Source organism: Ursus arctos, unplaced genomic scaffold, assembly GCF_023065955.2.
Source record: "Ursus arctos isolate Adak ecotype North America unplaced genomic scaffold, UrsArc2.0 scaffold_9, whole genome shotgun sequence".
NCBI lineage: Eukaryota > Metazoa > Chordata > Mammalia > Carnivora > Ursidae > Ursus > Ursus arctos.
This window is the reverse complement of record NW_026623111.1, coordinates 957,675-1,024,561: the sequence shown is the minus strand read 5'-3', so window position 1 is coordinate 1,024,561 and position 66,887 is coordinate 957,675. Positions and strand designations below refer to the sequence as shown.

At 60.2% G+C, this 66,887-nt stretch overlaps 3 protein-coding genes across 8 annotated transcripts; 2 read left to right on the top strand and 1 right to left on the bottom strand.

Moving 5' to 3' along the window:
- Window positions 1-32,632: 32,632 nt before the first annotated feature.
- On the bottom strand, window positions 32,633-44,396 carry TACC3 (transforming acidic coiled-coil containing protein 3). Of its 2 annotated transcripts, none has more exons than XM_026485834.4 (16): window positions 44,293-44,396; window positions 42,291-42,453; window positions 42,003-42,145; window positions 40,205-41,152; window positions 39,390-39,465; window positions 39,061-39,196; window positions 37,310-37,362; window positions 36,881-36,984; window positions 36,453-36,540; window positions 36,193-36,297; window positions 35,400-35,476; window positions 35,278-35,321; window positions 34,558-34,718; window positions 33,393-33,499; window positions 33,156-33,276; window positions 32,633-32,860 (listed from the first exon to the last, which is right to left on the bottom strand). In XM_026485834.4, exons 2-16 carry the CDS (start codon window positions 42,450-42,452, stop codon window positions 32,795-32,797), a joined length of 2,391 nt encoding a protein of 796 aa, XP_026341619.2. In that variant the 5' UTR covers window position 42,453; window positions 44,293-44,396; the 3' UTR covers window positions 32,633-32,794. The 2 variants fall into 2 exon arrangements, with proteins under 2 accessions (XP_026341619.2, XP_057165534.1); XM_057309551.1 differs by lacking the exon at window positions 44,293-44,396 and adding an exon at window positions 43,891-44,029.
- A 122-nt stretch (window positions 44,397-44,518) lies between these two features.
- Window positions 44,519-50,082, top strand: TMEM129 (transmembrane protein 129, E3 ubiquitin ligase). Its single transcript, XM_026486053.4, has 4 exons — window positions 44,519-45,172; window positions 47,108-47,582; window positions 48,267-48,426; window positions 48,541-50,082. Exons 1-4 carry the CDS (start codon window positions 44,968-44,970, stop codon window positions 48,787-48,789), a joined length of 1,089 nt encoding a protein of 362 aa, XP_026341838.2. The 5' UTR covers window positions 44,519-44,967; the 3' UTR covers window positions 48,790-50,082.
- A 931-nt stretch (window positions 50,083-51,013) lies between these two features.
- On the top strand, window positions 51,014-63,559 carry SLBP (stem-loop binding protein). 5 transcript variants are annotated; one of them, XM_044379400.3, is made up of 8 exons: window positions 51,014-51,170; window positions 51,285-51,401; window positions 54,577-54,681; window positions 56,986-57,045; window positions 57,281-57,475; window positions 58,128-58,277; window positions 59,357-59,438; window positions 60,260-60,942. In XM_044379400.3, exons 1-8 carry the CDS (start codon window positions 51,106-51,108, stop codon window positions 60,344-60,346), a joined length of 861 nt encoding a protein of 286 aa, XP_044235335.1. In that variant the 5' UTR covers window positions 51,014-51,105; the 3' UTR covers window positions 60,347-60,942. The 5 variants fall into 5 exon arrangements, with proteins under 5 accessions (XP_044235335.1, XP_057165532.1, XP_026341831.1 ...); XM_026486046.4 differs by lacking the exon at window positions 60,260-60,942 and adding an exon at window positions 62,610-63,559 and having other exon boundaries at window positions 51,020-51,170; XM_026486047.4 differs by lacking the exon at window positions 60,260-60,942 and adding an exon at window positions 62,610-63,559 and having other exon boundaries at window positions 51,023-51,170; window positions 57,338-57,475.
- Window positions 63,560-66,887: the final 3,328 nt, after the last annotated feature.

The following is a 66,887-nucleotide window of genomic DNA, read 5'->3' as shown; positions in this document are numbered from 1 at the left end:
TGAGCCTTAGCTCTGCACCGTGAAGCCTGCATGCATTCAGTCCATGACCGTCTTCCTAGTGCCTCCGGCATGCCCGGCTGTTCTAAGGGCACTGGGGGCTCACGTGCGCCCCACGCGCCAAGTCCTGCCTTCTGGGCCACAGCCCTGGAAGCTCCCAGTAAGCCCAGACCCGGCCCTCAGCACCAAGACACCTCACTTGTCTGGGGTTCCCTGGCCCCTGTCTGGGGGAGGTGGGCTGCCATGCCTATGGGATGCATGCCAGACCTGGCAGCCTGTCCACCCTGGTCAGGGATCCCCCCAGCTCTCTCCCACCCTCTCAGCCAGCCCCCAGTTCACCCAGGAGACAGGTGGGTGAGCTCATCTTCCCAAGCAGGACGGAAGGAGGTGTTCTCATGGGGATACCCTGCTGCCCATGGGCACTGAGCCAGGCCCCCTCCCGTCCCTGAGTTCTCTCCCAGGTGGGGGCCCCGGCAGCCAGGGCTTTGTGCCTCCTGGCTACCCACTGCCCCCTGGGACTACGCTCCCTGGACTCAGGTTCCCTGGCATCCTGCCTGCCGTCCTGCCATCCTGGCCTGAGACAGGGCCACGGACATGGCCTGAGGGGAGGAGGGGCTGTGCCCAGCCACAGAGGGCAGCGAAGCCCAGGGCCCTGTCCAGGTGATCCGTCTGGGTGAGAATAGACCCAACGCGCACTGCGGAGTCCAGCCGCTGGCTGGCCTGTGGCTGACTCCGTGGACAGAGGAGAAATCCAAGGAGGGGGTCAAGTTCTTGGGCTTTGGGCTGCCTCATGGGATGGGCCTCTGCGTTTGGGGCCCATGTGGGGCCCACGTGGGGCAGAACATACCTGCCACTATACCACCTTCATCCGTCCAGCGGGGCTGCCATGAAGGCACTGTGCCCTGTCTGGGGTGCAGGGGACAGGTCCTGGCCGTGCTCCTTGGCATTAAACCCTGATTGCTGGCATTTATGCGGAGTCCCCGACGGCCAGGCATGGGACGGATGGGATCCCACCTCCGTGGGGCTGAAGGTGTGGATGGTGAACAAGGCACAGGAGAAGGTAAGTTAGATGAGAGCAGGTGACAGGGTGGGGGCCGCTGGGCAGGGTGAGGGAGGTGGAGAGCAGGGGTGGGCAAGGGGAGGCCGAGGTCAGCTGGCGCAGCCGTTAGAGGAGGAGCGCGGCCTTCAGTTCCTGCGGGTGCTGGGGAGCGCCAAGGGCTCTAGGCAGGAGCGTGACAGGATCCGATTACAATTTGGCTGTGGCGGGGAGGGGTGAGAGGACACAGGCCGTGTGGTCAGTTGGTCAGTCGAGAGGACCCAGGCCGGTGCCTGCTCTGGGCCCAGGAAGGCATGAACAGGGTCCCCCTAGCAGCTGGTATTGGGAACACTGGGGGACGGGTGGGACAGAGGAGGGGGGATCCTGAGCAGAGGGGCGATGACGGCTCAATCCCGCCCGTCACCGCTCAATGGGCCCTTGTCCCTGGCCATTGAGTGCTGCATTCCGGCCCCCTGGCGACAGCCTGGCCATGGCCATCTCCGGGGAGGCAGGAATGTGGCGGGCGGGGCTCAGGCTGGGGGTGGGGGCTCCCGTTCTCACGCCCGAGGCCACTCAGGCCGACTCAATTGGAATTTAAATGCCGGCCATTGTTGTCCCCAGAATAGCCAGGAGTCAGCACTGCCCTGGGGGCTGGACCAGGCCTGGACAGCACAGCGACCAATCAAGCAGGCCAGCCCCTCTCCTGTAGGCATTTCCCCCAGCAACTTCCTCCAGGCAGCCCTCCCGGACCCCTCCATCCCTCTCTACTGGCTGCACAGCTCTGGTTCTGTCTGTCCTGGAGGGCCTGCTGGGGCTGGGACCTAACTGGAATCTACTTTCCTGGTGGACCCTGAGCTGTCTCCCTGACGGGCTGGGCCAGACCCCTCTGTGAAACATAGCCTTTACCCTTCCTGGAGATCCCCACGGGAGGGGCATCAGAGGGCCAGGGCGCGACAGCAGGGGGCCTCAGGACCGTGCTCTTGGGATTTGGTGTGGGGCTCTGTGCTCCCTTGAGTCTGGTGGTGCCAACAGAGGAACCTAGGGCAGGGGCTTCCCTGACCCCTGTGTGCTCCTCAGGCCTGGGGCGGGCGTGGGGGGAGCGCAGAGCTCTCGGGGACGCCTGACCTGGGCAGAGGGAATTCCCAGAGCTCAGGATCAGGGGACCCTGGAAGGTAGCATGTGGGGGTCCCAAATCCTGCCTGTGTTTCAAGGAGCTCAGATCCGCCAAGGGGCTAAGAGTTGACTGTGCGTCCAAGCTGGGACCCCAGGAAGGTACACAGTGAGGGTGGGACCTGGCTTGCAGGGGAGCGAGAGCACGGGGGACCACACGCAGGCCTGCCGCCTCCCGTCACCCAGGCTCGGGGCCTCTGAGCCTGTCCCCGGCTCCCAGGGCCCATGATGCGTTGTGGGACAAACCAAACGCCAGGGCAAGGCAGCCCCGGGCCTTTGTGGGAGCCCCAGTGTGACACTTCTGACTCCTGGGCCTCGTTGCCGAACCCTGCCCAGGGCAGCTCAGGGCCCCCGGGCTGGGCAGGCGTGTCCCCTGGTCCCCTGGCCGTCCTCTCTGGCCCTGGCCTGTGTGCCCTCCGAGGGCAAGGACAGCTGACGGGAGGATGCCAGGCTGCCCCCCCACCCCCAGCCCGGCCCCTTCCCACCACCTCTTCCTCTCGGAGACTTCATTCATTTATTTATTTGCTGAACCTCTGACGTTCCTGAAAGGGGCCTTTGTCCGCACAGACAATCAGTGTGGCACAAATGGAAATGGAGTTGTGTTTGAGGAAAGTCTAGTGTGTGTGTCTGTGGGGGTGGGGGCTGCGGTCTAGGCCAGAGGTGGGGGGGACAGCCGACCGGGGGGACCCTGAGCCACAGACAGCCATGGTCAAGGGACACAGATGCAGACCCCCAGCCCTAGAAGCCCTATGGGGAGTGAAGCAGAGTCAGATCCTAGCTCCTGGGGCCAGCCTGGCAGAGCTGGGGGTGGGGGAGGGGGCACCGAGCAAACGGCCTGAGGCCTGGCCCCTGACCACGAGACCACAGGACCCTGATGTGCAGGGAACAGTGCCTCAGGCCCAGGGAACAGCCCCACAGGACCCCTGAGGCTGGGCCCTGCTGGCAAGTCTGTTGGCCAGGACCTGATTAAGGTTTTCCACAGGCTCTGAGGAAGGACGGTGAGCGCAGGAGGGAGCGAGGCCCTGGGGAGGGCCAGAGTGGTTAGTTCCGGTCAGTCTTGCAGACAACGGCGTGGATTCGTGGGCGGCTCACCGCACGTGTGACACAGATGAGGGCATGTTTAGAGGGCAAAGGATTCAGGGTTAGGCTGGCTGATGCCTCATGGGGTAAGGTCCCTCGAGGTCAGGACACGCTACCCCATCCCTGCCCTGTGCTGCATACACGCAGGGCGATCACTGGAGGAGGGCCTTGGAGTCCATCATGCCGAGCTGGCTCACGGAGGCAGTCTTTTCCCAGATGGCTTCCTGGTGGAGGTGTTTGTGGCCGGAGGGAGAAATGGGCAGTGAAGCGCAGCTCAAAGCCTGAGCCAGGTGCATGTTCCCTCCTGGGCATGGCCTGGGCCCTTGGCAAGCCACCCTGACCCAGCACCCCCCACCTCATCTCAGGCACTGCTCCAGCTGACACCTGCCTCAGACCAAATATGGCCCATTCACGGGCAGAAGAGGCCGAGAGTCTGTAGGCATTGGTGTTGGCTGGCTCGCGTGGTGGCGTGTGAGGGTAGCTGGTGCTGGGCTGGGCTGTCTACCCAGCAGCCGCTTGTTGATCTTGTCCACTTGAGGTTGGCTGTGCTCAGCTGGGCGAGGGTGGCTGGACTCCCAGTGGGAGCCTCAGCCACGGGCACCGTGGTCTCCGAAGCTGGGGCAGGAGGGCCGGGCAAGAAGCTGCGGAAAAACCCTTCTGTCCAGGGCGGGGCAGGCAGCGTGCAGGGTTCCCGGGTCCCCAGCTGGACTCGCCCCTAGGGAGGGGGCCATCTCGCAAAGGGCGCCGATGGCCCCAGGCGTGGGCACAGCTCAGGACTCAGGCCCCCGTGGGCTGGTGGCCAGGAGCCAGCAGTTAAGTCTCAAATGCTGGCTCCCTCTGGGGATGTCCTCTGAGGCCAAGGTTGGGATGGGGTTCTGGGGGATGTTGGAGCTGGACTGTGGTCACGTTTGGGTCCCACATGGCCTCTTTTCTGGCCTTATTCTGGGGCCCAGGTGTTGCCAGGGCCTGGAAGTGACGGACGATAGCCAATGGGACTCACAGCCCAGACTCAGTGGCCATGGGGGCTGCCCTGAGCCCAAGGGGGCGGGTCTGGGAAAGCTGGCCTTCGGTCAGCACAGGGATGGTGTAGAGAAAGCTCCTACTGTGTGTGTGGCCTGGCTGGGGGATAGAAGGGTAGCAGGGGAGTGAATGGCCCAGGTCTTGCAGACAAATCCCCAGGCTACGGATGAAGTGGAAGCAAGGGAGAGGCTCCGCAAGCAGCAAGGACCCCCAGCGAGAGGCGCCGCCCGGACTGAGGCCGCGGGGCAGCAGTTTCTGCAGACGATAGTGGTCGCCATCGGCTGTGGGTGCAGAGCAGCAGCCCTGGCAGCAGGGGAGGACGGACGCGGGGCACAAGGGAGATGCTGCTGAGCTGTATGGGTTACCAGCAAGGTGGTTGGAGCTGGGGGCCCGCGGGAGGGCTGTGGGCGCAGCGTGGATGAAGAGCCATTCTAGAGGACGCGCAGCGAGCTCCAGGCTGCCAGGCCCCGCGGCGGGGCGAAGGCTCCGGGAAGACGAGTCCCTCCCATATCCACCTTGCCCCCTTCCTAGGGCCCAGCACCCCACTGCCCACACTCAGCTATGGGGGATCAGAGCAGAGGGCACTCCGGGCAGGGACACAACCCACCATGCAACCCCCAGGAGGAGATGCCCTCCCTGGGAGCCCCCCTCATAAGCAATGAGAACGAGGAGGGGCAGGGCCTGGAGTCAGGGGCTCCAGAGGGGCTTCCCAGAACAGTCACCCCTAGGCCGAGGGCTGAGAAATGGGGGCGTGTGTGCTCCGTGAAGAAGCACTACTGGGTGGCCAATGGGGTGCCCAGGCCCCAGAGGCCCCCGGGTAGAGCCGTGGGTGGGGAGAGGTCTGGCAGGCAGCGTGCAAGCTGGCCTGGTGTGGTCACCCCCTGTGGCCGAGGGAGGGTGGTGTGAGAGCAGTAAGCCCACACCGCTGTGACCACTGTTCCCGGCCCCTGTCCTGACCCAGATCTCGTGGCCACCTGAGCAGGAAGGGAGTTGGGATGTGAGATTACGCCTCCCCCAACTCGGGTACTGAGAGATCAAGCCAGGCGGGTCCCTCCTGTCCCGTTGTCCTGTGTCCTGCCCACCCACCCCACCCCCGCCCTTCTCGCCCTGGAACCCATCTTATCTGGGGCAGATCGATCTGGGAGGGGCTGGGACAAGGGTCCCGCTAATCTCTCGTCTCAGGGGAAGGCCTGCCAGGTTTGCAGCGGGTGGGGGGCGGGGGACAGGGTTGGATTTCCCGTTGGCCCCTTCCCAGGCGCCGACACCTGCCCTGGGTGCAACGGGCTCATTCTGCTGCTGTCACAGATAGCACCTTCGGCGCTCACCGGCTGTCCCGGGGACAAGGGCTGGCACCAGGCTCCGGCCGTGCAGGGAGGCAGGCACAAAGGGTCAGGCCCCAAGGGAGGGGTGGATGGAAGCGAGAAGCCTGCCCCCCTTCCCATCAGCTTGTCCCAGGGGCTCAAACTGCCCCCGGCTCGTGCGTGGCTGACAAGCACCTCCCTACCCCCGGAGCACCGAAATCTAGCGCCCCAAGTCGACGGCAGGGAGGGGAGCCTCCTTGGAGGGGCGAGGGGCAAGGATGGAGCAGACTTGGGGGTCTGAGGGCATCCCCTCCCTCCAAGAACATGAACTGCCCCGCACCTGACTGGCCTCAAACCCTGGGGGCAAATGAAGTAGCCGGAGCGGAGGTGTTGGGGGGCCAAGGGCAGGCTGGCCTAGCTACGGCATGGCCACAGGACCCATACAGGCTCGGGCCCTGCCCACAGCCCAGGCCCAGCCCAGCTCCCCAGTCTGGCTCCCAGGACCCCCCGCCCAGCCCTGTGGGCAGGGGGCATGTGCACCCTCCTCCAGCCGCTGTGTCCCAACCTGGGAGATGGGCTGGCCTGTTGGGGGTCCCTGGTCTTCGCTGGATCTCTAGGAACATGTGTCGGGGTGCCACATCTCTGTAGGACTCAGAGCTGGCTTTGGCCAAACCCTCAGCCGGGCTCCAGCTTTTCCAGTAAACTGGGTCACCGCACAGCCTCCAGATCCCTCTACGCTTCCAGCCTCTTCCCCGGCTGCAACCACAGCTATTTACTGAGCCCTAAGCCTGCAGTGGGCCAGGCCTGAGGCCTGTGCTTGTCCAGGGGCCCCATGTCCACACGCCTGTGCACAGCTGAGTTGCACGTCTGTGTGTCTGGATGCAGCATGCGTGGAGGGTCAGGCTGATCAGGCCCTGGGCCCCTGGAGCCCCCTCAGCAGGGTGACTGCTGGCCAGGAAGCCGAGGTCTGAGCTCCCAGCCAAGCCCCCTACACGCTGTTGCTCCTCTCTGGGCGTCTGCCTGCCAAGGCCCCTGTTTCCCCTCCAAAGTCTGGGGCCCCACAGACAGTCCGTCACTAGAGTGGGCTATGCGAGCGGCTGTGCCGCAGGGCAGACCCAGAGGCCCTAGCACTGAGAGCACCATCTGGTGGACTGCAGTCCCAGCCCCTCTGGGGCCCTGCGCACCCAGCCCGACCTCCAAAGAGGGCAAGGTGGTACAGGATGGGTAAACAGAGGCGGCCACTCCTGGTAGCCCCACCCCCCAAGTGCCCCAGCCAGTGCCCTGTCTCCCTCCACCAACTGAGCCCTGTGTGCCCGCTTGGGCTCTAGCTCCCAAGTGACCCGAAGCCCTGGGTTGGGGGAGGTCTGCAAAACCCACAGAGCGCCCCCAGGGGCCTCCCAGGGCTGCTCCGTCCAGTCTGACCTGGACGCCCCAGGTCGGCCTCAGAAATTTCTGGCAGATTCCCTTGATCCTGACACCCACCCTCTGGAGCTCCCTAGGGCCTTCCCCCCTTCAGCCCTCCACTTCTCCCCCCCAGGGACCCGGGCTGCTGCTCTGAGTGAGAAGGGCGAAGAGGGAGCCCCCTGTGTGTCAAGCTAGCCGCCTGGACACACAGCTCCCTGCTGCCTCTGCCCCAGCCTTGACCCCTGCGGTGCCCACCACTGGCCCTCCAGACCCCATCGCCTGCCTGGCTCCTGCCCCGTGTGAGGGTGTCTTGACTTGTTAGTGCGGGCTGTCTGGGGGCTTTGCGTGGAGAGGGGGCCTTCCCGCAGTCAGGGGTCTGTCCTTCATGGGGGGTGTCTCAGAGCTCCACTGGGCAGGTAGACACAGATACGGGAAGGCCCTTGTGTCTCTGCTCTGGAATGGTCCCCAGTCTCCCCCACCCAAGCCAACTCTCCCCTCCCCCATCCTGCCGCTCCTGCGCCCCCTGGCGCGGAGCCCAGCAGCCCACGGAGCTCATTAGTGCAGCGGTAGCCCTGCGGAGCTCGCTTTAATTGGGGCCGGCAGGACGTGAGAACCTGGGGACCCTGTGCCCGGGCCGCGGGGGGAGGGGGCACCTCCCCGAGCCGCCCGCAGCGGGCCCAGATTATCTCGGCTCAATGGGCCCAGCGAGTGGTAATTAAAGCTGCCCGCCTGGGCTGCGTCGACAGAGGGAAGCTCTGGTGCCCGCCCTGGCTGGACCAGCAGTACGCGCCCTGCGCCCATGAGTCCTGGGAGGCCACCTGTGCTCACCTGGCTGGCCCCCCATCTTCCCTGCCACAGCACGCAGGGCACTGGCTGAACGTTGCGGCCTGCCTCAGCCTCCCTCCTGAGGGGAGGCATGGGTGTGCCCACTATTCCAGGACACTCCGGGGACCCCTTCAGGCCTGCCACCGCCTCAGGCCCCCCCAGGAGCTGCCTCGGTAGCTGGACACTGGACCCTACCAGAGGGTCAGCCGCCACAGGGCTCTGGGAGGCTTGGGCTGAGTCCATGCGTACATGGGTGGGTCCCATGGGCACAACCACAGGGTCCAGTGGCTGCAGGACACTCGTGGCCCTTTGTAGCTCCTCACTTCACCTGAGGTCTCAGGCCTTCACCTTGGAGCCTTGCAGCCTGGAGGGCTGGGACAGAGGGGCCAGAGTATCCCAAGGAAGGGTGCAGGTGACAATGTAGGGGCACAGCCTCCCTTTGGCCTAACACCCTTCTTGGGGTTGCTTTCAGAAGAGTAGTTCCAGAAGCTGCAGGGGTCCTCAAGGCAGGGGCGCCTGGTATGGGCTGGCCAAGGGGGTTAGGTGGCCAGGCTGAGTGAGAGGCTGGGGGCCCAGGCAGGGCAAACACAGTGGAGGATGGTGCAGGAGGCCTTGAGGCCTGGCTTCTGGCATCTGCGGCCAGTGCGACATGGAGAGAATGGGGGTCCTCTGTTGCTGATAGGCCCGTGGTGGGGCCCTCAGCTGGTCACCCCCACGCCAACCCTGTCATTAGTCGATCGGGTTTCCCGATGCAAACCCCAGGCTCCGTGTGGTTTCTCCAGAGTCATAGGATCTGGCCTGGCCAGTCCTTGTCCCGGCCAGGCGGGTGGGGGCCCCTGGGCAGGGGAGGGTCTGGACCTGCCCCTCTCCTGCCTTTCCAGAGGCTAAGGGGTGAGAGGTAGTCACGACCTCCTGAAGCCAGCAAAGGCAGGACTCCTGGACTCATCATCCCAGTGGGGCCCAGGACCCAGGGAGCCTCTGTTCTGGGCCCCCTGCAGCCAGGGGCTCTCCCTTAAGGCCCAGAGGCCCCATGCTTGTCTGAAGTTGGTCCGGAGCCATCTGGGGCCCAGAGTGGCGGGGGGGGTGGGCAGGAGACTTGTGGGGGATCTGGGCCATCTGGGCCATCTGGGGCAGCCCTGGGGGCCCTTACAGGAGCATCCCTCCTCGAGGCAGGGGGCAGGGGCAGCTCACAGGGGCCCACCTCGCAGGCACGTGCGCACACTAGGGCCTGCGGTGTCCTACAGGCCTGCCCGGCCCCATGCTCCCCCACGACACCCACCCATGTGGGAACCAGACCTGTGGCGGAGGGGGGCTGTCAATGTTTTACCACCAAACTTGAGAGGCCATCGTGACTCCAGGGTGGTAGCAAGAGAGGGGCCCACAGGCCTCCTGGGTCTGGTTTGGCCACATTTTTTCTCTCGGGAGACAGGCCTGTTGCTTCCTCTGGAGAAGATATTTACTCTTCCCAGGGTGGGGGCGCTGCCGCGGTGCCCGTGCGTGCCTGTGCGTGCATGTGCCCGTGTACACATGTGGGCCTGGTGGCAGGTGGGCGTGAGCCAGACCCCCAGTCCAGGCCACACGCTGGGAGTGTCCAGGCCCTGGTCATGCTGGGCAGATGGTGCGGGACCCAGGGCCAGCGGCAGCCCACGACAAGCCCGTGCCTGGGTGAGAGTGAGAAGGGGACCCTGGGTGTAGAGTTTGATCCCGACTGCTGGCTGCTTCCCCACCCAGTACCTCAGTTTCCCCATTCAGTCCAGGTCAGGCGTCTGGGACAGGGTGTGGCAGGCAGACTGCGCTCAGCAACTGTGTCGTCCCTGAGTCCAGCTGGGGACAGTGTCTTCTCCCATCTGTAGTCTCCTCTCTGGACCCAGGACTCAAGAACTATTTTGAGAGGAAAGGGTGAGCCTCTAGCTGGGTGCTGGGGAGGGATGCTAACCCACCGAGGTGATCTTTGAGCCAGGGGTTCCAGGAGAAGAAGGTTTTGGAGACCCAGAGGCCTGGAGCTCAGTTTAGGAAAATCCAGGCAGGCTGCTGGGAGGAAGAGATGTCTGGATCAGTGAGAAGGCTGGAAGCTAGGGCTGGAGGTGGGCGTGGGAACAGCGCTGCGGTAGTTCTAGGGGGCGCTGTGTGGAGCCTGAGGGACCCTGCGCCAGGCCAGCCGAGTCCAGCGGGCGGCACCCCTCTGCCAATGCGGAGGCCACTCTGGAGCAGAAAGTGGCTGGGGCCTCCCCAGGTGAGCCCCTGGAAGCCGGGGGGTGCTGGGGGCATGGGCTTCCGCGCAATGATGCCTGTCCCGGCTCTGGGGCCGGAGGCCGTCCGCAGGCTGGGCGTCTGGACCCCACTTTCAGCGGCCCGCCCGCCTCCGGTGCCGACCGCTCCTTGGCTGCACACGAGGCTCAAGCCCTGACCCGATGCCCGACGCCCGGAGCGGGGAGTCTGGCCCCCGAGCTGCCGGCCGGGCCGTCCCCTCCCCCAGCCCCCGCCCGCGGTCCGGCCAGGGCGGGGCGGGGCCGACGGAAGGGGCGCCCCGGGCGCCGCTCAAAGGGCCGCTAATGTGCGCTAATCCCGGCCTTTCAGGCGGCCGGCCGGGCTGTTGGCCCAACAACCCACGTCTGAAAGGGGAGCGCGGGGCGCTGGGGGCCGCTGCCCCCGGCCGCCACGCCCCCGACCCCGGCGGCCCCCCTCCCCGGGACCCCGAGCCCGCAGGACCCGGCGCAGGTGCGCGGTCGCCGGCCGTCCCAGCTGGGGAGACTGAGGCCCGGGGCGGAGCCGCGGGGTGGGGCCGGGGTCCAGCCACCCCGTCGGGAGGCCGGGCGCCGGCAGGGCAGGGGAGGGCCGGCCCGGCCGCCCCCTCCGGCTGCGCGGCGGTTCCCAGGCCCGGGAGGGGTGCGGGGGGCCCTCACGTCGCAGACGGGCCGGGCCCCTCCGGAGCGTGACCCCGGCTTTCAGCGCCGCCTCTGGCCCGGCCCCAGCGCCTCGTTAGGGATTTAATTAAGGAGCCGCCGGGGATTTGCATAATCTCCGAGCCGGGCTGGGAAGCCCCGGGACCGGGAGGGCTGCGCGGGGGAGGAGCCGGTTGAGCAACTATTTGGGCTGGGGTCTCCGGGTCCAGGGGACAGAGGGTCCCTGAGGAGGCGAGGGGGCAGGCTGGAGGCAGGAAGGACCCTTTTGTGTCAAAACCGGCCCTGGAATTCCCCATGCGACTCGGAGGGTCCCTCCCCCACCCCAGCTGACTGAGCTGTGGACTCAGCTGGGCCTGGGGCCCTAGGAACCGGGAGGGGCTCCCCAGGAGGGCCCCCCCCCTCGACACCAGCCCCCTCGGGCAAACAGTGAAGGCAAACATTCCAGCTCCAGTCCAGCCCCGGGGAGCAACAGGCCCCGCCCCCACCGTCAGGTTCTTGAGGGTATGTCCTCCATCCCCGATGGCAGCTGCGGTCAGGCCAGAGGGTTCCCAGCCAGAGCGCAGTGATGGCGGAGGCTGCCCCTCCCCCCCCCGGGCAGTCCTGGCCAGAAGACAGCAGGAACCAACGTCGGCACCCTGGTTCTAGCGGGAGCTTCGGTGCTGACCGCTAGGCCGTGGTGGTAGCCCCAAGAGTAGAGGTTACAGAGGGGTCTGGAAGACCTGCTTCTCCTTGGGCCCTTGTCCTCCCTGAGGCTGACACTGCAGGGGCGGGGGAGGGGGGGGCTGGAGTCTTCTTCCTCACATTCTCTGTCTCTACTGGCAGTACAGGTGGGGAGACTGAGGCACGGTCACAGGCCTTGCTCTTTGTGGCCAGTCAAGGACAGTGGTACACCCTGCCCACATTGCCCACTGGCATGTCCGACAGGGCAAGGCCATGGCAGTGTGGCCTTGGGAAGGTGGCCAGGGCTGAGCCAGGAGGCCCTTTCGGCCACCGCCACAACACCAGCAGCCCCCCTCCCAGTGCCTGGCACCCGTCTGCCCTGCGGGCATTCCCACAGCCTTCAAAGGGCACTGTGGGGGCCTGAACAGGGCAGGGCCAAGGCGGGGCCTTTCATCTCCTGGGTGGCAGGCTGGGAGCAGGATAATCCCGGGGGGCACAGACACCTCTCAGGCCCTTCACCCTGGCACCATGGGGGAGGGGGGCTGACACCCTAACCCAGCCTGGGTTCTGCCCACCGTGTCAAGGAGGAGCCCCAGGGCAGGCTGAGGGGACAGGAGGCTGAGTCCAAGGGCCTGGAATCTCAGCCCTCCCCCAGGATTGACCCAGACCCCAGCCCTTCCCCGGGGCCTGTGCTGCCCTGCTTGGTGCCCTCCCTCCTGCATCCATGTGCCACTCTGCTTCTGGAGTGGCTCCTGCGGCTTCCGGGTCAAAGCGCAAGTGCCCGCTCTGCCCACGAGACCAGAACCCCGGGTGCCCTGGGGCTCCCGGGTTCCTGCCTCCCCTGTGGCTCCTTCCACTCCAGGCACTGGGCCCCCGGATACCCCGTACTTCAGGGCCACTCAGGCCTGCCTCCTTCTTGTCCTTCAGGTCTCAACCCAAGAGTGCCCTCCTCGCGGTGCCCTCCCTGCCTGATGCCTCTGAACTCACCTCACTACCTAAATCCCAATATTGGTCTGTCTCCAGTCCAGAGGCCAACCCCACCCCCGGCCGGTCTTGCTCGCAGGACCTCCCACTGGGTTGCTGGGTAGATGTGAGTTATTGGTGCCCCAAGGGGTTGACATCAGTCATTTCTGACCCCTGGGGATCCCATTCTTCAGCCGGGGAGCCTGCATTTCTGAATTCACACGGGGAGTCAGGACTGTGGGCTCTGGCTGAAGCAGAAGAGCCCTCTGGCCGGATAAGGACGTGGGGGCAGATGGGCTCTGGGTCCAGAGGGGCTCGCCACCCTGACCGCCAGGCCCCATCTTCATCTGTGGCAACTGCAAAGTTCCCGGGGCACAGGCCAAAGCCAATTGCGCCTACAGCAGAGAAGCCAGATGACCATCTGCCCCAAGCAAGCCCTTGCTTGCCTGATTTGGTACCTGAGGTCTTGCTCCTCGGCACCTACCCTGCCGGGGACTCGGATGGGGGAAAATAAGCGCAGCCACGTCCTAGGGCAGCGGTGCAGAGAGGAAGGAGGCGGGCCTCGGGCTGCAGTGCCCACTGTGGTTCACGGGGTTGGGGTGCTCTGGGGAGGAGGTGGGCACAGAGGTGGTCGGTAGAGTACGTCGCTCAGGGGGAGCCCCTGCAGGGGCAAGCTTGGGGACAGGGCTGGGGGCCACCAGGGGCTTCCTTTGGGGGTCGATATGTGGCAAGAACCCTCACTCGCAGCCCCCTGAATTTCCACCCAGTCACCATGCCAGGGTCTGTGGGACACTAGAGCCTACCTCCTGGCTGTGGGAGGAATTGTGATAAGGCCCCTGGTTTCCATTCACTTCCACTTTGATTGTCTAAATATTATCCTAGGCAGTTCCTAAAGCCCCCCCCTCCACCTCCTGTGACACTGAGGCTGGGATAGCCAGGAGTCGATGGAAGCCTTGGCAGGGGGCTGCACCTAAGGGCTGGCCTGGGGCTCCGGCCCCCACGGCAGAGCGGCCCTGACCCCAGGAGGGGCCAGTACAGGGCCTGGGTCTTCATGTCAACTCCTTCTCTGCTCCCCAGTTTGTCCGTCACCCAGCCCAGACATGGGAGGGAAGATGCAGCTCTTGGAGATGGAGGTGGCTCACCCAGGAGCCCCGCTCGGGGGTGGACACAGGCTGGCTGGGGGGAGGGGCGGTGTCTGGAGGGGCCCAGGCAATGCGTGGGGGACCCGGGTGGGGCCACCCAGAGAGCCTGCAGCACGGCCCGCCAGTGACAGTGGAGGAGCGAGCCCCGGCCCCCCTGGCTGGAGCCGGTCCCTCCCGACGGGGGCTTTTTTCCGAGGCCCCGGGGTGCGGCTGGAGCCCCCCCCCCCCCCCCCCGCCTGCCCGGTGCCCGGCCCTGCTGTTGGCGCCTCCCAGCCGGGCGGCCGCAACCCCGATGTTGCCTTAATAAAACAAAGTTTTTCTTTCGTGCGCGGCCTCCAGTGGTGAAAGGGCCGATTTACGGCCCGCGCCCCGCCCGCGCCCCGCCCGCGCTGCGGTGGCGCTGGCCTCGGCCGGTAATTTATAGCTTCAGCTTCGCGCGCTCGCGCGGCCGCCGCATGACTGGGGCCATTTATCCCGGGCCCCCCTGGCTGGCCGCGGAGGACGGCCTTTCCCCGGCGCTCACAGGCGCCATTCACAGCCCCGCCGCCGCGCTCCCGCCCCGGCCACGTTCCTTATTAAGACTTTTGGAAACGCTGAGGAACCCCGTGGGCGAAAACAAGCCAGGCTGTTTGTGCCCGGGGCCGCCGCCCCTACCTCGGCTGTCCGTCCGCAGGTGAGCAGACGGCGGCCACTGCAGGGGGCGGTGACTTTGGTCCTCTCCGCTCGCTGGGACTTCAGTCACCTCCAGGGAGGGCGGGCTGCTCAGAGGAGCCTGGACACGGGCAAGTCACAGTAACATCGTCCGACCTCGAGGCTCCGGGCGGAGGGCTGCTCGCCCACGGCCAGGACATGGCTTCATTCGGGGGACGCTGGTGCAGTGGCCTTCCCAGGACCCCTACCCAGGAAGGAAGGCGCCCTAGGGGCGCCTGGGTAGCGCAGTCGTTAAGCGTCTGCCTTCGGCTCAGGGCGTGATCCCGTCGTTCCGGGATCGTTCCGGGATCGAGTCCCACATCGGGCTCCTCGGCTGGGAGCCTGCTTCTTCCTCTCCCACTCCCCCTGCTTGTGTTCCCTCTCGCTGGCTGTCTCTCTGTCACATAAATAAATAAAATCTTTAAAAAAAAAAAAAAAAAAGGAAGGAAGGCGCCCATAAGAGGCCATGGGGGCCTTGAGCCCCTGTGAAGCGCCATGTCCCGAGGGCGGGTGCGCCGTGTGGACAGAGCCCTCGGTTCCCAGGGCAGACCTGCGCTCTGACCGCACCAGGGGCTGGGGGGCTGCCGCCGCCAGGTGTGGACACACTGCGCGCCTGAGCGTCAGCACCTACCACGTGCACCCACCTGGTGATGCTTCTGGGCCCAGGCCCAGTTCTGCACTAGTACACATAGGCCCACGGGCACACACGTGTGGCGCGTGCACAGAGGGACACCCATAAACATGTGAACGTGCCGTCTACTCCGTGTCTGCACTTGGACGCAGCCAGCGGGCAAGTTGACCAGGTGGCCTGAACCTGATGGGGTCGCAACTTGCTCCTGACCCCCATTCACTGCCCAGCTTGAGCACTGGCGGCTCTGTGCCTGACCCGCTCTCAGGCCCGATCCCTGAGTCCTCTTTGAGTCTGTCCACCTTCCAACCACCTGGACACCCCACTGGACCTCGGCCTCCCCGCTGGCTGGCCTCACCCACACTCTGTGGGCCATCCCAGGTGGCCCTCGCCAGTCTCCCTGTGTCTACTTGGCCCCACTGTGTGTTCAGAGGAGGGGTCCTGGGGAGACGTGGGTGGTGAGCTGTGTTTCAGAGCTGAGGTCCAGGAGTGGAGCTGACCCTGCCGAGGGGTCCTGGCCTCTGCCTCCCCCCCTGCTCGGTGCCCCATCCTGAGCCCAGCGGGAGAAGCTGACCCTACGGCAGAGGCTGAAACCACGTCCCTCTCCCTGTGCTGGGGTCGGTGACCCGGAGCGTGGCGCTGGTGCAGGATGGAATGAACAGGCTCAGGCCGCTGCAGTGGGTCGCCCTCCACAAGTAGCTAGCTCCTGGGCGGGGCCGTGCCCTGTCTGGTGCTCCCCGAGATGCCTCCTCCCACTGCTGCCGGCCTCCCTGGGGGGTGCTCACTCCCGGCCTCCACCCTTGGTGCTCTCTATGGATTGTCCCCTGTGGCTGAACACTTCAGTCTGTGCCTGCCCTTCTGCTCTGGGTCCCCGGACACGTGGCCCTCCCTCAAAGTGAGTCTCAGGGCTCCCAGGGGCCTGCCAAGGTCACATGGCAAGTCCAAGGCCACAGCTGATGACAGGCCGAGGCCCAGTTCTGCACCGTGCGGCAGGGGTGGGAGGTGGTTTGTGAGGGATGGGGTGGGGGGGTTCAAAAGTCTGAGAACCTCAGGGGCTGGGAGCAGGAGGGGCTGAATGTGAGGGCAGGGCAGCGGGCAGAGTGCTGGGGCACCTTCCCCTTGGGGCCTGAGCGAGGAAGTGAGCAGGTGGCTGTCACCTCCACCGTCTCTGCCACAGCTCGGTGGCCCAAAAGCGGCTCCACGCTCCCCTCTGTGCAAGGAAGAGCTCTGTGAAGGAACTGGGGGGGGGGGGAGGCAGAGTCCTTGGGTTCCCACGCTGTAGGTGGCACCCTGCGGGGGTTCAGCTCCTGGTCTGAGGTCAGATGCCAGAGCCTTGCAAGTGCAGAGGAGAAGTGGTGACGGACCCACGTTCCCGGCTTGCGTCCCACTGCTGCACAGGCCCAGTCTCGACCAGCGACCAGCGTCTCTGGCACTGGGGACCCCGGCCCCTGGCCCTGTTTCTTCAGAGACAAGATTTTCCGTCTGTTCTCCATCTTAAAGGGTCAGTGATGGGGGCCTGGTTGGGGGTGGGTGGCCCCAGGGCAAGGGCCCGACAGGGTTAACGAGCTGCCTCCACTCCCACCGTTATAGTCCAGTCATTAAAACCCCATCTCCTGCCTGTGTCCCAGCCCTCCCGGGGCCTCCCGGGCCTTTGTCTCACTTTCTAAGGCTCTGACAGGATCGGCTGGGTGGGGGCCCAGGAAGAGAAGGGGGCCTGCCGTGTACAAAGCCCCCGGCCCCCAGCCCTGGCGCCTCCTCTGCCAGGATGCCAGCCCGGAGCCACTCCCAGGATGCCCTCCTCCGGGGGCTGGCACGGGCCAGGCTGGGCAGGCATCCCCCCAGCCCGGCCTGGGATGGATCTGCCCCAGCCGCACCCCACGGCTACCCCTGCGCTGTTCCCAGGCCCTGTGGCAAGGAGCCCCCAGCCCTCCTCGCATTTGCCCTTGCTTGGCTGCAGGTTGCTAGGAGCTGGCGGCGGGCGGTGGGGGGGGGGGGGCGTGCAGCCTGCGGCTGGGCTGGGTGGAGGATTTGGGCAGGGAGGCGAGCGCCCAGCGACAAAGCCCGCCTGTGATTAAGTCATCTGCCCGATGGCACCACGCATGCCCCCCCAGCCAACGGAGGGACACTCCTGCCCACACTTCATGGACACCGCAGCCCAGCCAGCCTCCTGTCCTGGGGCCAGGCTCGCTGTCCCCCCCTCTGCCGTGGTCAGGGCTGTCCGCCTCCACCCACCTTACCCTTCTGGGCAGCCTCTAGTTCGGCCACTGACCTGCAGGTGACCACAGCCAAGGCCCCTTTGCCTCAGTGTACCTATCTGTTCTCCAGGCTGGCTGAGCATCTGAAGGCCCTAGTGCCAGGGCTGCTGACCCTACAGCCCAAGGAGTCTGAGCCTCTTCCCAGTCCCCCACCCTGATGCCCCGTGGCTGTTCCTGCCGTGGGCGCCCATCGGAGCTGGAGGTGCTGCCATGGGGCCCCAGGAAATGGCCAGAGGGTGGGAAGGTGGGCCACCTTGCTTAAGGAAAGGAAGTAGGGAGGTCCTCATGCCCCAGCTACCTCTCCTGCCATCCCCAGTGTCCCCCCCACAAGTCCCCTAGGGACATCTCTCCTCCTTGGGGCCTCCTGGGTGGGCTGGTTTTTCCGTGTCCCACCTCCAGGGGAAACTGTGTCAGCTCCCTCACTGACCCCTCAGCTAGGGACCTGCTGCTCCACTGGGCATTAATAAGGCCCTGGCCCAGTCGCAGACAAGTCAAATGGGGAAGGCCCTGGGGGCAGGGGCAGCTCCAGGACCCCTCAGTCATCTCACCCCTAAAGTGGGTGGAGAAGGCTGGGGCCTCAGGGAGGGGCAACGGGTGCGTGCCAGTGGTGGTGGCCTCCGGGGCCAGGCCTGCCCCGGATGGGTGGGATCCCTGCCCAGGCTGAGCCAGGCTGCAGATGGGGTTTCAGGATGGGGCGGGGACTTCCTGGGATTTGTTGTTAATCAGGTCCTGGGGCGGGCAAGTTTATCTGTGTCTCAGTCACACACTATCTCGGTGCATGGGGAAGGGGGCATGGTGGCATTCTGGCTGGGGTGGGGGCCCCAGGGTGGAGCACAGCTGATGAATGGGAGTGGGAACCAAGAGTCTCGATGTGGCCTGCCCTTCTTCCTCAGGCTTTACCCTCCCCAGGGGTGAAAGGGCTGGTGTGCTCCGTAGCCAGGAGGGTGGTGGTCAGCTCCCTGGGGAGCCCACCCAGGGTCCCAGGTACCCCTTCTCCCCAGGGAACTGCTCTGTGGCCTGGGGGACATGGTGGGAGCAAATGAGTTGTCCAGAGAGCGTGTGAGTAAGGAGGGGCCTTCCTGCCCCCCTCCCCCATGCTCATGAAGGGCTGGGATTCACCTGGACCCCGGGATCTGCCAGGACCTCACTTCCTGTCCTGGGGGCTCACTGCTCACTCTGCTCTCCTGGGGACAGTAGCCAAGTCTCAGTACGGGCAGAGGACAGTGCTCTGGGTCCATCCTTGGTTTAAACTCCAATTGCTCCAGCTCCGTCTCAGCTGGGCCCAGGACCTGGGGTTCCAAGCAGTGACCCCGCCAGGCGTCCATTATGCAGTCCCCGGGGTGCCCCGGGTCATGAGAATTTACAGCTCCAGCTACCCTCCACCTGATGCAGCTCTGAGTGTGGCTCTGGGGGGCCAGGGCCATTGACCCCCATGGACTGAGAGCCGGTGGGGGCCTGGTCTCCATGTTTTCAGGTGGGAAAGGGGTCAAGACCTTGGGCCAGGGCCATGTCTGCCCAGGGGACATGGCATTGAGGCAGAGCCACCCCCCCCCCCCGCCGCTGGCGGTGAGAGGGCCTGTCATGACTCCCGAGCCTGATGGCCACCTCCCGCTGCCCGCAGACCTCAAGTTGAGGGGGAGCATGGGCTGGCCCAGGGGGCGGCATTTCCCGGTCCTCACGGCCTCACGGAGCTGGTTCTACTGGCCTAGTGCCAGAGCCTGGGAGGACCCAGAGCCGCGGGGGCTGACGCCTGAGGGCAGGGAGATTTCCCAAACCAGCAAGCTGGAGGTCCATGTCAGGTTAGAATCTTTCCTTCACTGCCAGGCATGAAAAGCAGCTCTGGGTGGTGGGCTCTAGCTCGGGGCTGGTGGGGACCCTTCAGGCTCCCCCTGTAGCCGGAGTCTGGCCAGGCAGCCATGGCAGAGCCAGAGAAGGCTGAAGCAGGTAGGTCGTGATGAGGATGTCAGCCCGGGCCCGCCAATCTCCTGGGGCGGCTGTAACAGGATGGGAGGGAGGTGTGCCTCCATCATGCCTGCTCAGGCCTGTCCAGGCTGGGCCTTCCCAGAACCCTAGGCTGCAGCCCTGGAGGGGTGAGGGGTGGGGGTGTCTGCGCCACCTCTCCCCCATTCCAGCTCCAGCCTTTGGTGCAGCCCCTACCCTTCCGGGTGGAGGCTGACCCAGGCTACAAGGGCCCTGGATGGAGAGGCAGACCCTTCCCTCACCCGCAGACCCAGCTGTCCCAAGGGCAGACCCAGCTGTCCCAAGGTAGCCCTTGGCTTCTCCCTTCGCGTCCTAGACTCCTGGTATACAGCAGGCACTTATCAGGTCTGTCATGGGGCTATCTTTTTTTTTTTTTTTTTAAAGATTTTATCTATTTATTTGACCCAGAGAGAGAGACAGCCAGCGAGAGAGGGAATACAAGCAGGGGGAGTGGGAGAGGGAGAAGCAGGCTCCCAGTGGAGCAGGGAGCCCGATGTGGGGCTCGATCTCTGGTCCCTGGGATCAGGCCCTGAGCCGAAGGCAGACGCTTAACTACTGAGCCACCCAGGAGCCCCTGTCATGGGACTATCTTTTGCACCATTTCCCGGTCATGCCTTCGGCCCTGCTCTTGGCCTCCTGCCCCACCTCCCTCAGGACCTGCCTCTTGCCATCTGCCCTGCTAAAAAGCCTCTGTACCCCACCCACCTCCCAGCACAAGGCACCCACTTACCTCAGCTTGGGTGCCCATCCCAGTCAGCTTCCCTGGCAGGCCCCTCGCTGTCGGTATGGGAGCTCCTGAGAGCGCAGCCTTGCCCCATCAGCGCCTGGGACCACGCGCCTGGTCAGTAAACGTTTGTTGGACGCATGGATGGATCAGCGACTGGTCCAGTGGCCAGGTGGGAGAGGCAGAGTGATGGCTTGGCCGCCAGAGGAGCGCACACAGCTAGCTGTCTGGAGAGCCAGTAGGGCCGCGGGCAGTATGCGGCCTGCATGGGCTGCATGTACACTGCAGGGTGAAGAGAGGGGGAGGGCTGCGGGCCATACAGGGCTCTGATCTGTGGGAGAGGGTATATGGAGGGTGGAGGGGTAGTGAAGGGGTGAGTATATGGAGGGTGGGTGGGAGGGTGGTGGTTTGTGTATGTGCAGGGTGGAGGTGGGGGGTTGGTGGAGGGGTTAGTATGTGCAGCGTTGGGGGAGGGGTGGTGCAGGGGTATGTGCAGGGGGGTGGGGGTGGTGGAGGGGTGGGTATGTGCAGGGTGGAGGGGAGGGGTGGTGGAGGAGTGAGTATATGCAGCGTTGGGGGAGGGGTGGTGCAGGGGTATGTGCAGGGGGGTGGGGGTGGTGGAGGGGTGAGTATGTGCAGGGTGGAGGGGGAGGGGTGGTGCAGGGTTGAGTATATGCAAGGGGAGGGGGGAGGGGTGGTGCAGGGTTGAGTATGTGCAGGACAGAGAATGGAAATGGAAGTCAGCGTCAGCCAGAATCCTGGGAGTTGGCGCCCTGAGAGCGTGGATTTTTGAGCTGCTCAGGAATTGGTGACAGTCCCACGGGGAGGCGGCCTCGGTCTGCTCCATGCTGGGCATAGAATAGCATGCCCTGGGGGGGGCCGGCTCTGGCCCAGGGGCCTCAGGTTGGGAGGTGGCTGCTGGCTTTAGCCATGTGGGGGCCCCGGGGAAGCGCCAGGAAGCCAGACTCCCACCAGCATTGGCCAGGGTCCGGGGAGGCATGCCTATGCCTCCCCCTGCTCAGGGCAGAGCTGAGGGTTGCTCGTGGGTGGGGAGGGGTGAGTCATCAGCCTTGGGAAGCCTGGGTGAGGGAGCACCCACGATGCCTCAGTGGGCCTTTGGAGCACCTTCACTGTTCCCCGCGGAGGTGAGGCCGCAGGATGACATCACGTCTGCTGCGGGTGCCCCGGGGCCTGGCAGCCGGCACAGAAGGTAGGGGTGCTCTGCCCAGCACTGGGCCAGGTCCTCACCTTGACCCTGCCAGCCCCAGTTCACTCGGGGTCACCCTGGGGTCATCGAGTGGGCGGGGCCCTGGGAGGGAAAGGCCATCTGCCACCATCCTTGGGCGGCCTCACTGGGTCTTGGCTGCGGCAGCACGGCTAGGGGCCAAGCCTATCTCTCCGCTCTCCGCCCCCCAAGGCCCTTGGTGGGGACTTTCGAGGAGTCAGGCCACGCTGGCTGTGACCGAAGGTGGGGTGTCATGGTGGAGCCTCCCTGGAGAACAGGGCCAGGAGACGCAAGGGCAGTCGCCTGGGGTGCTGGGGTCCCGCAGGACACAGCCACCCCTCCACATCTTCCTGGACACACGGGAGGGACCCTCTGCCCAGTGCTCATTTTACAGGCGGGGCACTGAGGCCAGGCGGCCGTGGGCTAGGGACAGCCGGCGGTGCTGACTCAGCTCCTGACCTGGTGCACTGGTGCTCCCAGCCCAGGCCAGCGTCTGCAGAGCCAGCCTGCAGGGTGAGGGCATCCCCACCGTGGACCCTGCAGCTGCCCTCCCCAAACCCTCCTAACTGCCATCATGCCTCCTGGGCCCACCCACCTCCACTACTGGGGTGGGGGGCCTTAGGCCGGCGCATAGGCATGACTGGGATCTCTGCCCCCGCGAGGCCCCTCACTGTCCTGCCCGTCCTCTGATTACTGTGCAAGGGCCTGGGGCCTGTGGCTGTCCTGCCTACTCAAGCCTGGCTGGTCTGGGGTGAGGGGTGCAGCGGGGCAGCAGAACGGGGTGTGGGGGGTGCTGGGCAGACACCGGCCACCATCTCCACCTGTAGGGCCAGGGAGGTTGAGTGGGAAATCTTGTTAGCTGGCAGCCTTCCGAAGCCTCCTCGCTGACCGCCTAGAGACCTTCCTCGTCCACCTGTGCGTGCCCTGCCCCCTGGGGCTGGGTCTCCTTGAGCAGGTAGGACCAGGGCCTCCAGCTGGCCCCCAGGTCTCTCGCAGCTGAGAAGGATGCTGCTCTCCTGCTTCATCCCTGCCTGGAGGGAGCTGCAGGGGCAGGTGGGAGCTCTAGGTCATCCCAGCCAGCAGCCGGGACACAGAAGCCCTGGGACAGAGCCCTACCCACTGGGAGCCAGGATGGAGTTGCATTCCACCGTCCGCAAGGGCTCGGCCCATCCCCGTGGAGATGGCCTTCCCTGGGCGGTGTGGTCCAGGCCCTCTGCTGACCACTGGTCTTCAGCTGGCCCCTGCTCTGGGGCCTGGGCCTGCCCACTCCAGGGGAGCCCCCTGCCTGGAAGGGGCCCCGGACCAGGGTACCAACTCTGCCTCAGGCTATGCGGCCCAGCAGGCCTGAGCCTCAGTTTCCCCATCTGTGGATGGAAATCATGAGCTCTAAGAGCTGCTCCCCTCTGGGCAGTGAGCTGGGCAGGGAGCCCTGCGCCGCAGCAGCCGCGGTCACCCTGGAGGGCCCGGCCCGTCCTCCCTTCTTCTCCCCACCCCAGGCCTAGTGCAGAGCAGCCGTCACTGGGGTCCCCATCTGGAAACGATTGTGCTTGTGGCCCTCAAAGATATAATTAAAATATATTGGGTTTTTATGCTCTTTCCTTGGCTGGGGCGGAATCCGGGCTGGTTATGAAACAGGATCGTGCTGATGCTGGGCACGGGAGCATCTGACCCCAGCCCGGGCTCCAGCAGGGGGGCCTCGGAGGCCTGGGCCCACTGCCCCCTTGTCTCTGAGTGATCTTGTTCTGGGGGCATCTCCGGCCTGCCGTCCTGAGGGAGGCAGTGAGACTGCCCAGCTTCATCCCGCTCCTCCTCCCCGGGAGCTCCTCCCTTCCCTCTCCGGGTTCCTTGCCCTCCAGGCCTTGCCTCCCCCAGGAAGCCTCCCTAGCTGGCAGCCATATTGTGGAATGGGACCCCCCCCCCCCACCGCCAAGTCCCCAGATAGCCCCTTCGGAGATTCGAGGGTCATCCCGGCCTGGAGTGCCCAGGATGGGTTTGGGGCTTGAGGGGGCCTTGGGTGGGTGCCTGCCTGTTTGAGGCCAGCCCCTCCCCCAGCCCAGGCACCTTCGCCAAACCGCGGGCTCCAGGAGCTGACGAGAACCGCCCGCTGAAGCCTCGGGAACTGGCAGCCCAAGGGGCAGGGCACTGGGCGGGCCACCTCCTCCTTCAGAAAGCCCTCAGGCTGCAGTGCTGGACTGCTCGACCCACCCTGGGCTCAGGTTCCCCCAAGGGACCCGAGGTAGCCACAGGCCCTGTTCCCCTTCTGGCCCCCAGCCGGCCGGCTTCTCCCTGGCCTGGAGCTGGCATTGGCGGCTGGGGGCAGGGGCGGGGGCCACCCTGGGAATGTGGGAAGAGTCCTGCTCAAAGCGGCTGCTGTCCGGTCACTGTGCTGGGCTCCAGCATCCCAGCCCCTCTGGGAGGGGGAGTGGACAGAGAGGGCCCTGTGGAGCCATGCCTCCCACGGAGCGCTCCCCAGCAGCCTGGCTCAGGGACCTTTAGCACAGGGCCCCAGCCTCCACCCTGCCTATCCAGCCTCAGAATGGGTGACCGGCCTGGCCTGCTGGCCCCGTCAGGACGAAGCCCTGGGGGCTGGGGGTGCGTGCTTCACGCTGCAGGGAGAGCCCCTGGGCATGGCCAGGACACGCCGCCTCCAGCAGGTTCGGGCTGGGGGCAGCCTGCCCAGCCCTGCTGTGGCCACATCGCCCCATGCCCTACCTCAGAGAGCCCCAGTCACTCGGGAGATCCCTCGCCCAGGGCCCTGGTGGCTGCTGACCCTTGGGGCCCCTACCAGGTCTCCTCCAAGTGTCCCCACTGCCTCCCCAGATCTCCCACAGGCCAGTCTCTACAGTTAACTGTCCTGGTCATCCACCCACTGAGAACCCCCTCTCCCCACACGGGGCCCTCCCTGAGGCCTGCTGCTTCTCTGGAGGTGGGTCCCAAGGCCAGGGCACCAGCCTCCCCTCTCCACACTCCCCACCCAGGTCCCCAAGCTGTGGGATCATCCCTGAGACTCCAGGCTGCTGGGGGAGCCCAGGGTCTGTGAGCAGAAGTTCTTGGAAGGGCACATTAGAACCCTGGGAGATTTCTGGGGAGAGGCTCTTCCGAGAAGCCCCCCCCCCCCCCCCCCGCCGCAGCCCCCAGCAGGTAAGGCCCAGGCCAAGTTTGCCAAGCAGGGCTCCACGACAGTGTGGTCCCAGGTGGACAGGCTGAGGCAGGAGATGACACAGCTGGTGTGACCAGCAGAATGGTGTGGCCTCACTGCTTACTGTCCTGTCTCCTCCTGCAGGTGCAGGCCAGGGGCCCAGGTCTTAGAATCTGGGGCCCCTAGTGTAAAGATGAGGTTCAGAGCCTGGCCATGAGAAAGGTGACTGCTAGAGAGAAAAGCCTCAGCCTGAGGCCCCAGAACCCTGTGCCCTGGTCTCTGCCTCCCTCTACTTCCTCCTTTGCCCAAGCTAAGTCCCTGTCCAGAGTCCTTGCCTACTAGCCTCCCCCTGGGCTGGTGTCCAGCGAGGCCCAGGGCACCTCCTCCAGGAAGCTGGCCTTGCCCAGCTGTCCCTGGCAGGAGGGAGGGGCATGTCAGGCTGGGCCCGGTGGGGCACTGTGGGCCAGACAAGCCTGGGCTCAGGGCTTGGGCACATTCCTGCTTTCTGAGCATGTGGGGAGGGGGTTCCCAGAAGCGTCAAGAAGACCTGGCCAGTGGCCCGCGGGAGAGCCCCAGCACTTCCTGCTTGGCGGGAGGAGCCCAGGAGAAACTGAGAAAGGAAACATGTCAACAACAACCATGCTTGCCCGCCCTCCCCTCCCAGGGATCCTGACCAGACAAGGCCCAGCCCTGGGGGTCCTAAGCCCTGGGGTCTCGAGCCCTGGCCCAGCTGGTGCTCTGTCCCTGCCTTCTCTGGTGCTCCTGTCCACTATGCCTGCCAGCCGCCCGGCTGTTCTTGGCCGTCAGGGCCCCTGCCCTGGGTTGTCACCGTCCATGGGAGGACACGGAGGCTCGGGAACCCCTGGGCTATTCCAGGAAGCCGATGGTCAGGGCAGGGTGGGGAGTGGCCCAGATGGCTGTGGGACCTCGTCAAGTCACGTCGCCTGTGGGGTGGGGTACCGCTGCGGCCCGCCCTGCCGAGGGGGAGAGAAGTGAGATCATGCTCCTGGCAGGCGAGCCGGCACCTGGCGTGTAGGGCGCGCTCCCGGAGGGAAGCGGCAGCACGGTGGGCACGTCAGGGCGGGCACAGATCCGGCCCGTGCCTGCCTGGCCCAGGTGGCCCTGGGGCTGGGTGGGGCCTTCCCAGGGGACACAGTGACCCCCTAGGCAGGTGAGAGGCTGGGCGTGTAGGCACTGACCAGCATTAAGCCTCTTCTTGGAGAGCGGCCCTCTGCTGGCAATGCCCACTCCCTGTCCAGAGCCCAGCTCAGGAGCCCCCTCCTCCAGGAAGCCCCTCAACGGTGGGCTGGCCCAGAGTGCTGTACCCCACGAAGAGAAATGGCGAGCAGCATGGCAGGGTCCCGAGACCTGGGCCTTGTCAGCAGCATGGAGTGACCAGGGCCTGGACGCCAAGCCCACTGCTCTGGAGGCAGGCTGTAGGGTCGGCTCCCTTTGCTGTCCTCCACAGTGACAGGAGCCCCAGAGCCTGCCCGCCGGCAGCGTGCTGCCACCTCCAGGACTGGATGCTCACGGGGACCCTTGGAAGCCCAGAGACCCAGGCTACTGGGGTGGAAGGACCACTCACCTGGGAGCAACCCTGGCCTACAGCTTGGGGGGCCCACCTTCCGTGGACAAGGCCGGGTGTGGAGGCATGAGCCTCAAAGCTGAGGAGGCATGCACACTGAGCTGGGTGACGGAGGGCCTGAGCCTGGAGGGCATGTCCTGGTGCGGACAGGCGGGTGGGGGCAGGGAGGCCTGGTGGATCCCGCCCTGTCTCTGCTCTGTGGGTGAGCTGCCCGAGGCCTGGACGCAGGGACGCGGGGACACTGGGCTGGCCTGGCCATGTGTTTCTGATTGTTCGAGGCCTCCCCAGCGTGGTGCTTGTGCAAGAGGGGCCCCCACCTCGGGCCTGCCCAGTGTCCAGGCGGCTTTGGCAGTTTGGCCTGGTACAGGGTGACACCCACCAGCCCCAGCCCTTCTGAGGGGAATGGGTCTGGACCCTGGTGGGAGGCCACCTTCCAAGTTCAGAGGAGCCTGAGGGTCGCTGGCCCACAACCTCTGTGTAGCCCAGGGAGGGCGAGGGCCCTGCCTGGGTTCCGAAGAGCAGGGGACGGAGCCAGGCCAGCCGAATCTTTGGCCTCCCAGGACAGATGCTGCCCCACCCACCTGCCCACTGGTGAGTGGCCGGGGATGGGGGCTGCCTGCACGTCGTGGGGATGTGAGGTCTTGGCAGTGTTCAGGGGCCAGCCCTCCCTGGTCCCCCCCCCCCCCCCCATGCTCCCTGCTGCTCTGGGTCCCTGGAGTTTCTGGCTGGCACGGGAGGGGAGTGTGTACCCCAGCCCAGGAAGCTTAATGGGAGTGGCTTAACGTCCATGGTGTGTAGGGGGTGGGGCAGGGGAGGCCTTGAAGCCACAGTTGGAACTTACTGGCTGGAGGGGGTGCCTGGGACCCCCCCCACTCCCAGGTCCACTCTGCCTCTCACTCCCCCGCTCTCTGCCCCCTCGCCCAAAGCACTGCCACCTCCCGGCACGTTCTGAGTCTGCTCGCTTATTCCTGTACTCTCTGTCCCTCACCCCGCCCTCCGCCAGAAGGTGGGCTCCGTCGGGCTGGGAGCGGTGGTTGGAACAGAGAAGCCCCTGCACGTGTTTGTTACGTGTGTGGATGGTGTGTGAGCACAGTATCTTAGGGTCTGAGGCCCCACCTCCTCTTGGGGGCTGATAGGGGTCTGGGTGGGGGTCTACCCACAGCTGCCGGCCCCTGCACCCACACCCCCAGCACCTGCCACCGCCTTCTGGTCAGCCCTGCCATCAGGACTTGCAGCCACGGGCCCCTGAGAGGGCCAGGCGTGGCCTCAGCAGTTGGCTCTGAGCCAGGGTGTGAGGGGCAGGGAGGATGGGCTCTGGGCAGTCCTGAGGTCGGGGGACACCCCAGGCAGAAGCCCTGCGGCCTGTCAGGCTCCCCTGCACATCACAGGGCCCGAGGCACTGCCTGCCGCGGACGCTCGTGGTTCAGCCCCAGGCCCTGTCCTTGGCTGCTCCCCAGGCCCCACCCGCTGATCACCTTGCCAGCTGGGCACGCCAGGAAGAGGCTGCCCTCTGGCGGGACCCTTTGGGCCGGCTGTAACCCCAGCTCTCTCCCGCCGTGGGCAGGAACAGCCCCCAACACCATCCCACAGGCCCCCCAGGACGCTGCCCACACAGCAGGCCCCACCAGAACAGCCCCCGAGGCAGGCCCGGTCCCCTCCCACGAGTGCACAGTCAGTGGGTGGACAGCAGGCCTAGGCCAGAGTCGCACAGGCGCCCACCCCTCTGCAGCCCAGCTCAGAGCCCCCTTGGTGGGGAAGCTGAGTGTGTCACAGGTTGCCTGGTCAAGAGAAGCATGAGCGCCCTTGCTCACAGCCCTTCCTGCCCCACCTCTACCTCTGCAGAGCGGACACCTGAGTCCCTAGGACCTCAGCCCAAGGTGGGCCTGGTGTGTGCCTGTGGGGGGTGTGGGGGGACAGGCAGCAAGCGGACCGGGAGGGGGACACAGGCCAGAGCAGTCAGGTCAGAGGTCACCGCCTCTGGGAAATCGGCCCCCAACATGCTGGGCACAGCCCCTCCGTCACTCCGTCCCTCCCTCACATGCCCACTCACTCGTTCAGGCATCCTGTCTTCCCACCCACTGTCTGCAGGAGGCATAGTACCCTCAGCTCATGCCCTGTCCTGGAGCAAGGGGGCCTGGGGGAGCTCTTAGTGTCCACATGCTCATCCATTCATGTGGCCAGTCTACGGACACCAGCGACCTGTGCAGCCTGGAGCTCAGGGCCAGGCTGGGGGCAAGGGGTGTTTCTCTGAGTCCGGCCCACTCCTAAAGTATTATTGAGGTGGGGGCCATGAGCCCAGCACACCCTGTGTCCTGGGGCCTGGCTGGTGGTGCACGGGGCCAGGGTGCACCCCCTCCTTCCGCCCCCAGGAACACTGCTGGACGGGGACTGGGCCAGGGAGGGAAGGGGCAGGGCCCTGCCATAGGCCTCTGCTGGCAGTGCCATCTCAGGCTTGCCCAGACCCTCAGCGGATGACGGGCTGGCCGCTTACCTGCTCTGGGCCGGGCGTGCCTCACCACCCGTACAGTGGCCGGGCCTGTCCTCCAGAGTTTGTGGGGTAGGTTGGCACATGGGGTCTACAGGGCAGAAGGTAGGTGTGGGGGGAGCAGTGGTGTCCCCGACGGCTGGAGGTGGGCCCCTGATGCCCCAGGGTGGGGGTCCAGGAGATCCATCGTGGAGGCTGGGCCGGACCACTGCACACAGTCACTGCTCAGCTGGAGAAGGCTCAGGCTAGCCCAATGGCACCCCCTGCAGGCCGCCAGGCCCAATGGCTTCCTCGTAGCCTTAACAGCCTTGGTCAGAGAGGGTGAGGGCAGCACTGGGCTCCTGGGGTCTGGGGTCCTGGGAAGAGGGGCTTCTAGGAACCAGGGCCAGGGTGCGTGGGGCTGTCCCCACACGTGCAACCCCCTATAGGCATGCTCTACATCTCATGGAGACACCCCACACCCCAGCAGGGCTCCAAAGACAGCCTCTGTGAGTCAGGACCCCCCTCTCAGGCCTCAGGCAGCCCCACTGGCCGTGGTGGCAGCCGTCTGCTCCCCAGCCTGCTCCTGTTCTCAAGTGGTGTGGTGGCTTGCTGGCCTCCACCCCGCCAGGACCTCCCCGCGAGGGTGCAGGTGACAGGAGCCTGAGGGGCCAATGAGGGAGCTGGGTGTGCACGTCCAGGCCACACGCAGCATAAACGCTGTCTGGTCTTCCCAGAGGGCAGAGTGGCACAGATGGGGTGGTCAGCCCCAGAAAGGACCTTTTGGGCACCCGCTTGGCCATGCGGAAATCCTCCTTCCCTTCCGAGGCACCAAGGACAGTTTGGGGTTCAGCCTGGGCTGGGGGAAGCAGTGAATGGAGGCAGCACATGTCGGGAGCAGGGGGGCATGGCTGGAGAGAACTTCAGTGACCTGTGGGTGGGTGGGTGGGTGGTGGTGGGGCACCTAGGGTGGCCGGTCCCCCTGCACCCCCCTCCTGCTTCTCCCTCACATGACCGGCAGCCCCTGGCCAGGGACCCTCTCAGCGGGGTGTGGATGGCTGCAGCTCCAGGGAGGACAGGTGGGGTGGTGGGTGGGCCTTGGGCTGGGCAGTCCCAGTCACGGTGAGTGTCTCAGTCACTCGGCAGCCATCACAAAACCCACGGACCAGGCCTTCAACGACAGACTGTTATTTCTCACGGTTGGAGGCTGGAAGTCTGAGATCGCGGTGGCGGCCTGCAGATGGCCACCTTCTTGCGGTGTCCTCGCTTGGAGGCCAGCGACCTCTCCCCGCCCCTCCTCTTCTGTGAGGACACAGATCCCATCTCGGGGCCCCGCCCTCGTGACCTCCCTCTCCTAGTCCCCCGTCTGAGGTCCCCCTCCGGATGCCATCCCGCCGGGGTTAGGGCTTCCACGGAGGAGTTTGGGGGACGCAAACAATCCATTTGTAAGAGAGGGAGTCTCTGCAGGCTTGGGGGGGGCCCTCCCCTCCTGTGCCCTAGGAAGGTGGGGGCCGTCCTGTGTGTGGGAAGCAGCCCTGGATGCCCCGTCCGCGAGGCCTGTGTGGCCACGGCTGCTGCCCTGCTGATACCACTTCTCTCCTGCTCAGCAGTGGGGCTTGCAGGCAGTGCCCCAGGACAGCCCCTGTGTCCCCATGCCCCCATCCTGGCAGGAGGCCCCAGGGCGCTGCTGGTATCCCAAGCAGGGAATGCGGGGGTGCGGAAGTTCAGCCCCACTGCTGCGTGCCTGCCTTGGCCATGTTTACCGGGGGAAGCCCAGTGCCAGGCCTGCCCGGCCTTGCAGCCCCAAGTTAACTCAGGCTCCAGTATAAACACCCATTCAGCTGCACAAGGCCCCTTTGTCCTGAAGAGAGGTTCCTGGCCCAGGATGCTGCCCTGCGGCCTGTGTCCTCAGCATGGCCAGCTGCTCCAAGTGGCCTTCTCTGGACAGACTCCTGGCCTGGCTCGGGGAGGCCCCCGCGGGGGACCAGGCCCTGGCGGCGGGCAGACAGCTGAGCTGGGTGAGAAGGTTGCCACTGCAGACCCTTCAGAGCAGCCCAGACTACGAAGAGAAGCGGGAGCCCCGCAGCCTCACGGCACCTGCCCTCGGCCGGATGGGCCTGTGGGCGGGTGAGGCCACGGGTGAGGCCATGGATGAGGCCACGGGTGAGCAGCAGCTCTGAGCCCCAGCAGCTGGAGAGCCTGCTGGCTGCAGGTCTGCCCGGCCCTGTCTGCTCGGGCCCCGGTTCCCCTGCCATCCCCATCCCCTGCGCCCTGCCGGCCTCTTCCCTGCCAGTGACCTTTGGCTCTTGGGTGGGGGTGAGCTGCGGAGCACCTGTCCGAGAGTGCGATGGGGATTTCTGCGCAGGGGAGGGGTGAGGTAGGGGCGGTAGATGGGGTGCCAGTGAAGGAAGGTTTGGGGTAGGGTGGGGGGGGGACCGTATGGCGAGAGTAAGAGCCCGAGTCATTCTGGGGAAGGAGTCAGCATGGCAACAGGGACCCAGAGCCCTGCTTCCAAGGGGCAGGACCTGGGGCTGGGCAGGCGTGGGTGGTGTCGCGCTCCTTGCCCGCACCCTCTGCCGGCAGGTGCCCAGGGCCTGGTGCAGCAGGCGACACTCCAACCCGGGACAGCCAGGCCTGCACTTAGGGAGGTGCCTTCTAGGGGCCAAGTGCCCCTAAACCGGACCCCACGCAGGAGAATGGGCGGGGGGGGCGGGGCCAGTGGCACCGAGAGATCACAGGCCTCGGGAGCAGAGCAGGCCGTGGGTCAGTGAGGGCGGTCAGGCCTGCCTGCCAGGGAGCAGCGAGGGATGGCCTCTGCGTGGGAGGGACACTTCTGTGTAGGCCTTGTTTCCAGGGGGCCTGGGCAGGGCTAGTGAGGGTGGTTCCTAAACTCCAGGGCCCCCAGACACACCTGGTTTGGGGGTGTCCAGGAGGCCCCTCGAAGTGGCTTTATAGCAGAGAGCTGATGGCTGGAGGGCAGCATCCCGGAGACCCTGCCCGGGGCTTGGGCTCCACCGCTGGGCCTGGGAGAGGGGCAAGAGCACAGGAACGCCCTGGCGGCCATCTAGAGAAGAGGCCCGATAGGAGGTGCCCCCGGGATGGGAGACACTGTGGGACAGGAGACAGGAGGGTCATGAAGGCAGCAGGGGACAGGCTGGAGGTCTGGAGCCTGGGTGGCCCCTCGGTTCCTGCTCCCAGCCTGGCCCTTGTCCCGGCACCAGTCACATTCCTTCAAATGCTCTGAGAATAGACATGCCCTCCACGTATGGGGTCCTGGATGCCCTGTTGGCTGGTCCCACAGTCACCTCCCACTCTGCCCCCTGTGCCCGTGGCTGGCAGAGCCCTCTGGTGGTAGCTGGTAGGGCACTGCTGCTCACCCCTAGGTCTGTCCTGAAGGACAGTTGCCAGCTTGGGTCCCGCTGAGTGTGGCAGCATTGGGGTGCTCAGAGGTCTCCTAACTGGGCAGGCCGTGGCTTGGGGTTCCATGCTGGGTCCCCCCGCTCCCTTTTGCTGGCCATTTCTCCTTAGGCCTGGACGCCAGCCTCTCCTTCCCCCTGTCCAGGTGCTTTTTTCCTCGCCTGTGCCCTTTGCCTGCTGCCTGAGGACAGTGAGTTCTGAGCCTGGCAGCGCCACAGGCATCACCTGGGAACGGGCTCCAAGTGTGGGGTCTCAGCCTGGCCGGACCAATTGCGTCAGGCACTGAAAAGTTCCACGTCGCCTGGATGAACCCAGGGGTCACACTGTGAGGACAAGCCTCCAGGGCACTAGGTCCTGTATCAGAGCCTTGGAGACCAGTGTCCAGGGGCCGGAGTCCCCTGGTGTCCCTGTGGGCCTCGCTTCTGCCTAGTTCAGAAAACAGCTGTCCCAGAGGTTCACCTTCGCCCTGCAAGTGCTCCCTCCTGGTCCGCACCCCCAGTACCATGCGGTTAGTGAGCAGATGGAGGGAAGGACCAAGCTCGGCAGGCCCGAGGGTCCAGCAAGTGTGTATGGCAGGCCCCTCCTCCGGCTGTGTTCCCAACAGCCACTGAGGGGTCGCCGACAGAGCACCCGCTGTGAGAGCCCTGACTGCGGAGACGCCCGCTCTGGTCAGGCTGCCGCGGAGAGACACCCGGTGCAGGCATCGGACCGCTTCGAGGAGCTCCATCTCAGAGTCGGCCCGGGCAGCTGTGGGGTCTGGCTGGGGAACCCCGCTGCCAGCGGATCGCGTGAAGCCCACACCATCCTCAAGGACGGTTCGACACCACCGTAGGTGTTTGTTCGCCGCGGCCACGCGGGGACCACAGACCCTCCAAGGGACACAGGCCAACTCCCCCAGCCGGGGACCGCGTGGCCGTGGAAGGCAGGGCTGGCGCCCCCCTGGGCGACCACGAGGTGCAAGGGTCACAGCAGCGGTGGCCAGGTCAGCCTCTGGCCGAAGCCAGAAACCCGCACTGCAGTCACAACCAGAGCAACCTGAACACTCGAACCAAAGGAAAACTTTATTTACTCTTCTTTTTAAAGGAGTCTAGTTTAAAAACAAGAGGTCAAGAGAGGAGAAAGAACACGAAACCTTCCACAGACAGACACACAGACAGACACACAGAAGGGGTGGGGGGCCGTTGTGTCAGATCTTCTCCATCTTGGAGATGAGGTCATCACAGATTCGGGTCAGTTCCTCATTTTCCTTAGTCTGAAGGAGAAAAGTCAAATCTCTGTTTTTCTGAATATTTTATTTTTAAGTAATCTCTACATCCCACGTGGGGCTCGAACTCACAACCCCGAGATCAAAGAGTCTCATGCTCTTCCGACTGAGCCGGCCGGGGGCCCCGAATCCCCGGGTATTGCGCAATTCTCAGAAGTGGCAGCCCGGGAGCAGGCCACGGGCCCTCCTACAAGGTACTGTCCGACAGCACCTGCTACAGGGCAGGTCCCTGGCGGGGGGGCTCCTCCCCTCCCCCCAGGCACCGGGGGTCCTGTGCACCCACCTTTTGCTCGACTGTCTTCTCCAGCGAATGGATGCGCATCTGTTCCTTCCTCAGGCTGGCCTGGAAGGCCAAGGCCTCCGCTTGGGCCTTGCTGCGCACCTGGGCGATCTCCTCGCTGGCCCTGGGGACACAGGACGGGGCAGAGAGGTCAGGGACTGGGGCGTCTCCCTCCCCAGGCTTGCTAGACGTTGCTCCCCCCGTTCCCAGGAGCGCTGGGTCCCTCCCACCCACACTCACAGCTGGAGCTTCTCCTCCGCGTGGGCCTTCAGGGCCTGGTACCGCTGGCCTTCCTTCTCAATCCTCGCTATGTACTCCTCCACGCACTTCTTCAGCGATTCTTCATTCTTTGAAGAACGAGCAGACGTGAACTGCTAGCAGTATGCCACTGTCGGAGCCCACCAGGCCTGGCTTTTCCGTCAGGTGTGGATGGGTCTACCACCAGAGGTCTCCGGGATGTTAACAGAACAGCAGCTCCAATGAAGAAGCCACATGGACACAGCTGCAGGCCTCAGCACCATCCCCCCCACCCTGGGTGCCCGAACGGCCCCCTGGCCCCTCACGGCTGCTGCGGCCCCCAGGCTTCTGGCAGGCGTGGTTGACCTCGGGAGAGCACCCGTGGTCACACGACCATGCCATCAACCTGAGGGCTGCGCAGGCACAGCCTTGCAGCAGAGTCCTGCGTCTGGCTTCAGGCCCTGACAAAGCCGACAGCGGAGAGGCAGGGGTGTAGGGAGGGGCGTGGGCAGGGGGAAGGCTGGAGGCTGAGGCCCCTTGAGCCCTTGCCCCTCACAGCAACAGGCCCCACCTTTCAGCTTTGCCCTTTTGCTTCCGTCTTCCACACATCAGGTGGCATCTTCTGGGCCCCCTGCCCCCACCCAAGCTCGTCTCAGCAACTGTGTGTGTGGTCGCTGCGTGCCACGAGTGTGCCTCCCAATGCCCTCTGGGAAGGGACCAGCTCTTTCGGGCAACTCCCCTTGCAGAGGAACTCCCCCCTCGGCCGCATGGGGAGCCCTGCCTGGCTGCATGCCCAGAATGTACCCACCCACGCCAGGCAGCCCTGAGGTCTGAGTGGCCCAGGCCCTCCTCCAGAAGGCAGCCACTAGCTCCTCGACGCCCACTGCAAGCCTAGGCACCTGCTTGGCCTGCTGTGGCTCCATCTCCTGTCTGGGCCCCACGGCCCCTCTGCTCACGTCCCTGGACAAACAGTAACCTCCCCCGACCGCGGGCCCGGCAGCGAGGGGAAGGTGCAGCCAGGTGCCACTTGCGTTATCTTCCTGGCGAGCAAGCAGCTTCTGGCCCTCAGCAAGGTGAGGACACGGCGCAGGCTGGCTCCGTGGCTGACCACAACCCCCTGGGGACCCCATGCGGGAGGACAGGCATTGGCCCGCTCAGCACCACCTACCATGCGGTAGCCCTCGATCACCTCCTTCTGTTTCTCAAACCGCTTGAAGAGGTCAGAGAAAGACTTTTCCATGGAGCTCAGGTCTGCAGTCAGTTGGTCTTTTTCCTTCAGAACCTTCTGGATCTCTGCTTTTGCAAGTTCCTTCTGTTTCTGGGCCTCCTCTTGAGAAGAGAAAGCAGCGCTTGGGATCAGAGCATCCTGCATGCTGGCCTCCCAGACGACAGCACCCGGGAGGCAGGAGATGCACAGTGATGGAGAAGAGGAGGCAGCCCCCCGGGTCCCGCTAAGGGCCGGGCGATGGGGCCCCCGTCCAATGTGATCTTCCAGAACAGAGCCTGGGGGGGCCCCAGAGCCAGCCCCGGGTGGGGGGACAGGAACCTAGGGCCCCACAGGGACACGAGGCCCGGTCCGCAGGGCAGGGGCCTCCGGGAGCTTGAGGCTTTGCCCAGGGTGAGGACTGGTACTCACTCCGAGCCCTGCCTGACATGGCCAGCACCAACACCCAGAGGCCACACTGGACGTGTAGACCCCTGGAGGTGCGGGGGCCAGACCCTGGATACAGTGACCAGGGGAGGGTCCCCGGATGCCCACCCAGGGTCTGGCCAATTCTGGGGCCAACAAGCATCAGCCCCACAGCACCAGCAGGCCCCGACTGCCAGATGCTCCCTCACCGGCCTCGGCTGCTCCACCACAGAGAAGCCCGTGGCCGCCAGCACTCACCCATCGCCTGGTACACGATCCCCTCAAACCCGTCCATTATCTTCCTGTGGGGAGAACGGATGTGCCCGTGACCACCTGCGGCAGGCAAACCTGAGTCGCCCGGAGCACGCCGCAGGCCTTACCCCATTTCCAGGTTCTTGGCGTGGAGCGCCTCACACCTGCTCCTCAGCAACGTGTTCTCCTCACGTACGGCCTCCACCTGCACAAACCACATGGCACGCAGGCGCTGGGTGCCCCTCACGCCTGGGGTCTCTGGGGCAACGTGCGAGTCGGGGGAATGGCCGTGAGGAGCCCCGGTCCGGCCAAGGACCTGTGCCTCCCTGGCGGTGGTGGGGCCAGCGGGGGCCCAGGAAGAGCACATGGGTGCCTGGGGCGTCATCTGTCAGATACTACGGGTTCCCCTGGTGGACAGGCACGCACAGGGGTCCCGCTGGCCCCAGGAACCACGTCTACATGCAGGTGGGTGGGGGAACTGCCATAGGCAAGGTGGGGAGAGCGGCCCGCAGAGGAGGGGGGCCTGACTATGTGAGCTCCTGGGCCAGCTCTGAGCAGGACAGGTGGCCATGGGGCACTGAGACCAAGGCAGGACTTAGCAGCCGGTGGAGGCAGCCCAGGTCCAGCGCACAGGCCTCCCAAGAGGGGCTGGGCCAAACACTGCCCGGGGGATGGTGTTCCTGCTTTATGACCCCTGGGGTGGCTGGAGCAGTGCCCGTGGAGGATGCCCGAGCCCCTCGGTGTGTAAGCAGCTTCTCTGTGAGATGCTGGCTGGAAACACTGGGCTAGGAAACCAGTAAGTGGAAGTCTACATTCTCCCTGTAGCCACACGAGGAAAGCTGGTGCTCAGAGCCGGCTACCCCAGCAGCCGTGGGCACTGCACCATGCTGGAAACCCAACCTCTCCGCACCCCGTCCTCACCGCTGTGTCCATGTCCTTCTGGCTATACTGCAGCACGTCCACGATGGACCCCACGGGCAGTGGTGGAGCCCCAGACCCAAAGACACAGGGATGGGGGTCTAGCACCTGTGGGGTGACAAGCCCTCAGAGACCAGGTACTTCCAGTGCGGCACAGTGAGCCCCCCTGGCCCCCTGTGCCAAGGAGTGGCTCTGCACCCCCCAGAATGAAGTCAGGCCCATAACCAGACGTGTCTTTGCATCACAAGGGAAGGAACACTTACGGGAGGGTCTGGGGCTCCTAGGAAGTCAAGTTCCACTAGCTTCGCCTCGGGCAGGCTTCCTGAGGAAGGCTCGGCCACGTCCTGCGCACTGATACCACAAAACAGAAGGTAAATGCACCCATTTCCCCCAAAGGCCAGAGGAGAACAGTCTCTGTTACAACTGCTCAACTCCGCCTTGTGGCTCTGTCACTGTGGCACGAGCCGCCACCCAGCCACGTGTGCCCACAGAGCCTTCCTTAGAAGGACAGGCAAGGGCCGGATCTGACCCACAGTCACTCCTGTACCTGAAAGGCTCTAGAGAGCTCCACCGAAGTCTACTTTTCCAAGGCGGAGTCATGAGTATCCCCGTTTAGTCTAGAAATCTCTGGTCGATGGCCACCGCCAGCCTGCCCGCCTGCACTAAGCTCCACAATCAGAGGGAGGCATACCTGCTGGTCTGCAGAGCCACAGGCAGCGGTCTCTGAGGGCTGTCCTTCAGGAGCGGGTCAAACTTGAGGTACAAGGACTGCTTCCTTAGGGCTGACCCCTTAAACTGAAGGGGTGGATGAGTCAGCCGGTTCACTGTCCTCCCCAACGGGCGATGGCCCTGAGGGTTGGCCTGGGAGACCCCAGCATAGAGCAGTGGCTCTCCAGCTCCCCTCTGCATGGGAGCTCGAGATGGGCACCATGCGGCCACAGGTGCGGCTGGGGAAGGGGCCCTGGGAGCCCCAGATGCCCGTCACAGCACAGACACCACTGGTGCGTGAGTATGACCATTATGATTTTGGAGGTGGGATGCTGGCTTGGGCTGTTCTAGAATGAGCCCCCTTGGAGAAGCGTACTTTGAAAAAGACTGCCATGATGGCGCAGGTACTCACCGAGGAACTCCCGAATTGCTCCAGATAATCCACCTCGGCTCCTGTGCCTAGAACTGAGAGGGAGAGTGTCCGCGCTGTCGTTGACCCGCATGCGGTGGACGGCAGCCCCTGCTTCTGGCCCCGCGGCACTCAGGCAGGGCCAACCAGGGGCCAACAATTCTGTACCTTAGAGCAGGGGTTTTAGCCTCACACTAATGACACCAGGGGCCAGGTCACCTTGTGGTGCTGTCCTGTGAGCTGCTGGGAGCGGAGCAGCAGCTCTCCAGGCACAACCACCCAAAGTGTCCTAAGGGAACGAATCGCCGGGCTAAGAGTGACTGTTCAAAACGACTCTAGACAGTCCTTGAACTCCAGACAATATCAAGTTTACTTAAGAAGACCTAAGGGTAGCTCACATCATGTACAAAAATTAGCTGAAAATGAATCAAAAACCCAAACATAAGAACTATTAAGGTTTTAGAAAATGTAACGGAAAATCCTTGTGGTATCGCATTTGACAAGAATTTCTTAGACTTCACACCAAAAGCACAAAAAACAAAAGAAAGAACTTTGGGGTTAACACCTGTGCTTCAAAAGACACCACCGGGAGAGAGAAAGCCCGGGACGATTCCTTCCATGTAAGAAATCCTTACCTAAAGGACAGACTGGAAACCCTTACAACTCAGCAATAAAAGGGCAATTAAAATCAAACAGCAGGACAGAGGACCCGAGCAGACATTCTGCAGGTGTGAAAGGTGCATGAAAGGACTCTTGTCACCAGGGAGACGCAGATCAGAATCCACGGAGGGGGCGCCCCCCGCCGCCCCTGCCACGGCTGGAGGCTGGAATCGAAGTCACAGAGGCCCCCAGGGGGCTGCTAGGCCGTGGAGAGAGCGGGAGCCTCAAACACAGCTGTCGTGGGATCGTGGGATCGTGGGATCGTGACGTGGTGCAGCCGCTTTGGAGAGCAAGCTGGCGGTTCCTCAGTGTCACCCAGAGTTACCGCGTGACCCGGAACTTCCCTTCTAGGTTTATGCCCAAGACAAATGGAACACTCACGTCCACACAGACACATGCACACAAATGTTCGTGGCAGTCTTAGCGAGCAAACCCAGACATCCATCAGCTGGTGAACGGAAACACCAGTTGTGGTCCATCTGCACGGTGGCACGCTCGCTACTCGGCCGGGAAAGGAACGAAGCGGCGACACGCACTACAAGGTGGAGGACCCTTGAAAACCTGACGTTCAGTGAGAGAAACCAGACCCGAGACCCCCACGTGACTCCGGGGTCCCTGGGATCATCCCGCCACCAACCCTGTGCTCCGTATCCGGTCTCCTCTCTGCCTGTGGATTAAGTAAGCGAGATCCAGACCCCGTCAAATTGCCTTCTCTCTCTTAAGGCAATCCACCCTAGAGTCTTCCTGAAAGCCCCTCAGAGTCCGGACAACCCCCCACCCCCGTGCTGAGGGTCAGAGCTGCGTGTTCTCCACCTGGACTCGCCATTCCAACAGGATTTCTCCACCAATCAACAAGGTCCCTGCAGCCTGTGTGTTTGCACAGAGCCACTTTCCGGCGTCTGATTTCCGGTCCTAGAAACCCTTTACATCAGGGGTACATCCTGAAAGTGTCCAGAAGCCTGTGTGTGTGCCGCTTCATGTCAGGGAACAAAGCTGCCTGTTGAACAGTCTCCCAAAAAACGCCACTGAACACGGGGACTCACAGGACATCAACCTGTTGGCGGGGACAGACAAGTGACCCAGGGACAACGTACCCTCAGCTGGGTCTCGGAAGTGCTCCTCCTCTGGCTCTGAGGCAGGCTCTGGGCCCCGTGGAGGAGTGGGGCGCGCTGGCTCTTCGCCCGGGCCACTTGTGGGAGCAGACAGAACTGCACAGTCTGCAGCTTCTTCCTGGAAGAAGGGCAGCTCAGTCTGGGCATCTCGTGAGGTTGAAGGTCCTGTGTGGGACCTGTGCCTCACCTAGTCTTGTCAAGATGGGGTGGGGGGAGCTGGGGTGCCGCGCCGTGTCCCACCCGGTCTCCACTGGCCGCCCTCTGCCCGCGTGCGTGCAGGACGCCAGCATGGGGTGAGCTCGCGCCCATACCTCGCCTGCTGCGCCCAGGGTCCTGGCAGCGGTCTGCCCCACAGGCGTGTCATCCGTGGAGGCTGAAGACACCTGCCTGAAGAGACAGGATCAGCAGGGCCTGTGCCCCAGCACTGAGCATTCTCCTGCCCTGTGAACACTCACCCGGAAGGTCAGGGGCTGTGCTGGAGTCCCCAGCCCACCCACCTCAACTGCCCAAGAATCACGAGCTTCCCAGGGGGACTCGGCAGGGAGCTCTCAGGCGGTTTCAGCTCAGAGAGCAAACCCCAAGGATTCATTTGTCCTATTTTACCAGGACGCTGGCAAACATGCTGGAGGGAGGGTCACTGGGTGCTGGGCCAGGCCAGTAGCGGGGAGGCGGCCTATGGTACCATCAGTGTGCACGTGTGCTGAGGGGCAGCCCCCACACATCCCACCAGAAAGCTACCCATACAAGTGCCGGGTGTCTGGGCTCTGGCTAAGCTTCTCAAAAGACCCAGCATGCGGTGGCCACGAAGCAGCCATCCCCAGAGAGCGCCACAGCAAGTGCTGAGAGCTGCTCCACTGGCTTTGGAATTGCAGACAAAATTTGCTAGAGATCTTTCTCAATTTCCAGGCTTTTTATAGACTGTGCTCTTAGAAAGCATAAGCACAGCCCCTGCCCCATGGAGGGGCTGGAACAGGGCACTGCTGTGTGCTCCCTCCTCAGTCTTGGGATCCAGGACCGGCAGCTGCCTCCCGCAGCCCGTGTGTGCCCCAAGGGCCCTTCTCTGGCCTGGGGTCCTCCAGCATGCATGTGCTGAGCAGCTACCCCACCGCCACCACCAAGTACTCACGGGCTCGGACACAAGTGCCCTGAGGCCTTGGGACCAGCAGATGGCTCCTTGGCCACAGGCCCGGCTGGCCCGCTCTGGGGCCATTCTGATGACTGGGCCACTCCTCCACCTTCAAATGGGTTAAAGTTTGGGTCATCCAGCTGGTTCCAGTCCAGGTTGTAAGACCCCCGGGGAAGGGGAACGGGTCCCTTATCTGCCTCCTCGGGGGTCTTTTCCTGCCTTGCCTCTGACATCCTAGAGGGAGGTTTAAGGCTGGATCTCTTCCCCATTTCCCCTGGAGGGGGCAATGTCTTGCTGGTGGCCTTGTCAGAGAAATCAAATTCTAGCCCTATGGGCCCGCTGCTCCAAGACGTGGCCCTCTGACCATCAGCTTCTTCCTTCTGAGGACTTGGGGACATGACCCCTCCAGCCTTCAGAGGGCTGACCAGGATGGTGTTCCCAGGACCAGAGGGGTCTTCAGGGCCAGCCAGGGCCTCGCCAGGCAGGTCTGTGAAGGGCCCTTCTCCATGTGCTCCTGTGAGGTGAGTACCAGGGGGCAAAGTAGCCCTGGCTGAGGAAGCAGGGACCTGGTTTGAGCTTTCTCTGGCGGCTCTGGGAGGGTCTTCCGTTTGGTCTTGGGGAGCCATCTGGGAAGGGTCTTCTAGGATTTCCGAGGTGGAGGTAACACTTTTCTCTAAGAAATAAGGATGAACGCTTTCCTCCAAGGCTTGCTCGGGGCTCACAGATGTTCGTCCTAGAGAAGCCACTTGATTTTCAAGACTTTCTGGCATCTGGGGAGAGCTTGGGGGATCCAGGCTGGCCAGGTAAGCTGAGGTGGGCCCACTGGAATGCTGCCTATCTTCAGAGGCTGGTCTCACAGCTGCTGGAGGGGGGCTGGCATTGGCCACCGTTGGTTTCTGGAGAATTCCATTGGTCATTTTGGTGTCAACTTCCTTGGTGAACTGTTGGCTTTTTAGAAACAAACTTAGTTAACACTAAGGAACTTGTTAGCTTTTTAATTAGAACTTAACCTGTGAGAAAACATTAGCTAAAAACACAAAAAAAAGAACGTTCAGTGAACCCTCTTGTTAGGATCAACTTTCACAAGTACATCCTCGTAAATCGAAGCCGGTGGGCCAACTCGGTCACGCAGGCTTCTGAGAGCAGAAATGTGACAAGTTACCACAGTCGAGGCTTTCTCTTCTTGCCTGTTTTCCTCTCAGTTGGGGACCACCAGCTCCATAGTCAGGGGCACAAGAAGCTCAAGGTCTTCATTGAAGAAAAAGGCAAGATTGACAGCCCTTGGGAACACTCAAGGCTGACTTGCAAACAGAGAGGAGACCCCGATGGGTATGAAAAAAGAAATAATCACAGAGTGACCTTCCCCGGAGATGTGCTCAGACATTTCATGAAATTAGAGAAACAAAAGCCAGGCCAATGTGTCAGCAAATGCACAGTAAAGGAGTAGGACATAAAACAAACTTTTTCGGGGCACCTAGGTGGCTCAGTCAGTTGGGCGTCTGACTCTCTCAGGGTCATGAGAGTGAGATTCTCTTTCTCCCTCTGCCCCCCCCCCCCCGCACTCTCTTTACAAATAAATAAAGTCTTAAACAGAAAAACACACTTATTCTACACATCTCATTATCTGCTTTTCTACTAACAAGTGGCTTCTGACGTGAGCATGCCGGCAACACACTGCAGGAGCTCAGAGCGGAACCAGGAGGAGCTTGACCAGATCTGACTAACAACAAAACAGAATTTTCCTGCCGTGTCCACTGGAGAGGTCACAAATGGCAGTACATCAAGCAGCAACACTTACTTCTCTTTCTGGGTCTGGTTTTGAGGAGAGTTTTCTAAGCCAACAGTGTCCTCCAGAGCAAAAGGAGCCTCGAGCTTGCTGCTCATGCTAGGACTTACTATTCGGTGCGTCTGGGGGTCTCGCAGAGGAGTCTGAAAAGTCACCTGTTGGAGGAGGAGAACTGTTCAAGAATTCAAGTCTTCAACCACTATGGTGGCAGCGCCCTGCCCACTTCCGCAAGTCCCCGGGAAAGCAAGTCCCAGGGTGACCTAATGCGTGACACACGGTAGGTTTACACGGTGTGCTTACTTTCATAGCTTTGAGTACACTCTTGGGTGGCACATTTTCTTTCTGTGACAGACGAAGAACAGATAGTCTTCCGGTAAGTTCCGGTGGTGAAAACAGGAACTCACAGTTTTCTGCACTTTTGTCACCAGTGACGTTTTCATCATTGTAGATCTGCAGACTCATTCTGGAAAAGACAGTCTGCATCAGTATGAGGACTGTGCAGTCTGGATGAATGGCCAGGGCAAGGGGCTGGCCTCGCAGGGCAGATGTCCCCTTCCTGCACAGGTGGGTCACATCTCAGGCAGCACCTTCTCTGCCAGGCAGTCCTCATCCTGTTTCAGGGGAGCTGCCACCTCCCAGACAAAGAGCCATAAGGGCCTTTAGCCCACAGGACAAGGAAAAAGAATCAGGTTCAGAACAATTTGAACTTAGTGGGTAAAGGTCAGGAGACAAGGGTGCTGGCCTGTTAGAAAGCCCAGGTCTCCCCTCAGGCCTCTGCTGACGGTGCTGAGGTCACAGCACAGCTGGAGGAGGCTGCCAAGTTAGCCAAGAGCAAGAAAAAGAGAAAGGTGCTGTGGCTTGCTCTTCTGTCACAGGCTGGGAGATGGGGAGCACGCAGGGGCACTGTGAGGGCCTAGGCCCAGAGGAAGAGCTGCACGAGGCAGCAACTAGCAAGATGCAAAATTACTTGGTGGGGAGTTGAGCTTCTACACTGAGGTTTCGCGTCTAGAAATAGACACCAGTGACCTCCACTGAGACCCAGCAGGTTCTAGAACAGTCCCCACTCTCCCTTCCCAAGGTCCTCATGATGGTCACCAGCATGCCATTCCCAACCCAGGAGTCACCAGAGGGCCTGTCCATGGGGACATCACAGATATTTGCTGGTGGTGGGGTGCTGGAGGCTGCAGCTTGAAGAGCAAGGCCCGGGGGGGGGGGGGGCGGGGGCAGAGGGAGCAAGGATGCCCTGGAAAGAGGCAAGTCTGGGTAACAAGATGCTCTGGAAGGTATGGGGGTGGGGCCCTGTGTGTGGAGGCCGAGGAAGAGCAGGAGGGAAGTGGGGAGTCAGACGGTCCTGCAGCCAGCCAGGGGTGGAGTGAGCAGCCCTGGCTTGGCCAGCGGGCCCACAAGGCATCTGGAAGGGGGAGAGAAACTGAAGGTGACTTCTAGATTTTTGATGTGAACAGCTGGGTAAAACAGGAAGGGGGTGGGATGGCTGTGGGATACATGAGGAGGGGGGCCTGGAGGACACCTTTCTGGCAGTCCCTGGCCTGAGGAAGGTGGAAGAACAGCTGTGGCAGTCTCTGTCAGGTCGGGCTTCCACTGACAATGGGGAGAAGGCTCCCAAGCAGACACTCCCAGGCCAGACAGCCCAGCGAGCGGAGGTCCAGGTCCGGGGGCGAGGGGGACGGGGCGGAGCTGCGCCGAGCAGCTGGGGAGAATCAGCAAGACCGGGAGAGCTGGTGCAGCTGGGTCAGCGACCGCTTGCAGGTGGGGCGTGGAGAAAGCAGCGAGAAGCTGCCCCTCGGGGAGGGAGGCGCGGCGCCGCAGAGCCGGGAGGGGCTGGGGATCGGGCCCAAGGTGGGCGGGGGCGAGCCGGTGGCCTTAAAGGTGGGAGGCGCACCCTTGCAAGGTGCGGATACAGGTGGTGTCTGAGGCTGGACGAGGTCACAAGGGGACGGCGAGGGGAGGCCAGCGGACCGGGCCGCGAGGGACCCTGACACACCAACCTCCTGGAGGCCGACAAAGGAGACCGAGGAAGAAGCGGTAAGGTAGGAGCCCCCCGGGCGTCTCCGCCCACGGGCTGGAAGGGCGGCAGCAAAGGCCGGCGGGGTGGGCCCCAGGGAGCAGGGGCGCTGTGCAGACGGTTCACCCCGGAGCCTCGGGAGAAGCGGTGGAGGGAGGAGGGCCCGTGAGGGCCGGGCGCCGCCCAGCTGCCGCGGGGGTCGGGAGCCGGGGCGCGGGGCCCGGAGAGGAGGTGGGGATGGAGCCCCGAGCCCGGGACCCTGCCGCCGCCACCGCCTACCTGCCGGCTGCCACGCGAAGCCGAGGGAGCGGGAGGCGCCGAGTCCGGGAGACCGTCCGCCCGCTGCCGATTCAAATACCGACGGTTGGCGCGCGCGGCCAATCAGCGCGCGGCCGGGGGCGGGACGCACGGGGCGCCGCGGCCACGCCTCCCGGGCGCCGGCGGCTCCGCTTCCGGGGGGAGGGGGGGGCTGGGCACCGGAAGCCGTCGGAATCCCCGTCCCCCCGAGCCTGCAGAGGGGCGGGCCCTGCGGCGGACGCGACTGGGCTACGCGGAAAGGCCAGGGCCGAAGAGCCATTGGCCCGGGTCTCAGTTTTCCCAGTTGTAAAATGGGACCAGCTGCAGCGCCGCCCCCAATACAGGTCGCGAGATGGAGCCGAACCCTCGCGGGGACTGTGGCGGTTTCACCGCTTCTAGCTGTGTGCGAGGCAAGGCAACTCCGTTTCCCAGGGTGCCCTGCGTCGATGTGACGTCTCCCAGCGCGCCCCACGCCGGCCTGCCGACGGGATCCCATCTCCCAGAAGGCCCCGCGGGCGGAGACACCATCTCCCAGAGCGCCCAGCGCCCGCCTGGCGCCCACCTGCCGTCGCCCACCGGCTCGGAAATCTCGCGTCTGTTTTCCGTCGGGGGCTGCGGGCCTCTCCCGGACGGCTTCCTGGCGGCGGCGGCAGCGCGATGGACAGCCCGGAGGTCACCTTCACGCTGGCCTACCTGGTGTTCGCCGTGTGCTTCGTGTTCACGCCCACCGAGTTCCACTCGGCCGGGCTCACGGTGCAGAACCTGCTGTCGGGCTGGCTGGGCAGCGAGGACGCCGCCTTTGTGCCCTACCACCTGCGCCGCACGTCTGCCACGCTGCTGTGCCACTCGCTGCTGCCGCTCGGTGAGCAGGCCGGACCCTCCCCCAGAGGGTCCTCGGGGCGGGGCACCGGCCTGTGTCCTCCTTGGTGGGCGGAAGTGGCCCCTCGGGCTCGCGGCCGAGTTCCGGGACCCCAGAGGTGGAGAAGAGTCTGGGGAGGGCGCGCGGACCCCCGGTCGCTGCGAGCTCAGGAGAGTCGCTGACCCCGAGAGCCGCGGCTGTGGACCAACAGCCCGTGCGCTCTGAGTCGGGTCTCTCGCGTCCGCGGCTCCCGAGAGCGGAGAGGAAGGTGCTGGCGGCACGTGGCCGCTTTCAGGTGGCAGAAATGAAGGCTTAGAATATTGGGGGGCAGGCAAGGGGGGTGATGCTTCGCCCAGCTGGGGCAGGTCGTGAGTCATTTCGTGCGGGCAGTTCCCAGGAGAGGGGCATGAGTTAACTGATTCTAACAGGAAGGTGGAAGGACCTGGGAGAGCAGGTGGCCTTGTCCCAGGCTTTGGAAGGTGGGTGTGGGAAAGGAGGCAGAGATGGGTAACCCTATGGGGGTGTTGCAGATGCAGAAGTTGGGGGGGCGTGTTTGTGTGGCAGGCGCAGGATACTCACAGGTGGCCCAGGGGTTGGCCTGGGCGGAGACCCAGGTGCTCTCTGGCCTCTGAGAGGCTGATTTGTCGGCTGGTTGGACAGGGGACTGGCTGGAAAGCGGGGTACTAGATGTGTGTATGTGTGGGTTCTCTGGAGGATACAGAGCGGAAGCAGGTCTGGAAGGGCAGGTGGCTGCTGGGGGCCCGGTCTGTGGCTCATGGACTCAGGAGTTTCCAGGAGTTTCCGGCTTTCAGCAGGCGCAGCATTCTGGGCCAGGTGTGGAGGGGCTGGGCTGAGGCCAGGCATGTGCAGGAGGGCTTCCCGCCCATGCTAAGATGGACACAGGGCCTTGGTGGCAGTCTGGTGGTCTCCTTGGTCAAGTGGTCTCTTTGCCTGTGGTTGGGGTAACTATGGGGCTTTCTCAGCCTGAGGCCCCAGCGCTCCTGTGAGGCAGGGATGCCAATTAGCTGATTCCTCAGATGAGGAAAGTGCGGCTCAGAATTTGGGCTCCCAAGAGGGCCATGGGTTGGGTTTCTGCCGTGGGAACTAAGGGTCCCCACAGCTTTCTGAAATCCCTTTAGCCACACCCTTCCTATAAGCCTGCGAGCGGCTGGGCCGTCACCATGCTACAAATGGACAGAGAAACCAGAACTTAGGGAGCTCAGTGACATGGAGGTGAAAGAACTTGGCCTGTGATCAGTTCTGGGGTCTTTCTCTTCCTATTGAACTTGTTTTGAAAAGCTTTGAAACTTTGTATGCATGTTATCTACTGCTGCATGATAAGTTACCTTAAACGTAGTAACTTGATCAACAGCAAATGTTTACTATAATTTTGCAGCCTTAAACGTGCTTATGGAGGTATCAATTATCTACTTCATTATCTACTTGAGTCCTTTGGACGTGCACATTGGCCCTGATCTGGCCAGGAGGGGTCCTGGAGTTGTGGTGTTCTTTGCTTACTGTTTGGCACACAAATCTGAATTCTGGGTTGGGCCACCCTCTGATTTGCCTCCTCAGAGGGGATGGCATTGGGAGGCCAAGACCCCGCCCCTGGGAGGGCCAGCGTGTAGCTCTGCTTTGGGTGACACCAGATCCTTGTATTTGTTTTTGCGTTTTTTAGGTTTTCCTATTTCCGTAATCATGTATTCCTCGTATAAAACTCAAGTAGTAAATTGAAAACGTCTTTTCCTTATTTATTGTATTACTGTCATGGGTAAGGGTTGAGCTGGGCCAGCTGTCAAGGCAGGTAAGGCGCACCTGCCCTGGGGTACCGTGGCCTGGCCCTGAGAGCTGACTGGGGCGACCCTTGTTGGGCACTATGGGGAGAGAACAGTGGCCTGGCAGTCCCGATTTCTGCTGAGGCCCTCCCCATCCTTTTAGGCTACTACGTGGGCATGTGCTTTGCAGCTTCAGAAAAGCAGCTCTACTCCCTCGGCCAGGCCCCGGAGGCCTGGCGGCTCTTCCTCCTGCTGGCAGTGACTCTGCCCACCATCGCCAGCACCGTGATCTACTACTGGTCCTGTGATCAGTGGGCCCACCACCCGCTGGCCCGCACCCTGGCCCTCTACGCCCTCCCGCAGTCAGGCTGGTGGGCTGTGGCCTCCTCAGTCAACACTGAGTTCCGGCGGATCGATAAGTTTGCCACGGGGGCCCCAGGGGCTCGTGTGATCGTGACAGACACATGGGTGATGAAGGTGACCACGTACCGTGTGCATGTGGCTCAGCAGCAGGATGTGCACCTGACTGTGACAGAATCACAGCAGCACGAGCTGTCACCAGACTCCAACCTGCCTGTGCAGCTCCTTACCATCCACGTGGCCAGTGCCAGCCCTGGCGTGCAGGCCTTCGACATCCGGTAGGTGCGCTTGTGGCCAGGGTGAGAGTGAGGCTGGGGCATGCTGGAGGCAGCCAGCAGCCAGGTGCTAGTCTTGGGCCCCTCTGGGAGGTGATGATGAGTGGAGCAGGCTCTTCTAGCCACCCTTCCAGCGGAACCCTCCCTCAAAGCCTCTTGTCCCCTCCCACCCCCGTAGGTACCCTCTGCTTCTGCTTTCTCCATGTTCTCCTCTGAGCCGCATTTTGCAGCTCTTTTCGGGGAGCACGTTAGGGATGTTTGGGGGGGTGGTACAGGACCAAGGCTTAGTGGCTGCCTTGGCTTTGGTGACCAAGCCAAGGTCTTCCCATTCCATTCAGACTGCTGACAGTCCGTTGTTCCTCTCCTGTGACCCCCCTTTGTGCCTGAACTTGTTGAAAACCAGGCATTCTGTGTCTCAGCTGCAATCCCCCTACTCTCTTTGCCCTTCCCTGCATCCCTTGGGGGCAGGTGGCTGATGCTGGTTCTGTGGCCTCTGGCCTCAGGGCTATCTTTGCTGGCTGGTGTTCATCAGGTGACTGGGCTAAGCCTGGGTTCCCATGTTCTGTGTGGTTGTGGGTGCCCTGTCACCCTAGAGGCACCTTGGCATCCCCACCAGGAATGATGGCCCTGCCCTGCAGAGGGGCCTTGGTTCAGTGGCCCCAGCCCAGCAGCCCCCACCTCGTGCAGGCTGAACTCCACGGAGTATGGTGAGCTGTGTGAGAAACTCCGAGCGCCCATCCGCAGTGCAGCCAACGTGGTCATCCATCAGAGCCTGGGCGACCTGTTCCTGGAGACATTTGCTTCTCTGGTGGAGGTCAACCCAACCTACTTGGTCCCCAGCAGCCAGGTGAGGGCTGGGTGGGAGCAGGTGGGTTCCCACAGGTCAGGCCCCCTGGGTGCAGGGGGGAGGGCACAGGGCTGTCTGGCCAGGCTCCCTATGATCCTCTTGGCCTGCCCACAGGAGCTGGAGGCATGCATTGGTTGCATGCAGACACGTGCCAGTGTGAAGCTGGTGAAGACCTGCCAAGAGGCAGCTGAGGGCGAGTGCCAGCAGTGCTACTGTCGCCCCATGTGGTGTCTCACCTGCATGGGCAAGTGGTTCGCCAGCCGCCAGGACCCGCAGCGCCCTGACACCTGGCTCGCCAGCCGCGTGCCCTGCCCCACCTGCCGTGCGCGTTTCTGCATCCTGGATGTGTGTGCCGTGCGCTGAGCCTGCTGGCTGGAGCGAGGGAGTGGCCTTGGGGGTCCCAGCGAGCCCTACGAGGGACCCCACAGCCACCGTGAGGAGCAGCCAGGGCTCCAGGCCCTCATTTGTGTTGTCAGCCAGGGGCTCTTTCCCCAGCATGACGAAGGATGAGGGTTTTGTTTAAAAAGGAAGTTTTCTTCAGCAGTGGCAGTGGAATGGGATTTCAGTGTCTCTGCTTGCTTTGCTTCTTGCTTTCCCAGGTGGGGGCAGGTGCTGGACTTGGAACATGGTGTGGTGTGGGGCCATTTCCAGAGCATTCTGAGGCTGCCTGAGCTGTCCTCTGGAGACCAGGGGTCTGCCCCCGTGGCCCTACCCTGAACCACTTGCCTTAATTTTATGTAGCACACCTGCCTTTCAGTTACACGCCAGACCCAGGTTTATCTAAACTGGTTGCAGTCAGTCCTCCAGGCTCCTGTCTCCAAGCTGGCTGCTGGCCCTCTGCTTTTGTGTCCTGTTTGTACCCCACCAGGCTGCTCTGAGGGCCTGGGGGAAAGTCTGGTGGTGCAGAGAGAGACTGGGGTGCCACTCCAGGGTGAGAGCACTGCCTGGGGCTTCCTGGGTGGGTTGGCGCCTACCTGCCACCTGCCCCTGGGAGATCCTGGACTTCCTGTTAGGGGCTGGCTTCTCTCAACTCCTGTTCTTTAGCTGCATGCTCGTGGAGGTTGTCTATCTCCTGGAAGGCATGCACCTCCGTGCCTACTGCTGCTCCGTCAGTCCCGAGAAAGGCCAAGCCTGACTCCCAGCCAGAGGGGCTATTGAGCTGAAGACACAGCGACATCCTACATGCAGGCAGGCTTGTTGGGACACGGCACAGGGCTGGCCACAGCTCTATAGGGTCTACCTGGATCAGAAAATGATGTGCCTCTTCCCAATTCCTGGTGGCACATCTAGGAGGGAAGTAGCAGCCAGGCCATCCGGCCCAGCTCTGACTGATGTGGTTGCTGGAGGGGGCCCTCGTATTTGTAGCCCTAATCCCCCTAAACCTGCTGTTTGAAGCAGGGGTGATGGACCCAGTCGGTTTGACCTGCCCAAGGCCACACTGAAGCCCAGGAATTTGGGACCCAGCTTCGTGGGCTAACAGGGTACCCCGCAAATGAAGGCCATCAGAGGGGAGGGCAAGCCCAGCCTCAGCCCAGGGTTTCAGGTGCTTTCGAAGGACTGGGTTGGGTTATTTTTACTACAAAAGAAAGTTTTATAAAGATAAATTTATTGTAGCTGAGCGATATGGTATTTAATAAAATGATAGTCTGAAGTACATAATGGAATATTGTTTTTCCTGATCTTCGAACTGGTAAAGGGGGAGAAGTCGCCTGGGAAGTAGCAGCACTGTGCCCATTTCTGTCTAAAAGGAGGGAGGCAGGCGCTGCAGGAGCCGTAGCCTCTGTTTTCGCAGCTGCACGACAGAGGTCTCAAGACGCCCATTCCCGGGGCTCCAGTGGGAGTGGGGCTGGGTTCTGGAGAAGGGGTGGCGGCCTAAGGCCGTGGGTTCCGGTCGGGGCCTCTACGCCCGTCCTCACGGCGCACAGGTCGGAAGGGCGTGGAGGGTCCGCGGAGTGCGGGCAGGGATCAGGAGCTGGAGGCGGCGGAACTGAGTTCTGCGGGGCGCGGGGAACCGACTGAGGCTGGCAGCACACCGCAGGCCCGAACGCTGTCGGCTCAGCCGGCAACGCAGCCCGACGCAGCGCGGCGGCTTTCCCTTCCGGGTTCCCGTTTCCCGCCTGCGCAAAGGCCGCCCCCGCGGGGCCGACCAGTCAGAGACCGTCTCTCCGGGCCGGCCAATCAGGCGCGTCCACTCTCGGGTCTTGGCCCCTCCGAGCGCCTGCGTCGCGCGCGCGTCCGAATCTCCCGCCAAAGCCCCCCCCCCGCGCCCCCGCCCCGGCCCTGCCCGGGGAGGCGCGGCAGCACCGGTCGTCCCCATGCTGCGCGGGGGGGGGGGGGCAACCTTTCCTCGGGCTGCTCCTCGTTCGGCCACACGGCGTCGATCCGCCGCCTGCCAGAAGGCAGCGTCGAGGCTGCGGCCTCGCGTCTCCCCGCCCAGGCACGGGCCGCCTGGGGAGCGCGCGCAGCCGCCTGGGCTCCCCCGCCGGCGTGGGCCCGATGGTCTCGCCCGCCGCGGCGCGCGCGGGAGCTCCTGGGGGCGGGACCGGCGGCGCATAAAGGCGGTTGGGGGCGGGGCGTCCGCGCAGATCCTGTCAGCGCCGGTGCGGGAGAGGACGCCGCCGCCGCCGGTCCCGGACCCCCGCCCGAGGACCCCCGCCCGAGGACCCCGCCGCGCTCGCCATGGCCTGCCGGCCGCGAAGCCCCTCCGGCTACGGGAGCCGCCGCGACGGCGACGGCGACGCCAGGTGAGGCGGGCACGCTCCCCGGGGCGTTCCGGGCTGGCCGGGGCGGGGGTCCGTGGGCGGGCGCTCGGGGGCCTCGCGGCGCGCCTCACCCCTGACGCGGCCTCTCGCCGGCAGTCCGCCGCCCCCCGCGCGATGGAGTCTCGGACGGAAGCGCAGAGCCGACGGGAGGCACAGGAAGCCCGAGGACGCCGAGGGCCCCGCGAAGTCGGCGGGCGACGGCCGACCCGACAGGTGGGCCCGGGGCGCTGCGTGAGCTTGGGGTCTGCAGGGCGCCGCCCGGCCTGTGCGGCCTGCGGGGCACCGCGGGTCCGGGGCCTCACGTTCAGCCCGTTATGTCGGCTGGGGGGGCGGTCTTGCTTCTGGCTGGTTGGGGCGCCTGGGGTCCCCTGCCTGACTAGTTCAGGGGCCTGGAGCCTCAGCGGGCTGGTGAGAGCACCTGTCCCCACCCGACCGTTCACGGTACCTGTGGGTTGTCCCCTGACGGTTGGTGGTGTCGGTGCTGCTCGCCGGTTGGTGGAGGAAGGTGCTGTGGGTCGCAACGCTTGGTTAGTCATGGCGCCTGAAGGTCGCTGCGCCTGACTGTTAAGGCTCTTGTGCCTCAAGCGCTTGAGTTCAGGTGCTTGGATCTTTGGACACTTGACTGTTAGGGCACCAGTGTGTCCCGGCGTGACTGAGGTAGAGGGAGATGCCTCGAGAGTCTCCAGTGACCGGCGTCCACAGAAACTGGCTTCGGTCTCTGAGTGAGCCTTATGGTGTTCTAGGGACGGTGTGGGAGGCCGCCATGAACTTTCCAGGATATTTCAGCACAGCTAGTTAGGTCGGGCCTCAGAAGGATCCATTTAGAGACATGTCGTACCACAGTCAAGAAAGGCGTCCATACTCCAGAGCGCAAACCAGCGTTTCCGTTCCAGATGCCTCTGTTCGTCATGGTGCTCCCGGGTACTTGTCTGTGAGGAGCCGTTTCTAGGTGGGGTCGTGTGCTCCTCCTGCCTGTCCTCTGACATGGGTGGCTCAGCTAGTCAGGGTGTTTCAGAGGACGGGGAGGGGCTGAAGAAAACCAGGGGGCAGTGGGGAAGGCCAGTGTGCTCTTCAGAGGCCGCGGTCAGGGAAGGCCTCTGTTGGCGCCCTTTGTGTGCAGACTGGGTGACTGGGATGTGGTCGCTGTAATGGTCTGTGTGCCAAGGCCCTCAGCTGGGGAGGAGTGTGTCCCGTCTGAAGCCTGACTAGCAGAGGACAAGGGGGGTGAGCAGCTAAGTTCAGGTGGAAGGGGAGGTGGGGAGGAATGTGAGGTGCACGTTAGACCTTTTAAGGCATTTCTTACCCTTGTTGAGGGGGATTCGGAGAGGAGTCTGCGATGACTCAAGTGTTCCCTCTGAAGGCCTTTGTTCCTTGTGGACCCATTTGCTAAGATGGAGAGGGTGGGGGTAGAGCAGACCTGGCATGGGGGAGGAGTCAGTAATTAACGAGACCTGAGTGTGGACACAAAGGCCACCCACACTCTGCATGAATGGGATCTCTGAGTATAGTTCTGGGGCTAGAAGAGATACTTGGGAAGAGATGCCGAGTGAGTGCCTGGAACGTGCTAGAGCTGGATGTGATGTGAAGGAAGCGATGAAACACCATCGAGATCAAGATCTCGGTGGTCTCCCGTTTAGCTGAGGAGAAAATGTTAAATCCTTACATTGCCTTGAAAGTCTTGTATCCTCATGGGTACTCCTCTAGCTCAGTAGTTAGCCACCTGGGCCTCCTTACTTATCGAACATGGCAGAAGTGCCCTTGGCTCCTGCTCTTGGCTCTGTGGGTGCTGCTTGTCTCCCCAGTCTGCTGTGGTGATGCGTGGGGGCTGCATACAGGGGCCTGCAGTAGAGCCAGGTGCATTTCCATCACGGGATGTGGGAGGTAGTTCCTGTGGAGGCAGTTAGCTCATTGTACAAAGTAGGCTTTGTTTTCCGTTTGAGCACTTTCCCTAAAAGTACTCTTGTCCTAAGATAGGAAAGGTTGGTGACTACGGCTTGCTTAATCTAAAAAGTTGGCTTTAGTTCTACAAAAATGATTTTCTATTATGCTACCAAAATATGCGACGTACTGGAAGGTCGTTTATAAGCTCCTTTTAAGAGTTCAGCAGTCTGTCATGGCCCAGACCTCAGCCTCTTGGTCCATGAGTGAGGACACTGAGGTCCAGCTCAGAACAGCCTTCCATTTGGTTCCTGTCTGTATCTGGGATACAGGTACTGAGTTACATTAACTTTTCATTTATTAAGTTGACTTCAGACCTTGCTAAGCTTTTTTAGATTCTGGAAATTTAGTTTTAGAAATCTAATTTTAGTTCTGGGTGAGGTAGCTATGAGAGAAGAAATGGTAATTGCGCATAGGGATCGTTCGTCTGTTCCTGCAGTTGCGTTTTCAAAGCGTGCTGTGTGGTTTGCAGCTAGGGTGCATCCGGTCGCTTAGAGTGGCAACTAAAGTTGTGTCTAGCTTTGATGCATCAGTGGTGGCCAGTAGAAAATTGAGGAAAAATAGTAATGTCCATGTACATCTAATTTACAAATAATAGACATACCAATAATTTTGACTGCCAGAATTCTTGGCAATAAGCCTTTTTCAAATTGCTTGCTCTTTTTTTTTTTTCTTAAGATTTTATTTATTTATTCGAGAGAGAAAGAGAACATGAGCAGAGGGGAGAGGCAGAGACAGATGGAGAAGCAGGCTCCCCGAGGAGCCGGGAGCCCAATGTGGGACTTGATTCCAGGACTCTGGGATCATGACCTGAGCTGAAGGCAGGCGCTCAACTGAATGAGCCACTGAGGCATCCCTTGACGAAAGGTTTCCTTGATCTCTGGATTGAGCTGAGCTCCTAGTTTACACTTAACCCAACTCTAGGGGGTTTACCAGTACACTAAGTCCTAATGTAGCAGGGACTCCTATGTATATTCTCCCCCTATTTTAATTAAGTGATATATTCTGAATAATTAGGTGCATTTAAAAGTAGACAGTAGCTACTGTTTATTAAGTACTTAATATGTGCTGGCCAGTTTGCTTCGTATGAAGTATTATCTGATTCCTTTTTAAAATACTGAAAAATAGCTTCTCGTTTTTGTAAGTAGAAGAACAGATTGTATTAGGCACCATTGTCTGTGCTGAAGATGGCTTATTGACTCCGCCTTCCCCCCAGTGGACTGTTCCTCATGATCCACTGACACTGGCACATGAGGGGGTGCCTACAAGTTCAACAGACGAAGGCCAGTGAGGCTTGAAGTGAATTGCCCAAACTCAGTGAGCTAGTAAGCGATGGAGCCCATTCCCTTGGCACTCTCCAAACAACATCTGAACATCTCCTGGTGTGCTGTTTGAAAGGACACTGAACACAGGTGCCGTGGTTCAAATGCACGTTTTCATTGTATTACAGTTTTACCACTCCTGAAGGCCCGAAGCCCCGTTCTAGATGTTCAGACTGGGCAAGTGCAGTTGAAGAGGATGAAATGAGGACCAGAGTTAACAAAGAGATTGCAAGGTATACATCCCAGACTGTTGTGAAGTGTTATCTGTGGTGTTTCTGATTATATGTTGGCTTTGCGGTATGTGTTAGAAGGATGATTCCTCAGTCTGGTCCCCATCCCAGCAGCATTAGCAGTGCCTGAGCACTCGTTAGAAATGCCCATTGTCGGGCCTTACCCCAGGCCTGCTGAATGGGAAACTCAGGGTGGGGTCCAGCCATGTCTTAAGCTGTCCAGATGAGTCTGCTCCCTGAAGTTTCAGGACTACTGTCTTAGTGGCCATCCTTCCACCATGGAGGTAGGTGGGGGATGGTACTACCATGATGTGCTCTAACCTTCCACATTGGGTTCTGCCACCCCAGCAAACGGTGAGGCTCTCTCTTTAGATAGGGAGCGCACTCTTGTCTCATGTCTGGTTCAGGTACCAGCTCAGAAATGGGAGAGCACAGGGAGGGGTTCCTAACTTGGAGCCTATGAACCCCTTGCAGTTGTACCCAAAATTGGTATGTATATCCAAGTTCTCACAAACTCCAAGCTACGGCCTCGACTCGTTGAGGTTCAGATGTTGCATCTTTAAACACTGCTTATCTCTCTTGATTACATTCTCTCTGGTGTTTTTGGGTTTTTCCTTCCCTTTGAAATATGCCATCCAACCCAGCTGATTGAGCTTTGAGTTAAAATGCTGTGGCTTGTAATCAGTTGGAGTACGTTGAACTGAGTCTGTTCTTAATTCTTATGAGGAAGTGAGTCCTCTCAGCAGGGAAGCAGGGCCGCATTGCCTGTTGCACCTCTGCAGTGGTTGGTGGTGTTTACAGCTGTCTCCTTAGGAAAGGCACAGGCGCACGTGGGGGTGAGTTAGGACCACTCAAACGGCTGCTTTAATTTCTTTTAGGCATCAAAATGTATGTGCGTGGGTGGGCGGTATGCCTGATTAGAAAAGTGAACTGGAAGTTCACAGACGTGGGCTCCTGCAGTGTTTTGAATTAGTTCTTTTATTTATATAAATCTCAATTTTCCCAACTGTAGAACTAGGATGTTTGATTTGGTCTGTGTAGCTTGTGTTCCGCTCCCAAGGCTTATAACAGCTCTCCTCACATACCCTCACATACCTAGATGTCCTGATCCTTGCCAGGGACTATCTGCAGATTTTATGCTGTGTATGGATACCCCTGTCTGTCTTGACCCTCCTTTGGTGGACCCTGCTTTGTTCCTCAGTTGTCTCATAGGCCTGTCTCTGAAAATTGTTCTGCCTTGCGAAACAGGCCTGCTCTATTTTGGGCCACCCTGCCGATCGCACCCTTCCTGATGGAAAGCTGCTGCTTTAGTTAGACCCAGGTGGTTTGACCTGCTGCTGATGGTATCTGCCTTTTTACCAGAATTTAGTTCACTGTACTTCAAGGATGATAATACACACTCCATACCAGCTGTCTGAAAATTGGAAAATGGGGTTTAGTCATACTTGAAGCCAGTCTTTTTCAACTAGAGTCCCTGAGAGAATGGAGCCCTACAGAAAGTAATATTGAGGGCCTGCTTTCTCAGTTCTCACAGGCTGGTACAGAATTGCTGCTTTTCTAGGTACACAGGAAGTAAACTCATTCATTACTTCCTGGTGTCCAAACTGTACTTGGTGCCTCAGCAAACTTGGGGGCTGGCACTTTTGGAAGGAGACACAGTAATATATGACATATTTTAGACACATGAACTTCTAGCTTGAGGTGGTTCATGGTTTCAGTGTTAGATCAAGCTACACTCCTTTGGCTGACATACCTTGGCAAAGCAGGGTTTTGGTAGTTGCTCTCATAGAAATCAAATGCCTCCTGAAATCCATGAGGAACAGGACTGGGGTGGTGGTGGTGTGGTGTTCAGTCTCTTTCCAAGATTGGAGAAGGTGAGCAGAACTCAGTAGGCACCCTGTAAGTAATTGTGCTATTAGAAATAAAAACTGTTTATCTTAACTTCACATTATCTCAGCTTTAAAAAGTAGATCTCACTACTTAACCTGAAGATGTTAGGGGCTTTTTTTGGCTTAGAGAATCTCCATTACATACAGTGGTGCCCAGGGTCATTGAGGTAGTTATTCGCTCACAGAGTCTGGCTGCTCTAAGCACTTTGTACGAGCTTGGCCTATAACTGACCTTCTTATGAGAAAAGATGACCGAGGGAGATTGAAGATAAACGGAACCACTGTGTCGTTACCCTGATTCACTCACTCGACCACACGGCTCAGGGAGAAGGCCTGACCTCTGGGGGCTGTCTTAAAAGCATTATGTTCAGTTGATTTGTATACCTTGCTAAAACAGCAATGTTTATTTTGCTCTCAGGTATAAAAGGAAACTTCTCATAAATGACTTTGGGAGAGAGAGAAAATCCTCATCGGGAAGGTAAGTGTCCTGTAAATGTTTCTTCTCTACTTCGTTAGGCCTGTCACCCGTTAACGGGAAGAACTGTGCATAGGATGCTGGTTTCTCAGCGGCTTGCGCTGCTTAGTCCTTTTTCCCTGCTTTGGAATTTGTACCTCTTATGTGCTGCATTCCCATGGAGACAGTTCTGAACTGTTCTGGGATTAACATGGTTTGGAATCCAGAGGACAAATGTTCTTTCATTGTTGTGTTTCAGCGTTTTCGTACGTAACAGTCTTAATCTTGAGGCTCGTTCTGTCTATCTCATCATCAGTTCTGACTCCAAGGAGGCAGGGTCCACGGTGCCAGCTGACTTAGAGACAGACGAGAGCGTCCTGATGAGGAGGCAGAAGCAGATCAACTATGGGAAGAACACCATCGCCTATGACCGCTATATCAAAGAAGTGCCGAGGTAGTCTTGTCTCACTGGCGCGTCCTGACGGGGTTGTGGGGCACTGCAATCTAGACTCTAGTCCGCTTCCGTGGAGAATCTTACTCTGGGCGTACTTCATGCTCCCTGAGGACCATTGAACCACTTTGATGCACTTTCGTGAATGAAGAGGAAGAGACGGGTGACTGAAAACCCAGGGACCTGAAGATAAGAAACTAATGTGTTATAGTTCAGGGTGTTAGATAACGTTTCAGGTCCCAGGACCCCTGTGGTCTCAGAAATGTAAAGCTGTTAACATGCGTGATGGGGAAAGAGCAAAGCTCAGGTTGCAGGTTGTAAAGATGGTTTTGGAGAACAACGTGAGCCTTGCCCCTTCTTGCTCCAGTGGTGTACTCTCCCTACCCTGCTCCTTACACACAGGGTTGCAGCGAAAGCTTTGAGAGGGCATCCATTTCTTGGTAGGACTGGGGTTCAGATGTGCTTTTCTGGAGCACAGATAGCAAAGGGATAGTAGAGTCAAAGGGGTAGTGCTCTTTCATACATTACTTTTGCTCATAGAGTCTCAGTTGATATATAATTTTTTGGTAACTGTAATCTCAGAGTTTGGTTAATCTTTGAGCTGATGTACAGATGCGGATGTTACGTACTAGGACAACCTCCCTCTTTCCTGTAGACACCTTCGACAACCCGGCATCCATCCCAAGACCCCCAACAAATTCAAGAAGTATAGTCGACGATCCTGGGACCAGCAGATCAAGCTCTGGAAGGTGGCTCTGCATTTTTGGGATCCTCCAGCTGAAGAAGGATGTGATTTGCAAGAAATGTATGTCTTCATTGCATTCTCGTCCTCTGTTTCTGCGATTTGTGCAGTGACTGAAATCGCTTGATCGCTTTTGTGCTGGTTATCATGGTATTAAGTCCCCCGGAAGTTCCGAGAGAGCAGAGTAGCCAGCGGCCGTGGCTTCGTGTCTGTTTTTCCTGTGCACATGCACGTAAAGTCGGACGGGTGGACTCAGGAGGTTGGCAGAGGGAGGAATCTGCTTCCTGGGTTTAATTCACTTTTTGTAGGTAGAGGAAATGAAGCTCAGTAAACCTAGTAATATGCGGGCTGTTTATTTGTTCTTAAATTTTAAAATAAACCTGCTAAAAGGTATTTGTGTAACATGTTGAACTATGAAAAGAAAAGGTTTTTCTTAATTAAGGAAGCCTTTTATCTTCCCCCCCTTTTTTTTTTTTAAGGATTTTATTTATTTGGGGGGGGGGAGAGAGCGAGCAAGCATGAGCAGGGGGGAGGGACAGAGGGAGAGGGAGAAACAGACTCCCCTAAGCATCAGGACCTCAACCGAAGGCGGCCGCTTTACCGACTGAGCCACCCAGGCATCCCTCCCTGTGGCTTTTAAACTCAAGCCTGTTTGGAAAGGCCTCAGGGCTGGGTTTTTGCCTTAGGGTTAGGATGGCTGTTGAACAGGGAGGTGGAAAGGACGATTTTTTTCCTACTGTGATACTATTGTCCATTCTTTAGGAGTAGAAAATTGGAAAATTAGTGATTGCAGTGTTCACCCCCCCCCCCATTGGGCCTATAATGACGCTTCTACTTAGAAGGATGCTTGTGGGTGTGTAAACGGTTGCACCACTGTTGAGAATGGGCAGGTGGTGGTGTGCTCTGAGCCAGGTGGACGTTTCCCCTTGCCGTTACTGCCGCCATCTCTACCTGTGCAGGGTGGGGAGGTAGGGGGTTCGCTGGAAACTGTTCTGAATGCTTCGGGTGCAGAGGTGATACTTGTCAGTCAGTGTTTGCACAGGGCAGCATTCTACTGATTGTGCTTGTATTCACTGAACTGGCTCGGAGGGCCTCCCTGCTGTAAGTGCCGGCTGATGTACCTGTTTGCTTGCACTTGGCAGACATCCTGTGGACCTCAGCGAGATGGAGACTGAATCTGCAGAAAGCAGCTCCGAGTCCCAGACAAGCTCTCAGGATAACTTTGTAAGTGCCTTTTCTTGGTTTCGTTCTCTCACCATGGGTGTTTCAGGTTGGTTGTTGACTGCGTTTGCCACCTGAGCTGACTTGGAAGCTGAAGTTTGGATCTGGTGCTTATGAAGAAGGGGCTCCTTTATCCCTTCTCTGACATCATTGAGATGTCGACTTGATGGCGTTCCTAGGTGGTGGCCTTAATTGAGGTTTTTGGTTCAGTCCACCTAATCAGTCCTACCATTTTCATTTTAAAAGTGAAAGGCCTTTTTCCCTCTGATTCTAGCGTCTGTAGGCCTGTCCTCGGCATTAATTTTAGGCTGTCTATAGTTTGTGGTGATTTGCTAGTACAAGATCATTTGCTAATTACTACTAAATAGAGGTATGCTTTTGGCCGAAGGGTTTCCTCCACATTTGCCAGTTTTTAAAAATTACTTGTTTTTTTGGGGGGGGGGGACTGTAAAAATTAAAAACAATATACAAAATTCCCTCATGTAATTCTGTAGTGGTTGGTTGGGTGCATGTTCCTTCAGACTTTTCGCATGTGTACAAGCAAGTATATATGAGCAGTTTACAATAAAAGCCCTTTATTACTTTTATAATGGAGACCACCCTGATATTTGCATATGGAAATACTCAGCATATTAAATGAAAAAAGTAGATTGAAACTAGAAAAAAGCAAATATTGGTTGTGAAGTACTTATGCTTTATATGGGATCATCCTGTACTGCATTTGGACAGTTGAGAAGCCGATAAAATAAAGATGCATAGTTGCCTTTTTCTTTCTCTCTCTCTCCCCCTCGCTCTCTTGGCAAACCTGGCATGTGTCTTTCCAGTCTTGTGGCCCATCTGCATACCTCACGCTCTTTGTGACTGACATATGTGACTGCTCGGTTAGGAATAATACGAATGTCCAACGGTAGAGGAATAGCAAAGTTATGTCAGAAGGAATAGAGCCATTACAGGTGGTTTTTGAAGACTGATGACGTGAGAAAATTGTGGGATAAATAAAAGGATACTTAATGATGGAATGATCCCAGTTTTGTGGATATTTAAATGTGTATGTAGGCCTAAAAGAAACCCATGAAAATCTCAACTGGTGGCATCCTTAGTTTGGATCAGGAGTAACCCTTGTCCCAGCTCAAGAAACGGTTTCTGAATATATCACCTGCAGAATCAGAAGTTAGAGGGAGATGCTCAGGCCCAGGGGGCAAGGGGAGGGGAGCCAGACCATGAAGATTAGAGTTAGGGGTCCTGGTGGGAGTCCTGGGGGTGCAGAGGAGGTGGTTCAGAGATGGCTGGATGTGCTGAAGGGAAGAGAAGCCCGGGCCTAAGCCCTTTATTTAGTACTACGAACAGCCAGGTAACTGGGCGTCCCTCAACCACCCCACTAGACGCTGGACAGAGCCATGATGTCATTGTGTTCCAGAAATGTCATGCAGACAGAATGTTCCTGTCTAATTAGCTGTCTGTGTTCAGGCCTCCTGGCTGCCCTAAGAGTATTGTTTTTACAAGTCTTTTTTTTTTTTTTGATCCACAGTTTAATTAAGCATTACATGTCTAAATTGCCATTTCTTTTTTTTTTTTTTAAAGAAGGTTTTTTTTGTTTTGTTTTTTTTTTTAAAGATTTTATTTATTTATTCGACAGAGATAGAGACAGCCAGCGAGAGAGGGAACACAAGCAGGGGGAGTGGGAGAGGAAGAAGCAGGCTCATGGCAGAAGAGCCTGATGTGGGGCTCGATCCCGTAACGCCGGGATCACGCCCTGAGCCGAAGGCAGACGCTTAACCGCTGTGCCACCCAGGCGCCCCTAAATTGCCATTTCTTACATTTTCTTTAACTTCGAATAGTGTTCTAGCCATTTTCCTCCCACGACATTGACTTTTTGGGAAGACTTCAGACTAGTTTTTGTAATGCAGAGTTCCTCATTTGGGAGTTCTCCTACTGTTTCTTTAAGAGCTAGATTCAGATTGAACACTTCAGGCAAGAATGTGACCATGGTGGGGGGTATATGTCCCTTTGTTCCATTATTGGGGATGTTAAATTTATATGATTCAAGTGGTATCAACTAGATTTTTCCATTGTAAAAACTTTTTTTTTTTTGAAGATTTTATTTATTTACTTGAGAGACAGCAAGAGAGCGCGCAAGCAGGGGGAGCTACAGAGGGAGAGGGAGAAGCAGGCTCCCTGCTGAGCAGGGTGATCCCAGTATCCTGGGATCATGACCTGAGCTGAAGGCAGACGCTTAACCAGCCGAGCCACCCAGGTGCCCCTAAAAATAACTGTTTTTTAAATGTTCACTTAAAACTTTGGTTTTAGTTGGTATAAACATTGAGCTTCACTGGGGTTTAAATGCCCGAAATCGTAAACTTTTAACATTTGATTCTATGACCTTGTAATTAAGGTTTTTTAATGAAAACGCAAAACCTGTTCAGTAAGGCGATTCAGAAATACGCTAACTTGAACACTGCTGTCTCTTGCCCTGAGAACCACTGTTGAGTTTGGCCCGGTCTTTGAGCGGGTGTTTGTGCTTATGGAAGACGTGTGTGAGCGCACACATCGGAGCTTTTCGTTTCGTACAGTGCCTTGCACGTAGCACCTGCAGTCCCTCTGGGAACGTGGTTCCTGGGAATTATAAGTGAGTGCATAGACATACGCTCTGTCACTGGATTCCCAAAAGTTGTGTGGTGCAGGATGGGCTCGGGAGTGGGCTGTCCTCTGCCCTGGGGCTAGAGCAGCTAAGCTTGATCCTCCTCGGCTGGTGAGCGCATGCTCAGTGGTTTGGTGGGATTCTGCTTCAAAAGTTACGGGGGAGCGGGTGGTGGTGCACCCGGTCCATGATGTAGCCCCCTTAGGGTCAAAGTGCTGGGGCTCAGACACCGTAAAGGGTCAGTTAGTTTCTAATGGGTTGGTTGGTGGGTAGGGATTTGACATATCCACATAGAAGAAGGAAAGATTAATGTTATCCATATGTTTTAATTAGGTAATGGGTTTGGATTCTCTCACTAGCATTCCAGCATGCGTAGACCTTGGCTGGTAGTGCTTCATCTTAGTCCTGTAGCCCTGTGGGCACCAGGGGAGGTGGTTGCCCGGGTAGGGGTGCGGTGCACAGCCTTGCACTTCGTGCCGCCAGCAGCAAGTCCCACGATCTCAGGAGCTAGCCCTGACTGTGCCCCTGTCTTCCAGGACATGTACTCTGGCACGCCCACCAAAGTCAGGCACGTTGACCGCCAAGTGGAGGACGAGTTTGATCTGGAAGCTTGTTTAACTGAGCCTTTGAAAGATTTCCCAGCCATGAGCTAACTGATGCCACCCGGAGGCCACTGGGAGTGAGAGTTGCCTCCACCTGGCAGGGTGGGGGCAAGCCAAGCACGGGTCCTGCGTTGGTAACCGGATGGTTTCTGTTCCTAGTTCATAATCGCGTTATCTCATGGTGAACTGTTACTCTTGCCTTATTTTCTTAAGAAATGTTCATTTTATGTATAGTGAGTGTATTCTGCATGTTTTAAATTGTAAATGGAACTAAACCCAAGGAAAATTGAACTTGAAGCAGTCTTGAGAACTTAATTGCTTAATCCCTCCCATTCTCCAACTTAACTTGACGAGCATATTTTAACTGGTTTTCCATGAGTGTGTTAGACATTAAGTTGTTACTTGTCAGATGGCTGGTTTGAGGTTAGCCGCACATTCATGGGGCCAGTCATACATCAACTTTCTTTACTGGTATCTGAGTATCCTCATAATTGAATAACTTTAATGTCTTTACGAAAGCTTAATTTTGGGCCTTTTGTCAGTACATCAAGGTGTGTTTTTTTTCCTCATACAGAGCACTGAATAGTCAAAGGTAGTAAATCGAGCTGTTAAGGGATTTTATGTAATTTATACGGTCTTAATTTGGTACTTGTAAATAGCCCTAGGTAGGCCTTCTACCTGTGATACTCCAAGAGTTAAGGCAGCAGAGGGGTTTAGAAAGAACATTTTTTTACAGTCAGTTAATTTACCATGTAAAATTGCTGTAAATGATGTGTACAGATTTTCTGTTCAAATATTCAATTGTAAACTTCTTGTTAAGACTGTTATGTTTCTATTGCTTTTGTATGGAATGATATTGCAAAAATAAAAAGAAAAGAACCTTTTTTAGCTGATTTATTATGTTGCCAAATAGGCTAACTGCTGAGATAGTTCCTGTGTTTGGAGGACCTGAGTATCTGTCCATACTGTGTGGCCCTGGGGAGGACAGCGCACGGTGGTGAAGGAAGTGTGGCCCGGGCTCATTGAACTCTACCCAGTCAGGAGGACCTTATTTCATAGGTTTGCAGCTCTGGTGGCGGATCTTGGTCAGGCCAGAGTCACATCCAGATCTCCTGTCACTGCGGAGCCTGGCCACATTCGGCGTGTCCCAGTGGACTTATGGAGGAAGCCAGGGGACCGAGGTTTGATGCTCATTCAGCACCTGGGGTGGGTGGCAGGACCTTTCCCTGTTTCCTGAGACAGGCCAGGACTGCGCAGTCTGCCTTGGAGCAGAGTGAGCATCGGACCTGGGTTTCGAGAGGCAGCCCTGACCACTGCATGTCTTCTGTAGTTATGCACTTGAACCCTGGAAACTTGGCCTACAGACATGGCTGTGGCCACGTGCCCTAAGGGTGGTCCCTCTGACATGATGCTGATGTTGCCTCAAGCAAAAGATGGGTTTTGTCAGCTTTGTAAGAGGTCTTTCAAAAGGGCAGGAGCCCTTCCTTGTTCACTTTGTTGAGCCCATACTGCATGTGACCTGCTGGAGACAGGGCGCTCCACAGTCTGCACTCACACTCTGCTGGGGACAGAAGACTGTAAGCACAGTGTCAGGTTAAGGGGTAAAAGCAGACGGGCAGGGGGCTTGGGGAGGACTGGGAGGTGGGAAGTCATCATTTTTTATAGCCTGGTTGAGAGATGCCTGATGAGGTGGCATTTGGACAGACATGCTCTCAGGATCACCCATCTCAGAAGGCAGCAAGTGCAGAGGCCCTGGGGTAGAAGTTTTGTGTATAGACTGCTGGCAGAATCCTCACATGTGGGAGAGACTTTGTCGCTGGGCAGGACTTGGCAGGACTTTGGGGAGGAAAGTGCTAGTGGGTGCCTCTGGGGCTTTGAGGACACCCGGGGGTGGGGTTGGTGGGAAGGTGTGCAGATATTAGGAACTGGAGCAGAATGGGTCCTGGCCATGTAGTGACGGAGTTTAGCAGCACTGTTGCGTGTGGGGTGGAGAACGACAGACTGGATGGTCTGGGCAGGAGTTCCAGCCAGCACTTCCTGCAGAAGCTTCGGCTGAAAGCCTGGAGGACAGCGGGGCCCGAAGGAAGGGCTTGCATGCAAAGGAGCGGCTCTCACTGGTCTCCATTGCCCTCAGCCTTCCTGGGGACACGCAAGGCTCACATTTAGATGCGGTGTCCTAGCAAAGGTCAGCCCCGCGGGACGGGCAGGAAGGTGTGCTCTGTGATGACGCTGTGGCTGTGAAATGCTTAAGACCTTAGAAAGTCGGGAGCGGTGTCCAGGTTTCCAAGAAACTCCGGAGCCGTCCGCCAGCAGAAGCTCAAGACGGAGTGGGGCTTTTGAGGATACCTGTGCTGGTGGCTTCTGTGGAAGGAATTGAAGTCCAAGAAGTTTCGCAGAGCCTCGGAAAGCTTTTGAGAGGATTACATTGTCAGAAACACTGCTGGTTCGCACTGAAAGGGACAGGCAGGAGGAAGTGAAAAGGGGCCCTGGACTCTTCTGATGCGACTGGCAGGACCCACGGGCAGGAAGCTGTACGGCAGCAAACACGGCCTGCCTTTTTTTTCCCCCTTTGGAGGGGGGTGGCAGAGGGAGGGAGAATCTCACGCAGGCTCCATGCTCACGCGGAACCCAACCTGGGGCTCAACGTGGGGCTCAATCGCACAACCCAGAGATCACGAGTCAGCCGCTTCACCGACTGAACCACCTGGTTGCCCCAAACCCAGGCTGCCTTTTGGGGAAAAAGAATAATTCAGAGGGTGGACCCAGGAGCCCAGAGGCAGAGCTGGGAAGCATGGAGCCCCCTGATGGATCAGGACAGGCATGGTGGCTCCTGTGTGCCTCCGCCAACTCTGAACAGCAGTGTTGGGAGCAGTTGGCCAGGCCAGGCCCGTTGCTGTGCATGCGTGCGTGTGTGTGTGCACGTGTGTGCACATGCGTGTGGGGTCAGTAGGGCTGGGGATGGAGGGCAGATAAGATGTCTCTCCACCTCCGAGGTCTTCAGACTGAGAGGAGCTCCACACCAGGAGAGCCCCTCTTGGGAGTGAGATTCTGGCCTTCAGGCTGGTGTTGGAGGAGGAGACCTGGGGGCGTTGAGGGGCTTGTCCCTAACTCGTGGCCAGAGGGTGGGCTGGGGTGTTCTTAAACAAGGGTGATGAGGCCGGGTTGGCTGGAACAGGGGTGTTGCACATGTAGACTTGGGCTGAGTGAGGTGGGCAGCAGGGAACATGACATCTGATTTAGGTTCTAGAAGGATCATTCTGGCTACTGGGTTTTGCTTCACACTTAAATTCTTGGAATGCCCTTAAGCAACAAGGAAATCAATCTTCAGACTTTAGTTCTTGCCTTTTAATGCTGTTAACATAATCTAGTATTTTCTATATGAGTGTTACAAATAACCAATAGGCTAGGAATGAGTCGTCTTTATTCTTGACTCTTGTACATCGAACCAAGAAGTGTCAGAACTAAATTAAGTTTGTCCAGCATAATTAATTCTTAACAATTCCAGGCTGATTGTTATCTCGTTCCTATTGGTGATTCATTTTCCTGTCTCACCGTGCGTAGATGTGGTCAGCTTATCAGGGCTATCATCCTATGTCCCCCAACTTTTTTTTGTGCGTTGGAAAGCCATTCTTTCTTGTTGGTCTATCAGGATCCTTTCCCTTTGGTAGGAAGACATCGGTGGAGCCTCTCAGGTGAGTCCACAGTCTCTGCCTGAACCAAAAGTCTGCACTGTTGGCTTTCTGGACCTGTGTGGGTGGCTCTTGTGATTAACAGAGGTCTTTTTATTCCATGTAGCAAAGTCCCGTCACAGTACTTGGCAGACTGAAAGTATCTTGCATGTTAACAGTTGAGCTGTCGTCTTTGAACCTGGGTTGGCTGGGTGGGAGGAAGTGTGCCTTTTTGATCATCGGGTCTGCATATTTTATTTAAGGGTGGTTTTAGTGATTTCTCTGTGTTTGTGTGCGTGCATGGGCGTGCATGTGTACGTGTGCGTGTCCACACACGTGTGCACGTGTGTTTTTTTGCTCTATTGTTGCTGTTTTGGTTGCTTTCCAGTGTGCAGGCTTTACTTGGACCTTATGCCACCTTGTAAAACACACATTTCAAAGATGCTTATTCAGTTTTCCAGAAAAATAGTTCCCTCAGTGCAGTATAAGAAGCCAAGTCTCCAAATGTGGGCACTAAGGGCTTTGATGCCTGGCGGTCCAATAA

What these genes read in the sequence shown, in the direction of transcription:
- SLBP (XM_026486046.4), top strand. Translation starts at nt 51,106, where the DNA reads ATGGCCTGCCGGCCGCGAAGCCCCTCCGGCTACGGGAGCCGCCGCGAC. An exon ending in GACGGCGACGGCGACGCCAG is followed by an intron (nt 51,171 to 51,284) that starts GTGAGGCGGGCA and finishes TCTCGCCGGCAG; the next exon opens with TCCGCCGCCCCCCGCGCGAT. An exon ending in TATATCAAAGAAGTGCCGAG is followed by an intron (nt 57,476 to 58,127) that starts GTAGTCTTGTCT and finishes TCTTTCCTGTAG; the next exon opens with ACACCTTCGACAACCCGGCA.
- TMEM129 (XM_026486053.4), top strand. Translation starts at nt 44,968, where the DNA reads ATGGACAGCCCGGAGGTCACCTTCACGCTGGCCTACCTGGTGTTCGCC. An exon ending in CCACTCGCTGCTGCCGCTCG is followed by an intron (nt 45,173 to 47,107) that starts GTGAGCAGGCCG and finishes CCATCCTTTTAG; the next exon opens with GCTACTACGTGGGCATGTGC. An exon ending in GTGCAGGCCTTCGACATCCG is followed by an intron (nt 47,583 to 48,266) that starts GTAGGTGCGCTT and finishes CACCTCGTGCAG; the next exon opens with GCTGAACTCCACGGAGTATG.
- TACC3 (XM_026485834.4), bottom strand. Translation starts at nt 42,452, where the DNA reads ATGAGTCTGCAGATCTACAATGATGAAAACGTCACTGGTGACAAAAGT. An exon ending in TAGGAGCCCCAGACCCTCCC is followed by an intron (nt 36,298 to 36,452) that starts GTAAGTGTTCCT and finishes GTCACCCCACAG; the next exon opens with GTGCTAGACCCCCATCCCTG. An exon ending in GCCAAGAACCTGGAAATGGG is followed by an intron (nt 35,322 to 35,399) that starts GTAAGGCCTGCG and finishes TTCTCCCCACAG; the next exon opens with GAAGATAATGGACGGGTTTG.